Raw genomic sequence first — 72,089 nt, forward strand, 5'->3', positions numbered from 1 at the left:
TGCCTTCCGCAGCTGAAAATGTTATAAAAAAGGTAGCCGTACCAAGCTGCCTAATCATAGCCATTAACTCTTTCTGCCTATGCTGCCAATATGAAGGCGAGGACTGCAAATTTTCTAATACTCTAAAACCATCATCCTGCTTAACAATTGAATCGAGTGCACCAGCAGACGATAAAAACCCAGCAGTGTAGTTTGAGCCATCTTTTCTCTTGGTTTTTCTCATACAAACTTGTATGGAATCTCTAACTTTCATAGTTTCCAACTTAACAAAAGTGTAAAACAATTTAGACAGATTTTTAGCACAACGCCTATCAATATTACGAAGCTCCCTCTTAGCAATGTCCCCAAAACTACCTTTAACCTTAAGGTCTCTCTTCTGACCCACATAAATACTGGGGAATGACAATTCCTCCGCGTCCTCGTCATAGAGTAAAGACATTGGCGTTTGACCCTCACCAGGAGCAAACTTACCATGTATGGTATTAGTAGGTAGGAAATCAGACAATGACACTAACAACGTGTCTTGATTCCCAACTGGGAGTGAATTAACTTCGTTAGATTCATTCCAAATTTCATCGCTATCATTCTCATTCTCTACATTCATTGACCCTTTTGGGTTTTCACTTAATGTATCACCATGGTTTAACTGACGGTCATTTTCGTCAACAATAAATTCAAGTTCTTCTGGAATTGGATCTAATATATCGCTCCTAACGGTTATCCCATGCTTAATATACAACGGTGTTTTCACCAAAACCTTAAGAGCTTCGTGCATTTTTTTCGGCCTAACAGTTTCGTACAAATAGGGTGTATTATATTGCATTCTCCTCATAAACTCAATTTGAATAGTATCTGTTTCACGAGGTAACCGTGGTAACACTGACACTGTAGACTCTACATTTATAGGAACGTTGACCACGTTTCCCTTAATCCCCCTTTGTTGATCACAACCTAACCTTCTTATTTGCATAAAAGGTATTCTTGGTGAAATCATTCTTTACTCCAAATTAGACAAATTAACTAGTTCTACCGGAATTTCAGGAAACTCAAAACCATTTTCCCTGGAAAACTTGGGGATTTCGTTTTTCTTTACAGCTTTATTACAAGCACTGCATAAAAATACTCTGTCACTTAGCTCACGACGGTGAATACCAGGGACAGCCAAAAACACCGCAGACTTAACTAAGCTACCAGATGCTTTAAAAAAAAGATTTGAGCATCCTTCACATTTACACGTTGGACCTTCTTTAATGGTATCAAAATACGTCTGCTCTATAACTAAAGGATGTGCCCTCCTTTCTGCCACAGACAATCTGTTTCTAGAACGTTCAGAGTTCCTAAACTCGACATTTGCACGACTTTCAGCCATAGCCGACTGGTTTCTCCCACGTTCTGCTTCAACGTACTCTAAATCTTGGCGTTTACTAGCCTTACTCATCTGATTACTAGCACGTTCAGCTTCAACGTACTCTGCATCTTGGCGTTTACTAGCCTTACTCAACTGATTTCTAACACGTTCAGCTTCAACATACTCAGCATCTTGGCGTTTACTAGCCTTACTCAACTGATTTCTAACACGTTCAGCTTCAACGTACTCAGCATCTTGGCGTTTACTAGCCTTACTCAACTGATTTCTAACACGTTCTGCTTCAACGTACTCAGCATCTTGGCGTTTACTAGCCTTACTCAACTGATTTCTAACACGTTCAGCTTCAACGTACTCAGCATCTTGGCGTTTACTAGCCTTACTCATCTGATTACTAGCACGTTCTGCTTCAACGTACTCTAAATCTTGGCGTTTTCTCGCCTTACCCAACTGATTTCTCACACGTTCTGCTTCAACGTACTCTAAATCTTGGCGTTTACTAGCCTTACTCATCTGATTACTAGCACGTTCTGCTTCATCGTACTCTATATCTTGGCGTCTATTAGCCTTACTTAATTGATCCTTAACTCTTTCGCCTGCTCTATACCATTCATCAAGCCTTTTCATTCGCTTGGTAAGTACACCAACCTGATTTTCCCTTTCACGATATGACTCATTCTCTCGCTTCTTTGCCATAGATCGCGCCTCCTTCATTCTAAACTCTTCATTTTGTCTCAAAATTCTCATTCTCTCTAACGGATACACATTGCCATGAGACGTAGAAGGTAATTGTTCATCTTTCGCTACCATTATAGAACTAACCGATTTATTAATAACCAAATTCATAGGTTCGTCGGTAGTAGTTACCCCGACTCTTACAGAGCTTTCACCTGAACTTACGTCTAATACATTATCCTTAGTACTACCGTGGCCATCAGGCGACTCAATAGAACTAACAAACAAATTAAGACTAGAAGTACTAGAAGCTTCACCTTCAGCCTTAGCTTTTTTCTGAGCTGCTAAAATTCTTCTCCTTTCATTTTCTCTCTTCTTAAACTCCTCCATTCTATATAAAAAACGTCAAATACTCACTTAAATCCACAGTACTTCCAACTTTCAACAACAATAATTCCAACTTTCATTAACAATAATTTACTAGTAGTTTTATTGACAACCTACTAGCATAGAAATTCTTATTAAGAATAGTTCCGGCGGATTAAAAAGATCTATTTACAACTAGGTGGGCGTATCAACCCTGCCGTCTCGTTAAATTTAAAAAATATTTTTTATATTTTTAGTCTACAGATATATAATTTTTAGTCAAACAAACAAGCATAAACACATCAGTGGAAGCTTTACTAATATTTAATTCATTTAAAACAATTTGCTTACAATATAACGTCTACAAATAGCTTCAAAATGTCTTTTTTAACGCTGGCTAACAGTTTGCACAGTTTCGCAAAGCAATCTTGTAACTAAAATTCATATCATTTTTTTAATAAAGAAAGTCTATTTTGGCCCGAGAAACAGGCTAAAAAAGCAACGGCCTAAATTTTTTAGATTCTCACAGAAACGTTTAAAGTTATTCGGTTTTCCATTGTCTGCTAGCAATCTACCATTATGGAGCAATATTAAAGGAGTTATTATTAAAATAAATAAGATTTCTTATGACATTTTCGTTCTCACTCCAGTGACATTACTCCAAAGAAAATGGCAATGGAAAAAGGCATATGTTTCTATTTTTTTGGAGATAAGGCACGTAAAATAAAAACACAAGTTAAAACAATCACGGAGTATGGACGGAAGAATATAACCTTTGACCTTTTTGCATTGTGTTGCATTATACATTTTGTCGTTGATTTCCCGTATTATGAAAGACCAACCGTTTAGGGTCATTTGAAAGAGAGCCTGCGCTTGTCATTCATCCCAAAATTAACTTCACTACATTGAATTTAGTAACTAACGATATCAATAGAAAGCACTCGTCTCTACCTCCTACCGTATTTCAGAGAGTCACACTTGAAACTTCATTTTATCATTTATCGCAAATCAAATATTCAATTCGGTTTTAAATAACTAACGGTATCAATACTCGTTCTATATTAACTTTGAAACAAAAATGAAAACTTCAAAGCTATGATCCGATAAAGATTAGCCCTTTCACTGACCTAATTGCTACCATGATGCTTTCTTCTATTATAAAATCTAAGTCTGATTACTTAAACGTGTATTTAACTTTCGGCTCACTCTGAACCGTTAATGTCCCTTCATTAGAGACACGATAATCAAAACCCAAAGTTTACTCCACCTCAGGTCTCAATTATTAACTCTTTGGTTCACTAAGCCTATTGCGGATCAAACTTGATTTACCTGACAGAATCCAGGCCATAGCTTTCGTCTTGAAATAATAAAACCAAGGATTATTCTATATACAGCTGTAGTATAGCTTAAGTAATAAATAAACAGCCATTTCAAATAACAATATTAAAAAACATCCTTACAATATCAAAATGAAACAGAGCTTTAAAGCTAATAATCATAATCATAGCTTTGACTAGAAGGGATTTCCACACTAAGCCTGTGGCTTGTTTACAGGTGGGTCCCTTTACATTGCATAGAGGGGTGGTGGCTAGCCCCTATGCCACAGCTAACCTACAGCGCCCTATACCAACTATTACCGTTAACCTCTGCAAGTTTTGGTGGAAAGGAGAAACCGGGTTAGACCGCGGAGGAAAACTCCTTTAACAAGCGGGGAGAGAACTTGCAAACTCTACGCAGAAGGATTTGTTCCCAGATTTTCACCCGGTGCCACAGTCCGGGATCGAACCCGGGATCCTCTTGCTGCGAGGCGAAAGCGCTAACCGCTACGCCACCCCACTTACAAAAGTACTAAATGCATCGTAATTACGAAAAAGATTTCCACATATTCCTTTATATTATGGAAAAAGTGAATATTAAGGTTCTGTAGGATTTCTTAACACATCAAAACAAAGCGAACTGCTAACTCGGCGCACTAGTCTGACAACGGACAGACACACACAGACAAAAAAATAGACTGCTTTTTAACTCTTTCCGTATTAATTTTGAATTGAGAAAAGAGATTATCTTAAATATTAAAATAAATATAATTAATATTTAATATTTTCTTCGTTAGTTGTTCGCCGTATTGAGCGTTACATCGTTTTAAAAAAGAATAATTAAACAACCTTGAGAGACTTGACTAATATTGACGTTTGAGTTGAAGGATATGACTGTTTTTTCGCCTTACTCAAATAGGTAGTATATAAAGGATTCGAATCGCAGCCGTAGATAAGATCATCGCAATTGCGTGAACCTTGGAGGAAGACCCCTCCATTGGAAGGCTAGACGTTTCTCGTAACCCTAGCCGATCGCCGCGTATGTCTTAACCTTAAGGATGATGGTGGTGTTAGAAGCCAGTGTGTACAGACTGGTGTCCATGTGGGATGGACAAAAACAAAAGACCAGAAGATGGTGGTGTTAGAAGCCAGGTGTACAGACTGGTGTCCATGTGGGATGGACAAAAACAAAGACCTGAAGATGGTGCTGTTAGAAGCCAGGTGTACAGACTGGTGTCCATGTGGGATGGACAAAAGAAAGACCAGAAGATGGTGCTGTTAGAAGCCAGGTGTACAGACTGGTGTCCATGTGGGATGGACAGAAACAAAGACCAGAAAATGGTGCTGTTAGAAGCCAGGTGTACAGACTGGTGTCCATGTGGGATGGACAAAAACAAAGACCAGAAGATGGTGGTGTTAGAAGCCAGGTGTACAGACTGGTGTCCATGTGGAATGGACAAAGACGAGAAGGTGGTGGTGTTTAGAAGCCAGTAAATACAGACTGGTGTCCACGTGGAATGGGCGAAAGACTAGAAGATGGTGGTGTTTAGAAGCTAGTAAGTTCAGACTGGTGTCCATGTGGGGTGGACAAATGAACAGAGTTGTTAGACAGGCAATGGAGTAATAGCCTGTAAGTGGAATACAATTTCCGGGACTGTACATGCGGTCTGGAAATTGAATACACGTTTGCTCCGATTTGCAAACTGCGAACGCGGTCACGTGGGTGTAACAACGGACAGACAGACAGACACGTCGAAATTAGAACCTCTCCGTGACATACGTCACTCGGAGAGGTAAAAAGTATGGTATCCTTTCTTTGGAGTATAGACTGAAATATTCAGAAATAATGTTCCTGCGTAATATTATCTACAACAACATAAACTGTTTAGAGTACACTCCTCTCCTAAACAAGAAAGTCAATACTAAACATTCAAGAAATAAAGAACTTTTCTATATTCCCATTAAACCTAGACTAAACACCATTGAAATAGCCCAGTACACAGCAAACGTATTTGTCAAGAGCTAGATTTATTTTGTATTAAAACAACGAAGTTTAAGAATGACTTGAAAAAAATTATAATTAGATTTCGAACGGTTTAAAATAAAATAGATGGTGCTCACGAGAATTTCTACCCTATTCTCATAGATCTCTACTGTTCGATCTCAAAATTTGAGCTAGACATAGCCTAATTCACTAACTAAATTACTTAGTTTTAACTTTATTGTTCAATGTATATATTCTTAATTGTCATATTGATGGCTTAATTTTAATTTTGTTTTATGTCCCTTGTACATGATTTTTATTTTTATTTTTATTTTTTATTTTTGTATTTTTATGTTTACCTTTTAATTAATATATGACGTTAATTTAATTTAACACTCTGTATTCCTATAAAAAGTGCGTACGCATGTTGCTATACAGAGTTAATAAACATTGAATTGAATTGAAAATGGGAACACGTTTGCTCCGATACGCATACTGCGAACGCGGTCACGTGGGGTGTGACAGACAGACACACACACACAGACACACCCACACGTCCAGTGTAATACCTATCCGTGACATACGTCACTCAGAGAGGTAAAAATTCATAATCGACACCGTTTGCTAAAAACTCATTATTTACACTTTATAGTATCTAGTTTTATCACCAAACATGACTATAAAATCGCTCACATATTGTTAGACATATTTGGTTTGAAAACCTATGGGTTATGGATCAACTTTTTCGGCCATTACCAAAATCCTTGATTAGTTCTTTCCATTAAATTACAAAAAAAATATGTAGAAAACTGACATTTTTATAATGAACAGCACATCTAAGTAAAACTACACCTCTAAAAAAGCCTATAATAGTGGCCTAGGCTTATAAAAAACTGCACAAAATGGCGCCCCCAGTTTCTGATAAAAAGTTACACTCCTTGAGTCCTGACTCCTTGGTGTTTTGTAAGCAGACGAAAATTTCATGACCATTTTCTAGGGCTGAAAATAAGAAACATTTCTTATAGGACAATAGAACATGCGTTCAGTGTTCTTTCCTTGACTGGAAAATTTATAGGACTATCAAAACTTCGGAAAATCTATTGGTCAAAATGTTCATTGACCCCGTTTGTTATGAAAAATATGGGACATTTTTAAATATTATTGGACTATGTCCTGCGCTTAATTCCGGCGCTGCCTTTTCCCACAGTGTAAGAATTCTTCCTTTTTTTAAATAGTTCGTCTAATATTCCGCTCAAAAAGTGATTTAATATTGATAAATTTTAATATTAGACTAATTTTATTTATTCAAACTATAAAACTAAAACGAATATAAAAACAAAAATGTGTGCTGATAGTCTAGTTAGATTTTCAAGTCTGTGAAATATATTTTGTGTAATGCTTTGCGGCGTAGTGATACCTAAATTTGTGGAATGTAGACTTCCGTTCTCCACCACAGCTGGCCTCATTTACCACCCGGGAATAGACCGTAGACGAGTTGAAACAAGAGTCTGGGAGAGGTAACTCTTTTCATTTTGCGGTAAAAGCTTCTTTTTGCCGCTGTTTTTCTTTCGGTTTAATCGTTGCCCCGGTGAGTCATTCGGGTTTAAATAAGTTTTAATAAAGTTATATTTAAACTTAGATATTATTGAAATTTTGTGACTAAGGGTGGTATCGTGTTTGATAATATTTAAATCAGGAACCGTTAATATAACTATGAATCTAGATCTGCTCTTGCGCTTGGAACTCGCTTCCCGTGACGCTCTCTTGTGAAACAGTGAAAGTTTGTCTTCTTACCCCACGATTACAATCAATACGTTTCAGTTCAACGAGTGTTACGCGGGAATAGTTACAGTTGCTTGGCTTACTTCAAACTAAAGAGAAATTTTTCATTTTAAACAAAAACTCGACTACTAAAATATGGATAGTAATTTTCTTGCTCAAAGAGCCATTGACGCGCTGAATAATGCTAGACAGTACGCAGCAAACTTAAGTAATGGCAGCCTAAGTTCTTCAAATAACTTTCAAGCTTCCACTTCTCAACCTGACAGCCCCTGATTTAGCTAACAGGTTCCGGAATGAATTGGATAGATCGCGAACCAATAATGTGAGGTCTCAAAAGTTCAGTCAAAAACAAATGTTTGACAGTCGCAGTTACGTGTTTGGAAAAACCACGAGACTCTTTGAATGGTGTAAAGATGAAGGAACTTGCGGAACGTGGAATAGGTAAGATGTGCTCCTCTATACAGAGACATTTAATTTAATTTACTATGTTAAATGTTGTGTCGTTGTAAAAACTGTTTAAAACGTCTTTGCGCGTTGCAGTTTTTGCACATATTTTACTGAGTCATGGACATAATTCCGACACTAAGAATCTCGACAGCAAATATCCCGACACTAAAATCCCGACGAATAAAATCCCGACAGGTTATAAATCTCGACGGAAAAAAATGCCGACACCGAAAAACCATTTTAAAAATGCAAATACTTTTATTAAGTATACATTAAAAGAGATTAAATTTGAAGGTCAAAGTTGCGTGCTATGCTACGTAAATAATCATTAAGTGAAGTACTGCCGTATGAATTAACAACTGTTTTAATTCTTTGGGCTTTTTTCCTGTAAATTTTACGTCCTTGAGGCTGTGCGATCCCCGCCATGATCTGCTCCACTCTTTCTTCATTCCCGCTATCCTCCTTCTTCAGTGCATCGATAAAGCGCCAGATAGTCTGGTGACTTGATTGAATCCGTGAAGAGAAGCTGCGATGCCATCCTTCGACTGCATTATTGGTACCCGGTAGACCGTCATTCACAATATCGTACTGATTCTACGATAGTTTGACTTTTGGTGGCTTCCGCCCACCAGGTCTGCGAGAATCAGGACGTCCGATCCACGTGTCCTCGAAATATTCTGTAAATTCCTCTGTAAGTTCCGCATTTGCTTGATAAAATCCGTTTGCATCAATGCGCTGAATGCATCTTTCATGTTCTCAAGTGGAACAAACGCAACAGCACCCAATTTTCGAATATCAAGGGCAAAATCTGGATTATCTTCATTAAGATACGATGCCTTCAGCTCGGAAGTCAGTTAAATTCTTCTCCAGAGGCATTGCATGAAATGGAAAAAAGCAGCCACGGGTCACGCCATGTGGATAAGTTTCTTCGAACGCCTTGTGCATGGGGATCTCGTAGTCACTCATAACAGTTTGCGGTGATAGACTGCAATTGAGAATATTCAGCTGCCGAAGGGCTTCTTTGTAGGTAGGTCTGTCTCTTTTGGGCATCAAGAAGTAAAACAATGGCACGATCGTTGATGACGCGGCAATCATTGCGTGAATGGCAAAAATTTGTGAAAATAAGGGTGGGCATGTCTTGAAGTTACCGTCGACGAACCAATGCTGACTTCTAGACAGAAACTCAAGATTCCGATCGGTCGCAAAAATCACTATTCTATTCGGTCATCTTCCACAGTCGTACTGGAGAAACTTCTGGTCATTCAGTGACTTCAAGTAATCACCAGTGATTTCAAAATCTTCTAGACATGACGGTGCAGGTGGCGGAGTGTCCACTGCGTGCTTAGCACCTTGTGCCACTTTCTTCATACCACTTACTGAAGGTAAGGTCATACTAACGGATGCTGGTATTTTCTGTGTTGCCCTTTCGACCACTTGATGAGGTGTTTGTGAAAAGTCAGGATTCGATGCTTTTTGTTTGATTTGATTTATGACCTCCCTCTTACTCATTTCCGTAGATTTCGCCACATGATTGTGGGTTTTGCTGAGTTTAACTACCCCATTTTTGCTGAGAGCACGTCCAGTACAATAGGCACTTTTACGTTCAACACACCGCCAGTAGATGGATTCACCTCTTTTTCTGTCGATTTCATAGGCGTTACCCTGATCCATAAGGATATCACCACCTTTTGGCCCACTGACAAGCTTGAGAGACATGATTAGGTTTACATGCGAAAAAGTTCTACTCCAGATTTATACCCTTCTTATTGTTTTTTAAGGAATTTTTAACTTGATGTGATTTTTTTGACGATTTTTTACGAAGCCCTGCTCAACTTTCACCTTTAGATTTAATCTCTTTTAATTTATAATTAAAAAATTAAAGTGGTGTTCGGTGTCGGAATTTTTTTTCCGTCGAGATTTATAACATGTCGGGAATTTTTTCCGTTGAGATTTATAACATGTCGGGATATTTGCTGTCGAGATTCTTTGTGTCGGGATTCTGTCCAGACACCATTTTACTATATTTCAAAGACTATTCAAGCTAGCGCTCTGAAATAGAGTGCGTTATAATATTTTTGCATTACACTTTCGTATTTTATCCGAAACTGCAACGCGCAAAGACTTCCATTGTCCTTAATGGCATGCTAAAATTAAACTTGTGATTTAGATATGATATATACTTTGGGAAATAAAATCTCAGGTTCTTTCAAGAAACTGGTGAAAATATTGGTCCAAAGCTTCATTTTCACTTAACTTGAGTGCAGAGGAGCAATTTAAAAATGAAATTAGAACAATATTCCTGGCGCTAGTTGGAGTTCCGTTTCATCTATGCAAGTCTAACTCCAAAAAACAACTTATAAAACTTTTGGAAAATGAAAACACGCCTAATGCGATTAAAACTGGAAATTCCTTAAAGCGATCGTGCTTGTACATTGTACCTGAAAGGCCTCTTATCGTTGAAGATTCTAGTAAGTAATGTTTTGGGCTTCATCAAGAAGTGATGTTTAGTTTACTAGGGAGAAGTTATAAATTCGCCTCACTTCCAGCTTTATCTCCAGTCCAAACGTAGGTCCAGAGTTTATCGCCGCTTCTAAATACATTCTCCCTAATAACCATTCTTGGCTTAATGTTTTGAAATGAGTTTAAATTACCCAACCAGATTGATTGCGCGCTACGCACAAATTTGTGCCCCTTATGTAAAACATCTTTAATTTCCCTATAAGGAAGAGACTGTTTTATTTTTTAAGCCTCTTTCATTTGGTTTGAAGATTATGTCTAATATTCATAGGTGAAAGAAGAAGACGGGTTCCTCTTGATTTTTCAGACATGTCTGACGATGAGCCTCAGAGTTCAAGTTTGATAACACCAAATGCAATGCATCCAAACATTTCAAATCCAAACTAGACTACTCAAAAAATAACGTCTCAAAGCTCAGTGCCAATTCCAACCTCGAAAACTCAAAACACATCTCAAAGCTCAGCGACGATTACTAACTTGACAACTCAAAGCACATCGTCTCATAGCGAAATGACTGCAAACGCTTCTAGTCATAACTTGGCCACTCAAATTTTATCTGGTAATTTTATTTATATTTTATATTTATTAAAATATAGGCAGTCTTCACAATTATGGCGCAACCATGGATATGTATAAATTCTAAGATAACCACTAGCGCTCCTATAAACTAACATAACATTTTATGATTGCATCCAGTAGAATTATTTTTTATTAGTCTTGTTTTGTGTTTGGCCGGGTATAATTTTTTTCTCTGAGTGCATGAAAGTTCAAATAAGGAAATGTGACTTCGGTAAAATATTTTGAAAGGATTAGTGTACCATGAAATGCGTATTTTAATTTGGCTCCCTTAGTTGTTTTACTACCACGAGCGTAAAAGCTCGACCACCGCCGCTTTTTGTTAAAGGGAGCGTGAAAAGGTAAAGAGATATTTCCTAGATGTTTCGCATTGTAGATTACTTTTATAATTAGGAGTAGAATCATTAAAAAATCGATTTAGTTTCCTTTTTACCCTCCTTTTAACGATAAAATGACACTTGAAGACTTTTCGATTATTTACATATTTTTTATAGAATCGTGTTACATTAACATAAAAGGTTATTCCCTATAAATCCGTAAAAAAATGGAAAATTGGCCCAGTGTTACTTATCGAGTCACTAAGTTTTTATTCTATAATCGCACTAAAGAAGTAAGGAGTAATGCACTCTTTTATTTAGAAAAACGATTTATAAATGGTATAAATAAAGGTAGTGATATTTGCTTTGGAGATAACTTCGATGGATTGCTTCATTGCACAGGAGTATTTGACGCGGAAAATCTTTTTTTCAAAAGAGAGACGCTTTACGAAAAAATTCTTAAGATGTATGAAAACAATGAGAAAAATATCTTTGCTACATTACTTGGTGATTAAGGAATTGATCTCGGTGGAGTTACAAGAGAAGCGTTTTCATTATTCTGGGAAAATTGCTTGAATGATCTTTTCAAAGGAGAAGATGCTAAAGTTCCATTTCTACCAGTTTGTCGACAGGAGGAGACTATAAAATTTAAGACCATAGATTTAATTTTTGCTCATCATATTGCCATAATGGAGAGTTTCCCTACTGAAATTTGTCGCACCACAATAATATCAATATTAATGAGCATTCAAGAAATATCGGAGGAAATGCTTTTGGAGGACTTCTTACTCTATTTAACGCCAGCTGAAAGAAAGATTGTGTCACAAGATTTAAGGGAGCCAAATTTCTCCACTACACTATTTGATGATTTAGGAGTGTTTTACCATTAGTACGATTTAAAATGCATTCCATCAAAATTTGAAGCCAATGTTTCATATGAACGAAATGTTTCAAGGATTGAACAAAAACAAGAGAGACTTTTTCAGTAGTTTGACTGTACCAGAAATCGAATCAGTTTACATCATGGCGCGACCAGAGAAAGTTGTTAAGTGTTTAACAACCGAAATAGACGAATTTCAATAGTTGCATCTATAAACGAAAGTACATTTTTCGTTTCTTGTTTGACTGTTGCCGCCGACGTCACGTTCACGTGACTATAAAGCAGTCATTTCCGGTTTTTAAAAAAATTCAGGAGCAGCGCGCTTACTGTAGCTCTAAGCTTTTGAGTCCGTGGTGGATGTAGTGTGGAGACGTGAAACGTTAAAGCATAAAAGTAAGAGGTTGTTATAAATAAATTTTATTATAATATTTATGCTGTAATTGTCCAAATTTTTAAATAAAAATTAAACTTTTTTTAAGAATGAAAAAGTCAAAAGTAATTAGTCTAAACAAAAAGATACAGCTGCCTAAAGGAAATTGGACAAAGCTGTTGACGATTATACCACCTATTTTTAAAGAAAATGCAATTTCGAAACATCATGACTTGAAAGCCAAAAAATTATTTAACCTTAGGTTATAGAATGTTCAAAGCCAGCAAAGTGTCTGAAGTTTTTAAGCCCTGGGCAAAAGATGTTTACGTTACTCAAAGAAGCTGGAGCAACAATTTCCTCTGTTAATCACGCTTGTTGCTTAGTTTACATAAAAAGTAAAGTTGATGGGTCTTTTTGGTTCAGAAAAAGTATGATATTGCAATAATATTAAACTCTTCTACTGGCTTAGTGATGTCTGCTTGGTGTGCTTGCAAAGCGGGAGAAGGTGGTGCTTGTAAACACATTGGTGCAGTGTTGTGGTACATTTTGGATTGTAAAACAGAGGGTTAACAATTTTTACCAGATGATGAGGCTTGCACACAGAAAGCTCGAAGCTGGAGTGTGCCAAGTGATTCAAGACCTTTATCAAAAAGGACATTTAACGAGCTAGACTTTATTCGACATATACCAGGGAAGAGCAGCGAAGTCCGTGAAAATCTATAAAACCAACAATCATTTTGCTGTTTAGAAGATCTTGCAACTGACGAAGAAGCAAATAAAATGCAAGACCGGATTAAAATAATTACTGAAAGTTTTAACTTTTAAAAAAAAGATCAATGCTTTGTAAAATTCAATAAGAAAATAATTTTGCTCCAGCTGTTCGGGTAATACAAAAATCACCAGATGTCCAATTTGTTGCTCCATCAGCTCTTGTAGTTCAGATTTCACTTCCATCAGGGTTGTTGGAACTTGAGGATTCTCTCTTAAGCCTCTTAGAAAGAACTATGTTAAAAACACCAGATATACTTAAACTTGGATTAGACGCAGCCGTAACTTTAGAAAAAGAAACAAGAGAACAATCTAACTGCCTTCTTTAGAAAGCAGAAGGAAAAATTAGAATTACAGCATCAAAGTCTGGTTCAATTTGCAAACGAAGAAAGGATGTTAACGAATCTTTTCTGAAAACAATATTCAACGGAAGTGACTTATCTAAAAACAAGTATGTTCAAGAAGGTCTACAAAACGAAGTCATTGCAACCAACAAATATAAGGTTATAAACAAGTTGGGAAAACCAAAATATTACCTCTCCGAGTCAAGAGTACTACTTACAAACTTATTTACCCAGATATGGAAATGTTTCTTTTTTTTATGAACAAATACTGATTTATGAAATATTAAAGCAGTATACAAAGCATAGCAAATATACTGTAAATCCAATAAGGATATACTTGTACACATTAAAATCATCCGATGGGGGAAAACGGGAAATGAAGAGATAAAACTTTGGAGGGATATTACCTTTACGTGTTTGTAAAGGCCCAATTTTCTACTCCTCAACTGTATACCCTCTATGTTCAAAGCCATATTCACAACAGGGTTACCATGTAAACACTATCCTCTCGTTTCACCTCAACGATTTTTTTAGTTTGTCAACATGACTGTTAACGTTACATAACACCAAAGCTAATTTGTGGCTACACACACTGAAGGTAAATGCGCACCATAAAAAGCATGAAAACACCAAAGAGAGTATAGGGGAGGAGTGGAAAGAGGGGAAAATCTTGTCACGCTTTTCTACCGCGAATCTTCAATGCGCAGTACCGAGGCATTTCCGTTTGAGACATTAAACGGTATCGTAGGTGGCGCGACTGAGCCGGAAACTCCCTCGTACCGCTAGTATAATTTAGGCGAGACATAACTATTTACGCTTGTGGAGCGGGGGAGCTTCCACTCCTCCCTTATATTCTCTTTGAAAACACGAAGCTATAATCCGATTACGATCAGACCTTTCACTGGTCTGGGCTGCGTCCAGCAGGGCTCCCCAAAATGACAGCGCATTTTGGAAAACGTTTACCGGTGAGATCTGCCGTCATAGCTTTTCTCCGGTCATCGATGTTTTAAAAATGACGCTAGCGCAATAAAGCGTGCAAAGTACCAAGGTTTAACAAAAATTGTATGATAACATATTTGAAGAGATAGATAACAACAAGTTTTATAATTAAAATTAGAAAGACTAACATGTCTCTTAAAATTCTCGTGTGATCAACTGGTTTCACGCCAATTAAATAGCTTTAGTCCCATCAGAATCAGCAAGAGCTATTTGTATTAATTCCTTCATGTTTTTTTCGCCAAGCTGAGAACTACGCGTTTTACGTCACGTTATCCAAAAACCCGACTATTTTCTTTGAAGACCACGCTGGCTCAGCGCTGAGCACCGTGACGTTAAAATTCAACAACAAAATCCCGTTCTGTAGGACACTGCTAACAGCGCTGAGCTCTGCTGAACGCGGCCCAGATTTCCACCATGATTATAAAATCTAAGCCTAATTATTTAAAAGTGTATTTAACTTTCGGCTTATTCTGAACCGTTAATGTCTCTGCATTACAGAAACGAAAACCAAACCCAAGCGTTTACTTTTTGGTTCACTAGGCCTATTGACAAATAAAAGTTCATTTGACCAATATAGTTGCATTCTTTTTGAAATCACTTTAGAAAAGATTATGCTATAAACAGATGTAGTATAGCCTAAGTAATATATAAACATTGATTTCAAATAATAATATAAAAAGTATTCTTGGGATATCAAAATGAAACAGAGCTTTATAGCTACAAAACCACTAAAGGCATCGAAATTACGAAATATATTTCCATATATTAATTATAAATTATGAGAAAACCAAATATTAAGGTTTTGTAGGATTTCTTTCCACAAAACAAAGCGAACTGCTAACGCGGTGCACTAACGGACGGACACACAGACTAAAACATTAGACTGCTTTTTAACTCTTTCTGTTTTAATTTTGAGTTGAGAAACAAGATTATCTTAAATATTAAAATAAATATAATTAATATTAAATATTTTCTTCGTTAGTTGTTCGCCTTATTGAGCGTTACATCGCGTTGATAAAGAACAATTAAACATTCTTGAGAGACTAGATTAATATTGGCGTTTGAAATGAAGCATACGGCGGTTGCTTCGCCTTACTCAAATAGGTAGTATATAAGGGTGTCGAACTACAGCTAAAGTAAGAACAACCGCAATTGCGAAAACCTATCGTGGACAACCCACCCTAGGGAGGCTAGACGTTTTTCGTAACCCTAGCTGATCGCCGCGAATGTCTTAAACCCAACGATGACGATGGAGTAGAAGCCAGGTGTGCAGACTGGTGTCCATGTGGGATGGACAAAAACAAAGACCAGAAGATGGTGGTGTAGAAGCCAGGTGTACAGACTGGTATCCATGTGGGATGGACAAAAACAAAGACCAGAAGATGGTGGTGTAGAAGCCAGGTGTACATACTGGTGTCCATGTGGGATGGACAAAGACCAGAAGATGGTGGTGTTAGAAGCCAATGAATACAGACTGGTGTCCATGTGGGATGGACGAAGGCCTAAAGATGGTGGTGATTAGAAGCCAGTAAGTACAGATTGGTGTCCGTGTGGGATGGACAAAGACCAGAAGATGGTGGTGTGAGAACTCAAGTAGAGGAGCCATTTCCGTGACTGTGAAGGCAGTTCGGAAATGGATAACACGTTTGCTCCGATTTGGAAACTGCGAACGCGGTCACGTGGGTTTAACAACAGACACACACACAGACACACACGTCGAAATTAGAACCTCTCCGTGACATACGTCACTCGGAGAGGTAAAAACCAGGTAACCACATTCTCAGTTGGTTTGTGTGTAAATCCAACCGTTCCTATGCTCGGGGCTTCTCCGGATAGATTAGTCTTTCAAGAAAATTATGGATTTGGGTAGCTAGAAATCAAGACATTGGCTAAATGTAAAGAGATGGGTATTAGTATAGATAATGCCGTAAACAAAAAAGAAACGACATGTAGATTCTTGAAAAAGGATGAAAAATGATCACTTGATTGCAGCCATAACGTTTTTTACCAAATCCAATGTCAGCAAGTCTTAACAGACATGCCATGGTGTGATCTCTTTATCGATTGCGGAGATAATCAACCATTCAGTGATAAATATTTATGATAAAGTATTTGTTAACACAAAAATGATTTCTAAACTTCTGTCTTTCTATGTTGATTATGGTCAGCCATATTTAGAGAAAATACATTCTTAAAAGCAAAACTGGTTTATTTACTGACGAAGTACAAAATAAAAATTTGTTAAAAAAGTAACTCATTTTTTACTGTCTAAAAGAGGTTCATTACAAAAGTTAACTAACCAACCACATATTTTCCATATTTTGTATAGCTGGTTATTCATTGAGTTTGGAAATAATGTATTTAAAATATGGTATTTTTTAAGAATTCTAATTACCCTTTCAACATGAATACATAAGCTAGCTATTTCTCTCGTAGCTTTTTCTTCTTGCAGTGACAATTGGGGTTTACCATTTAAAAATGGAGGCATGTTCAGTTCTACCCCTTTATCTTTAAGCAAATCCGCAATGACGAAACCCCTATCTGCCATGACTGAATCCACAGCTTCTAACAAAGCAACTATTCCACTTTCCTCGGTAAATTCTTTATCGGACATACGTCCCGGAACCAAATCAGATAAGAAACTGATAAATCCATTAGGATTAATGCCAATTAACCCTTTAGCGGTGTTGTGCGTTTTGTAAGCCGACCAAGTATCACTCTGTGTTTTAAAATCGTCAGGTTTTTGAATAAACAACTCTGTAGTGTCTATTATGACTCTATATTTCGGATAATTTACCATAAATTCATCTGGCATGTACTCGTCTACAACAGCGCGAGAAGGCTAATAATTAAAATTTGATAGTCTACGTTCCAATTAATCAAACCAGGTAATACATAAATTACTAACAGTTGACATTGAAATATCGAATCGAAACGCTAAATCTTCTTCTAATAATCCTACCTTCAAGCGACAGAGTACCATAAATAGCTGGTTGTCAAATGATAACGTCATTGGCCGACCATTATTGTTATTGTCATTCCTTTCAAATTTATGTTTATAAGCTTTTGACCCATTGTACAGATTAAGCTTTTTTAAATTTGGTTCAATGTACTTAAAAACGTCGTTGAACCCTTCAATATTTTCACATCCCGTGTAAAATTTTATTATTTCCAAACAATGAGATACTTCATTTAAGGAAAATTTGCATAATCTTTTCAACTGGCTCTCTAACAAGCAAATTTTTGCGTGATTTTGTAAATTATCTTGCTTTAAACAGAATTAAAATCTTTCAGTTCGGTATTTTAATTTTTAACGCAGTGCATTTTTTCTAGTTGGTCCTCTAATCGCAGAACTTTGGCTTTTAAAGTTACATTCTCAGCAGTCAAATCTCTACATTTGTCCATTAACTGATCACTTTCATTTAAATTTGTTCGCATATTAAAAAGTTCAGTCCTATGATCGTTAATAATCTTTGCTAATGGTTTCTGATTAGCGATTCAATAATTACGATCACTATCATTTTCACCCCCTGAACTTTCAATAATATATGTGGCATCAAATGGAACTGTAGCGTGGACGTAAGGAAACCAGCACTGTTTTCTTTAAGCGATGTTTAATTTTCTACTTTTTGCAATCCTCTCTAAGCTTAACACTGTTCTTGAAACTTTACTTTTAAAAACAACACAAAACCAAAAAACACGCGACCGTACTCAACGGTCAAAATCTAGTCACTGACTTCTCGTGACCTCGCGCATATATCTATAACCTCTCTCACGTGTCCTCACTAATACAGCCTATCTCATAAACTTATTTCCTTTTGTTACACATCTCCCCTTTCAGTTGAAAGACATGTCCTCATGTCTCAATTAAAAAAAAATTTAAAGTATATGCGGCCTAAAAGTAATCGTATCCAGATTTAGTAAATGACATAATCATTAAGATGACGAGGTAATTGTTGATGACGGCCGGATCACCTCGATAAGACACGCACGGGCGCATCTTCGAATTGGGATGTTATTGATCAATCTTCAGAACGTAATCTGCCGAACTAGTATAATTTTTGGGTTGAACATGCAGCTCCGGTTGAGCTCGGTTAATGTTGACCGAAGGGAAATATTTTTTCAGTCGATTGTGGTGAATCACCGTTGGTTTTTTATCATCCACTCTAACCAGTTTGTAGTTGACGGGGCCAAACCTTTCAACCACGGTGTATGGTCCAGCCCATCTTTCAATAAACTTCGCGCTTTTTCCTTTGGGACAAGATGGGTCGCAGACCAAGACGCGATCGTTTACTTCGAATTGTGTATATCTGACCCGCTTATCGTATTGCTTCTTAACCTGTTTTTGTTTTATTTCAATTCGCTGATGAACTTCTCAAAATTTTTGAGCCACGTCTCTAGTTGTCTTATCAAGGTACTCTTCGTGGGTCATTTGTCCGTCTTCGGTTTCGAGGATAGTGTCTGTGGGGACCCTTGCCTCTTTTCCTGTCGCGAGTAAGTAAGGCGTTTCGCCTGTCGTATCGTGGACACTGCTTCGCATCGACATAAGTATCGCCGGAAGCCATTGATCCCAATCTTGATGGTTGGCTTCGACAAAATGAGTCTTTCTTCGAGAGTTCTATTTTGACGTTCCACTTGTCCATCGCAGTGAGGGTGATACGGTGACGTCCTGTATTTCCGTATTCCCATTCTTTTGCAAAATTCTTGAAAGTGGTCCGGTTCCAAGTTTCTTCCTTGATCGGTTATGATTGCGATCGGAATTCTCCATTCGGCTGTAAATTTGTCCAGAATTTTGATATTTGTATCAGTGCGAATATCTGGTAATGCGTATGCATCGGGCTATTTTGTAAAGTAATCCGTTATAGACATAATATATTTGTTGCCATTTTCGGTTTCTGGTAAGGGTCCTATGAAATCGATTCCTTATTTTTCAAACGGCCGGCCCACAGGAATATTCACCATTGGCGCGACCTCAGAGTGAGTCGGAGCCTTCCGACGTGGCCATGAAATACATGTTTTAAACCAATTTTTAACTTCTAACGACATACAAGGCCACCAATATTTCTTTTGTATAGCCTTCAAGGTTTTTTTTGCTCCTCTGTAACCAGAAGTTGGGTCATTATGGAAGGCGGTAAGAATAATTGGAATTATAGATTGCGGTGTTACAAGCTGGGAAGGAGTGTTTAACGATGTTTCTTTTCTTCCTAAATAACAGTCCGTTATTGATATAGAACTCGCCGCGAAATTTCCAAAGAGATTTCACTTCCGGTGCTGAATTTCTCCATTCTTCTGCTGAAATAGTCCTCTCATTTCCAAGCCAATTTTTTACTTGCCTGATGTGTGGGTCTTTCTGCTGTAGTTCTGCCATTTCTACGAAGGAATAAGTGGTCTCCACTTCACAAAGTGTTTTTTAGATACGTTTGAAGTAGGTATGGTTTTCAAGGTCTGAAATAGGTTGTTCTCGGAAGGTAAAATTTTGTGTTGTCGAGTGGATAGACCGGTCCATTGGTACTCGAGTACGACCGATTTCAAACGTTTTGTGTTTGAAGTTGAGTTGCACATCTTTTTCATCCATGAAGTCACAACCTATGATGCATTCATTGACTAAGCCATCCGATACCACGAAATCCCAGATAACTTTTTCATCGCTGATTCGTAGTTTTGCCGTGCACAAGCCCAGAATAGTAATGGCTTCCCCAGTGACAGTAAAAATCTTTCCAATATTTCATCAGTCGGTTGAATTAGGCCCACACCTAAGTCTTGCATCATCGTAGAGCTTATGAGAGTAATCGAAGAACCTGAATCGACTAGAGCTCGTGTCTTCTTGGCATTAATCTCCAATGGTATATGATACGTTATTCCCTTTTTTGCTTTCAGTTGGGCGTTTCGAAATGGTCACTTGGGTTCGGTTTGGTCTCTTGTTCCTCTTTGTTTGAGTCGTCCGTCGCAAATCTGGTCCTTGGCTCATATTCTCGTCGTCGTTGCTCAGCGTCCCGTCGCTCGTCAGATAATCGTTTGAAACAGTTTCTAGCGTAATGGCCGTTCCTTTCACAATAGTAGCAAGCTTCACGAGCAGAGATAGCTTGCTGATAATAACCTTGGTAATCATTATTAATACCTTCTCTCGGGCGTGTTAAGTTTTGAGGCTGTATTTCATTCCTTTGTGGGTTTCTAGAGTACAAGTCCAGTCTAATTTGACTTATCTCTTTACTCAATTGAGACACCACATCTTTTAGCTTGCTGATTTCATTATTTCCAGCCCCAGATATACAATGCGATTGGCTTTCAATCTTATCATACGTGTATATTGGTGCAAGCTTCTTTAAGTCCTGAAATGCTTGTTATCGTTTCGTGGTCGATAGAGCTTCCGCCATCGTACGTGGATTGGCTTGAAAAACTGCATCTTTCAGGCTTGGGTGTAAACCAAACAGGTATTGCTCTAAGATGAGGGCTTCGTAGGCTTCTTCGTGAATTCCAGGAATAGCGAGCACCGCCAATCTTCTTAAATCTTGTGCATAATCGTCTAGATGTTCATTGGGCTCCCTCATACGCCCGCGGAATCCGGCCATAAAAACCTGTTGTTCTGGTTGAACAAATGCTTCCTTCAAAGAAGTTGTCAGATGGTCATACGTATCTTTAGCATTTTTTTGGTAAGAAATCGTATGTGTTGAACGCTCGTTTTGTAAGGAACGTAGGAAGAATACGCAACTTCTTGTCCTCATCCCAGTCGCTAGCCAGGGCACAGACCTCAAAGTATTTGAGCCACAGGTTGAAGTTCCCTTCGCCATCATATTTTTCTGGAGAAGCAACGGTATGAGTTCGCAGAATGGGTACATTACTAGCGTTGTTGGCCATGATATGAGCACCGTTATTATTTTTTTTTGTGATTCTTCTAAGAAAATGGGTCCGAAACGGGGGTTAACCACCGCTGTCACCAAAATGTAATGTGGACGTAAGGAAACCAGCACTGTTTTCTTTAAGCGATCTTTAATTTTCTAAGTTTTACAATTCTCTCTAAGCCTAACACTCTTCTTGAAACTTTACTTTTTAAAAACAACGCAAAACCAAAAAACACGCGACCATACTCAACGGTCAAAAATCTACTCACTTCTCGTGATCTCGCGCAGATCTCTATTACCTCTCTCACGTGTCCTCACTAATATAGCCTGTCTCATACGTGTCCTCACTAATACAGCCTATCTCATACGTGTCCTCACTAATATAGCCTGTCTCATACGTGTCCTCACTAATACAGCCTATCTCATACGTGTCCTCACTAATACAGGCTATCTCATAAATTTATTACTTATTGTTACACAATTAACCCAATATTGCATACCCGAAAAGACTCAAATAGAGTAGAATTTGATGGTTTTATTTATATATTTGTTATTCCATAAGGGATACACTTACTTGAAATGTATAACCGCTCCAAAGAGGAAGAGACGTCCTCCTAACCAAACATAACAGTAATGTTTTGGAAAAGGCATATTATTTGAGAAGTCAATGAAGCTAAACATCAATATTTTGGAAAAATCATAACATTGTTAAATGATTTATAATATATTACTGACCTAACTTAACCAAACCTAACCTAACATAACCCAACCTAACCCAAAAAAACAAAAATAAAATACCCCAGCTATAACATCCAATTTGTAACTCAACCTAACAATGCTATATTTCTCGTTTTGAAATCCTTAATACTGCTGAATTATAAATTCGCCTTCTAAATTCAGCACCTGCAAGGAAATTAAATTCGATTATTATCGATTATTCAGAATAATACCATGAATTTATTCATTTAACATGAATATATATCTGCATTGACTAGTTAAACTACATATTCAGGGATGGGAGGGGCTTAGTTTGCGTGACGTTAGAGAATTTCCGGCGGTTTGTTTTTAAAGCTAAAGCTCTTGTCATGCGAAAGGCTAGTTATGCTTGTAAATTGATCAACTACCGCATTAATTTACCTCCAACAGCAGAAAAAAACCAGCATTCTCACGATTTCAAATGTTAGTAGTTTATTTTCAACCGTTAAGTTACATTCATTTTGTTAATGGCCAAGGCTTAGCACTTTACCAACAGTTTTCAGTTTCAGGAAAAACATTGCAGGCACTTATTAAAATTTACTTTAAAAGGTCAAATCAGTTTCGGATATCGTGTTGAGATATTTATTCACGTATCGGCGATCATTTTTAATATTCAGTTGACGCAGTTTGGTAAATCTAACTGAAAATTGTATCCCTCATACAGTTTTGTTAAACTGGTCGTCTGCTGTTCGAACTTCCAGGTGTCTCGATTTTGATTGGCTACCGCGATGACATTAAACGCGTATGTAATAGAAAGGTCCCTCCCATCCCTGAATAACATGATAGAAAGGCTAATGATACACATGTATATTCATGTTAATAAATAAATTCATGATAATACTTATAATTCGATTATAGTAAACTCACCTTCCTGATTTAGATTCGAACGAAGATTTTCAGCGTGACGATCCGACGCTTTACCACTAGACCACGGTGGGACGCAGACCACTTCCAAATCAAATAAACTAATATACTAGCTTGGAAATTTCGGTTGAAGGGAATTCGTTCCAATGGGATTCGATTGAATGGGAAAATATTCCCTTTTAATAGAAAACCGCCCTTGGGCTAGATTTTAAAATACTGGCTAGAAATTTACGGACGAATGGGATTCGTTCCAATGGTGTTCGGTTAAATGGGTAGACTCCGATTATACCTAGTGCTAAAGTGATTGGAGGTATCGCCATTATCATGATGCTCCTAATAATATGGGTTTTTACCTATATTTTTCATCATCTATATCGCTTAAACGCCACCGAACTTCCACAATGAGTTAATTCAAAATATAATAGGTAATACTTTAGTGTACTATGAGTTAATTTAAAATTTAGATAGTTAAAAGTTTTGCGTGGTAAGGAATTTTAGCCTAAATTTACAACATGAGTTTGGAATAAGTTTATAAGTATTTAATATTTATTTTAGTTTATGCCTGTTGATTGGAGTGTAGACGAGGGGTTTATTGAGGATGCCTCTCGGATGAGGATGAGGATGAGGATGACGGGATTGATCCCATAGTCAGGCCGTAATTTTCAAATTTGTACAAAGCTATCACCCATATTAATATTAATCATATCATCATCATAACACAATATGAACTATGTTTATTTTTCAATTTTTAGTTGTTGGGATTACCATCGACTGTGGAAGGATGGGTATTTCCAGCTCCCAGAGGCATATAACCCTCAGCATTTTATACATTGTGGTGAAAATAGTCTACGGTGTCGTGGGTACCAGAGCACGTGTGATGCTTCCTCGGTAGTCTTCTACTGTATGAATAGTAGATGTCACTATTACCGGGGAAGCATATACTACATCAAAAATTATGTAGTATTTATGTGTTCTGGTACCGAGAGTTGGTAACCGTTGAACTACTAAATTGGTATGTTATTTATTTATTTATGTCTTTAAATGTTCATAATTTGATAAGATATGTTTATTGATGAAATCTTAAATCTTTTTTTTTATTTATTAGACTCTCGAACACACCGACAGAGGGAAAATGGATTTGGTTCTTCCTGATTAAACTGGCTGAACTAATATATTTTGTATATACTTTGTTGAAGTTACGTAGATTAAATAAATATGATTATAGTTTTACATTTAATTCGTAATGTGAATACCTTATATAGAGTCGTATCAAACAGACGTGATATGGAGTTTTTAGTTTATCCTAAGCACTGCGCCACATTCGAACGAATTTGTTTCTTCTTTCGAATCACTTTATCTTATCTTCAAACATGATAATAGTCCGTCACGAAACAGTTCGATTAGACGATTTTATTCGAGTTTTTAAAACCAAAACGGTCGATTTTAGGTGAGAACATCTTCGCAAAATAAGCTTAATCCTACGGGAAACTCATTTTGCTATTGATCGATTTTGATAGAGTTTTTCAAAGCTAGATGAAAGCTTATATGGGATAAAGTTAAAATATCTACTTAAAAACGTTCAATTAATCAAAAAGCGGCTGTCATTCGGCGTAATACCAATGAATCTCACTAAATTTAGGCAGGAACATCACATCTATATACTCAATTAGTTTGAGAACCAGTCAAGTCTTACCGGACCCGGATGGCCCAGCCAATAGGGCGTTAAATGTATGGTGGAATGGATGCATGACCGAACCTCCGTACTGTTAGCGAATAAATGACCAGCACCAAAAAATATATTCGTTTATACAAACGATCTATTTTATAGCGGTTTTTGTTAACCTAAACGATCGTTTTAAGTAGAAATTTTAACTTTACCCATCATAAGCTTTCATCTAACTGTGAAAAACTATCAAAATGGAAGATTTGCGAAATGAATTTCCCGTAGGATTAAGCCTATTTTGCGAAGATGTTCTCGCCTAAAATCGAACGTTTTTGGCTTTAAAAACTCGAATGAAAACGTCTAATTCAACTGTCTCGTTATCGAAAGAAAGAAAATCCCCGCAAACGAATGGTTTTGAGGCAGTTTTCGTAAAGCTTTAATTCCCTCACCCACAGTACAAATATTTAAGAAGAGAGACAATGATTTATTAGGGTGTGATATCTTCAGATTTTAACAGTAATTTCTTGTAAATAAGACAATATGAGAAAATATATATTTACAGAACTGCTCGTCAAGAAATGCGTTCGAGACAATGGTGGATGTAACATCCGCATACCTAATTTACCGACGGCGAATGAAAAGTTCATTTCCACGCGGGTATTCCAGTCATACAGTATACATTCGTGTTTTGTTTGGGAAGGATTGTCGGTTTTATACCCATAGCATTCCGTTGCGATTGTTTCCGTTAACTGCTCCAGTATGAAGTTCTGTTTTTTCTCGTAGACCCGCTTGGTCTCGTCTGAGAACGTGGTAACCTCGTCGTATTTACCCAAAAAAGCTAGCCACAGATGTTTAGAAATGGCAAAACCGACTTTCGTTGGATAGTGTTTACCAAAGTTCACACCACTACCAAGAAGTTATATCAGTATCTCAGAGAGAAGGTATAAGATGCCTTTGTATTCGCGCGCCATAGTCCCAGTCCCCTTTCAAAATACAAGGGGGAACGTAAAAGGAGGCGCCGGGCTATTTCGCCTCTCCTCAGTCGGAAAATAAGACTGTAATTTTCGTCACTCGCGTCGTCGCGCTGACGTGAGTTTTCAAGAACCAATATGATGCTGGTTGTGATTTAGAGACGGGGATTAACTCCGGACCTACGTTTGGACTGGAGATAAAGCTGGAAATCTGGCGAATTGATACCTTCTCTCTGAGATACTAGATATAACTTCTTGCCGCTAACTAGTCTCATTTCTCTGATGTTAATGATTTTGGTATCTTGAAATTCAGACAAGTCAATTCGTTTCATTTGTGATCCCTCGAAAAACCAGGAGGATGGAAAGACTGTTTTGCCGTCGAAAAACTATGAAATTTTCCCACGCTCCTGGTAAAGTTCACCGAATTCATGAAGTAATTAAGGGACCTCCATTCAGACAGCCCACCTGAATTTTACAGTCCAGAGTTACGCTAAATACATAAGGGGTAGGCCTATAAAAAATGTAACATCTTCTCCAACACCCCCAATTCATTTCTAGATATTGAACGTTAATGCAAATATATGTTATATTTGAGGGATAAACATTTGGAAGCGCGCGGTGTTGCTTGATTTTCCTATCACCATTCATTTGAAGTACTCCTAAAATTTCCCGTCGCGTTAAGAGACTTCCATAGAACCCTATTTTAACTGATCACTTGAAATCGACGGTAGATCCCCCCACATTCGCGTTCCTAAAACCGGGGGAAATGTGAACCACCCCGTCTATCGGAATTTGACGGTAGACAATATATCCATACCCGTGCTTTGACCTCAGCTTCACGGCATAAACTGGCCCTGAATAAACCGTCGAGGTGAAATCCTTATGTTATTCCTATGGGATTTTTCACCCCGTTATGCCAAACTGTCATTATTACATTACTTAGGAGTTTCTTTTGGGGGTTAATTTCGGGTTATTAAGTTGAAGATAAAATCCATTCTCTAAACACATCATGTCCATAACTGCCAATTACGAGAACATTAAGTGTTCCATGAAATAGTAATGCAATAAAGTTAATAGCTTGATTTTGGTAATGGAACAAATAAAAAAGCTATTGTTTCACAGAATTAAAGATAGTGCATAGAGTAAGAAAGTGCCAATTTCTATCGACCTCTATTGTTTTTCTAATGAAACCGTTAACGTCCTTCCAAATCGTTTGATATTGCAACTGAAAAACCTTGTTCGTAGATAAAGGTTACCGTCGGGAAGGAATGATCTCGTTTTGTAGTCTACAACTTGCTGATATCTACATTTAGAATTGTTTTGTGAATTTCACTATTAAAACGAGCATGAAGAACGGAATTCTTGGTGGATTCGCTAGGACTAAAAATGTTCATGAAAGTCGTGGTTAATAGAGTGAGTACTACCAATGCTTTGAAAAGCTGTTTTTCATCTTTAAAAAACCTCGGTGTACTTCCACAAATCCCTACGAAGTAAGAGAAGGAAATAAAACTGATTCTTAGATCTTGGAGCTGTTTCCAATGTATAATGCACACTTTGCTAATGGGATGGTAGCTCCCTTAAATTAGACTTCATACTTGCTTTAATAATTATTGGTATTATATTAAATGTTTTGCAAAAATTACACAGAACTACAATTCGGGCCCTCAATATGTGATTAAAAGTTCAAAGAGTTCCATTAAGTAGTTTATTTTATAAAAAAATAAAGTTGCTAAGGGTGGTTTTCATTTCCATAAAATTAATCACAGAAAAATTAAATTTAAGTATATTCTTTCATAGTTTTAATTGCATGCTCTGACTTACGTGGTTTACAATGAAACTTTGGAACTTGCGATTTTTAGCATGAGTTATGCAGTGTATGAAGCCACTCGTGGACTTTGGTCGTTTACCGCGAATATAGTCAAATTCTTACAACCAATAGCTAGCTTAATGGACATTTTAACTTTTCCCTGTACAGGTTAAAGATAATTAAACTGGATTACCAATAAAAGATTATAAAAATTGATTATATTTTAAAGATGATTAAACTAGATTATCAGGTAAATATAAATAAACTAGATTCTCAATTAAAGGTAATAAACTAGATTACCAAATAAGGATAATAAATCTAGATTAGAATTAAAGGTAATTAATCTAGATTACCGACGACAGGTTATTAAGATAGATTACCGACGACTGGTTATTTAGCGGGATTACCGACGACTGGTAATTAAGCTCTCCTATCTCTGCAACCCTCTTTCATCAAGCGACTATGGAGTAGGTCGTTTAGTATCAGGCTGGCATGCCATAGGTCCCGGGTTCGATTCTCAGTGGCGGTAGAGTAGAAAATAAATATTATATATTTAAAAATTGTTCACATGAAAAATATGGAGCCAGCGCCACCTAGAAGTAGTTTTTCGAAGTACTATTTAAAAATTATTGCTTCATTTTTTTTTAGTTCAGTAATAATTATAGTGTGACACAAACGGAAAACGTGAGTGAGTACCCCCAGGATGCGCAACCTTTAACAGTGTTATCACAGTAAATAGCCCTTCGATGACCTAAGAAAAATTATAGCCCCCTAATCTTTATTTCTATAAATTTACTTACGTTATAATTGTAATATCTGGGGCCCCAAGCTAGTACCTTCTTTTAAAACTCTTCTCGATTTATGGAGAAATAGACGTAACTTCTAATAATAAACACCACCTTTCCAAATATAACGTCGGTATATAGTTCCTTTTGCTTTTCAAAATTCCCCTCGATTTCTTTGAATTCTGAAACAGGGGAGTGAGATGAAAAGCGTGAAACCCTTATTATTGACGGGTGACAGGCATTTTAAAGGGAGTATTTAACCTCCAATTGAAATTAATGCAATAGTAAAATCCTCTCTCTCTAACTTTAAATATACCAAGCAAACGTAAACCACAATTCACAAAGCTTAACGTTACCTGTACAATTAAATGCAATGCTTAAACTTACTATTATAATCCCCATCCTTTTAAAATACACGAACGAAAAATATCACCTAACCACAATTCTCTCTTATTCACTCTCCCTTCAATGGCGAACGAAAAATTTTATACTGCCATTTCTTCGGTTAGCTCTGACATAACCATTTCTTTGGGTAACTCTGACCACATTTCAAATCGCGAAATATACCATGTGGCTAAAAACAGAACTAAACGCAGTAAAAGTACCCATTGTTCCTCAAATATGGCGCTAACTAATGATACTTAAATTACAATAAATCACATATACAATAAACATATCAATTAGTTAAGAATAAGGTTTCGGTTTTCCCATACTATACCACTTTCCCCTACGGATATATCAAATAAATTTTATTATGTAAAATTGAATATATTTTTATAGCTATTAGCAACTTAATATTATTAATAGTAGTGTTTGTTAACAATAGAAAAATATTTGCCATTTTTGTGAAATAATTTCTTTATGGTCTTAATTTATAAGCTTACAAAACAGAATCGTCTCTTGTTTTTAATAAAATTGAGAAATTGTTGAGAGAATCTCCAAAACAGGGAGAAGTAATGAAACCCCCTCACATAACTGACACCGGTATACAGAACTTGGTTCGGTATACAGGCGTCTTTACTCTCTAGCAACTAAATTCTAAAAAAGGCGAGTTTCGAATGTGTTGACAATTTTTAATAAAACTGTACATCATTGAAAAAATCGCAGATGGAGGTATTTTTGAAATAATAAAACTAAACATACTTAAAATTAGATGTTCTCAATAAAAAGTAGAAAAGAACAAAATATAAAGACAATATGTTTATTTGAAACAAACTTACGAATTGTATTATTTTTTTAAATCCGTTCCTTAATTTGGCTTTCTGAAGCTTTTTTGAAATTTGAGGATAAATAAGGCAGCCGATTCCCCATTGCTTGAATGTGACAGACTGGTCTCTATTTATAATAGACGGGAGGACCAATGGAAGGAGAAAATAGTGGTAAATATGTATAGGCATTTGGAGGAATACTGGCCAATAGGAGTGTGGATTTGTATTCAAGTGTAATAGCTAACAAAATAGTATTGTAAAGAATTGATTTACTTTCCCAAACCATTAACGAATATGCTAGTGTCGTAGCGAGGGGGTGTAGATTGTGTGTCCTTCCCTTCCCTCAATAAGCGCTCTAGTAAAAGGGGATAATGTACGCGCCTCGTAGGGGGATGACACTGAGCTTAGAGATAGAAGGGTATGGCGTTTGCATAAGTAGCACTGACACTGTACTACCATATGAACTTTATTATGAATAATTTTAAATACGGTTTGTTTAACTAAAAAAAATTTTGTTTCAAATCCAGAGTCAAATGTTGCTTGTATGGTATTTTTTTCAAAACGTGTGATATATATAAATTAGCCAACTTCATGGATGCTACAACTTTTATGAAAATTTTATTGCTATTCGTGAGTATAGAATTTACTAAAGTTGTTTAGTTTGTCTTTGCACAATACATAAAAGTTGTGTTTGTGATTTTTATACAACTTTAAAGATATTTGTTTGTCTACAATTTTGAAAATAATTATTGATCACAACTTTTAAGATTGTTCGTTCACATTTAGCAAGATTATGGATTATTCGAAGCTATAAAGATTGTTTGTTCAACTATAAATAAATAATTTTGTACCCGTGAACTAGATTTAATAGTGCTCAATTAGACGTCGTGATATAAGGATTCCAGTTAAAGTTGCTCTTTAATTCTAATTGCATTCCTTCAATAGTGTTAACGAGTGTAAAACTTCACGCATAAACGTATTTTCGACTCGAGTATTTGACACATAAACACGTAGTGTTCTCAGGGGGAAAGTGATAGCAAACCCCTATAGTCATTCCACCGATAGAATCTAGAACGACCTGAGAAAACCGCCTAAACAAGTGTCACCTTAATCAATCATGTAGTCATTTCTTACCTTAGTTTCTCATTGCTAATCATGTCAGCTATATCGTCTGCTACTAAACAGATAGGCTTAATTACAAGATATAAAACATATGTTACAATATACTATAATTCATTTGTTTCCTTAGAACCAGTACAATAATGTTACGAAAACATACAACTTCAATAATTATCACGACGCGGACAAACTTTTCCATGAATTCCTCTTGTTTCCGAAAGGGAGGTATTGTTTCCAGAGTTTACATAAATAGTTTTACCAATGGACATAAATTTTGTTTTTCTCTATTTCAGGGTAAATATTACTTTCATTCCTGTGAGGGAAAGAAACTACGCGCAGGTATTGTTTTCCTACAGGAAACGCTTGTGTAAAATGGTTTTCATTTTATGTTTCGTTTTAGAACTTCGATCTTGAAATTGAGTACCGAAGACTTGACACTTCTTGCGTTAATTCAATGGAAAAACATAATGAAACTTGCACGCACCCATTTTGGTACACAGAGCACAACATGCTCTCGTATTTCCGCGAAGGCGAATACCAAATATCATTGACCGGAGTCCTCGAAGTTTTTCGTCCTCAGGCATGTTTGTTCTCCAATTTTTTTATTGGTCAGCAGGTGGATAACTATGATAAGAACTCCGTTTTCCAGAATTTCACCTTTCGTATATCAACGAGCAGAAGCGAAGCCTATATTCATTCAAGGTATTTTTTTTCTTTTGACTTTTTAGGTGTGGATTTTTTTTACTCTTTTCCTCATCTTGGTCAATTCGAAACTTTGGAATCTCCTGTTTGCGGATGCCAATCGATTTGTGCCCGGACTACGACTGGTTTCTTTTATCGTGGCTTACAAATGCGAAACTACCAAAAAGTTTGTATTTGTGATATATTTCGTCGGTTGCTTTTTTTTGGTAGAAAACTTCAAGGCCAACCTATCGACAAAATTGACGGTGCACATTGATTGCAACATAAATACCTTCGAAGATATCTTGAAATACCCGGACTTGCGTATTCTTTTACATGATGCGGTAGCCAGCTACGGTTATGTTAAGGTATAAAGTTAGCCAGCTACGGTTATGTTAAGGTATAAAGTGGCTTCAAGTTTAGTACCACGTTACATTCTGGGATTTTTTTTGAAGTGAGGTAGTGAGGTATCATAATCCCTGTTATCCTTATTTTAATTTCAGCAATAGTAAAACTCCGTTCCCACTTTAAAAAATCTATCGCAGAGCGCGACCGAAACAGAATCGGTGTTCTATTTTTTACGCAGAGGCCAACGTAAAATTATTTTGATAACCAATCAAAATTCTTTTCGAGATGAAGCTTCTTTTGACGTCATAATAAAGAAAACTTTTTATGCCTTTTTGAGTTTCTTTTAATTCGCCAGCCGCCATTGCCACATTTGCATGTTATAAGCTTTTAGTTTGAACTCTTACCAGATGTGATCGCAATTGCCGTTTTTGTGTGTTCTAAACTTTTAAATCTGCATTTTTCTGCCCTGCATTTGGTAGAAGTAAGCTAACTAATTAAAATACGATCAAGAAAAGATCAAAGGCCAAGGCTTAAGTTCTTGTGGCTCCAAACCTAGATTGCAACTCGAGCCACGTGACTACTGGTCGATCGCGTTTTTCTGTCGGAGTTCGACCTTATAAGCGAGCGTCAAAGGCCTGCGCAAAAGTCATTTTTTCGGTTGTTATTTTCGGTCAGGTGGGAAATGACAAACTCCAGGTCATTGGTCCAGAAAAAGGCATAGACCAGAGCCCATAAAACCTTATCATGTCAACTTAGCTTGATATGAATTCGGAAAATTTACGTTGAGTACAAAATAAATCTCCTCTAACAGGTAACTCGAAAGAATATTTTTAAAGAATACAAAAGAAGATTGAAGGAATTGATGAAGGTGGAGAAATATAGCTTGGATCCTATCTTCAACATGGGAAACGCAGTTTTTATCAGCAGTCTAACTCATCTGGAATATTTCTGTCTTCATGGATACAAACAGAATAAGGCATTACATTATGGGAAAGACCCTTTCTTGTTGATGTTTGAATGTATTACAATGTCAAATAAAGCATCAACTTTTATCAAAAACGTGATAAACACGAGGTAAAATATTCAACTGATAATAAAGGAATAAGTATATCATAAGTTGGGAAGATCTCTTTTCTGCAAAACTACAAAGTGGAAAGCCATAACGGTAGCTTAAAAAATTCCTAAACATGAAAGAGCAAGCGCTGCTATTCGAAAGCGTTCAAATTAGGCAAAATATAGATCCTTTCTAAAAGTAAGGGGTAAACAGAGCCTCTTGTTAGAACACCTTATTTTCTTAATATCAGACATCCGGTATGTGGATCCAAAGACGTTAAATATGGGAAAAGACTAAAGGTGGACTGGTAACTTTGAAGCCACAGCTAACGTCTGTGGATCCAGATTCCGATTGTTCCGTCTTAACCCTATGTAAAGCAAACGATACTGCGAATCTTCTTTTGAAACGTGACCATGAAAAGTATTCTCATGTGCAAAAGACGAACTTTCAGTTTATTATACGCTTTTACAGAAAATACGGTTACTGGGCGAAAACGTCAAGCGGAGATAATTTTGGTAACCAGAACATTCTTCAATATTTATACATCTTGAGTTCTCGAACCTAAAGCTACCTTCGCAAAGAGGCGGATAAAGCGAGGGAAGCTGAAAGATGAAGCTGAAACAGGTCTTGAAGGCAGGCTTTTTTTGTAGGAAACCAGCTTTGAGTTTCAGAAATCACTTTCAGATTCGCGCCGAACCTTTCGCAAGTGAGATGGTTTTAGAATAGAGTTTAATGTTTCAACGTCAGATGGCAGCAGAATATCGTGTGATTAAAAACCACAAATCGCTCAAAGTAATATGGCGTCGTTAAACAAGGAAGTCGTGTTACTATTGCTCTTGAGAAGGAAATTGTTGCTGCTAAAAAAGAAGAGAAGAAGAACCGAATATAGACGAAAAAAGGCCCGTTGGTGGGTACATCCGATATGGTCAAACCGAAAGAAGGAAGGAGATTTTCACACACTGGTACTTATTACATTGAACTTGAGTAGAGTATGAAATGTAATACTATTATTGTTTTAATAGTTAAAGGCGATGAGAATCCATGATCATGTATATTTTAGAAATTATACACGCATGTCACCCGCACATTATGATAAACTTTTAGGATTATTAAGTAATTCTTTGAAAAGGTATCCGGTGTCTAGAGAAGCTATTTCTCCGGCACACCGACTGGCAGTCACGCTTAGGTAAGCACATTACATAAATAATAACTTAATATATCATGTATTTAACATTGATTCTTTGAAATATGCTAATGTCTAAACTAAACCATACAGGTATTTGGCTACGGGAAATAGCTTGATATCAATAGCCTATGCCTTCAGATTGGGTCTTTCTACCACCCACTACATAGTACGCGAAACATGTCAAGCCATTTGGGATGTTTTAATGCCAATCTACTTAAAAGTAAACGAATAACTACGTCAAAGATTGTACCCTTTACAAGTAAATATAATATTTCAGAGCCCCACTGAAAGGATATGGAAGGATGCAGCAGCAAAATATTATGCTACCTGGCAGTTTCCAAACTGCATTGGTGCTGTAGATGGTAAACATGTACTGATTCAGCAGCCCAAAAATACAGGTTCAATGTACTATAATTATAAAGTAGGTAGACGTTTAGATAGGTGTGTTATTTGTAATGAAAACCAAACAATCCGTACTTTTTGTAGGGTACCAATTCAATAAACCTGATGGCTGTGGTGAATGCCGACTATACATTTTTAGCCGTTGATATTGGGGCCTACGGTTCGAATTCCGATGGTGGGGTACTGAAAGCTTCTGCCATTGGAAGAGCTTTAGAAAATAACAAGTTGAACATACCGGGACCGTCTATTCTACCAGAAACTAATATCATAGTGCCACATGTTATGGTTGGAGATGATGCGTTTCAGTTGCGCCCTGAGTTTTTAAAACCCTACAACAGAGCAAACTTAGATGACAAAAAAAGAGTTTTTAACTATCGCCTGAGCCGAGCAAGGTAATCAAATGTGCCTAGCACTACTAGTGCCATAGCGATAGATACTGTTGGGTATGCTTATAAGTGTCTCGTTGAAAGGAGATGCAGTGAAAATGCCTTCGGTATTTTGGGAGCTCGATGGCGTATCTTTCGAAGGGCAATTATCCTGTCTCCAGAGAATGTTGATGCGGTAACCAAAGCGGCTGTGGTGTTACACAATTACATAATGACTGAAGAAGCAGCTGTAGCAGGACCACAAAAGGTATATTGCCCCCCTGGCTATGTGGAAAACGAGGCATGGAGATCTGAGGCGGCCAACGCATTTGCAAACATACCTCCAACAAGGGCAAGAAATTTTGTCCGCGATGCCGCCGCAGTTCGCGATGTGTATGCTGATTATTTCTTTTCTGAAAATGGACAAGTAGCGTGGCAGTGGGATATACCAGGTGTACGAAAGCCACATAATCTAACCAGACTTGCATAACAAATATAGTGTATAGAGAACTTAAACAACACAAAATTTAAAACAATTTACTATTCATATCAAACGTTTATTGAAAAATGTAAATTACTCTGAATCAGAGTCAGAAATAAAGGAAAATGCTGATTGAATCAAAGTCAGCTCAAATTTCTTTTGTTTTTTTGGTTTCACTCTTCTGAGAATGTCGGCTATGTACTTTCCGAACCTATCTGCAGCATCCTCTGACGACGATCGGTTTTCTGCACTTGCAACTAATTTCTCCGCTAGTCTGTATCAAAACAAAATGGAAAGTTAGCTTATGACATTGCACTAAGAGCACTGCTAAACTCCATTTCGACGTATTTTTTATTCCTCATTTAGAAAGCCTTGGGTATATGTTACATACTTATCAATTTTATCGATCTCCTGATCAATGTCATCTTCATTTGGTGCTGTGCTTCTGTTTTGTCCTTTTCTTCGTTTTTGATGTGTGGTATTTGCGGAGGAACATGACGGAAAACTTGATGAAGCAGAGCTCTGTGGTCTTGAAGAGGTCGAGGGCATATCGGCCGTTGAAGAGGTCGAGGGCATATCGGCCGTTGAAGAGGTCGAGGGCGTTTCGGCGGTTGAAGAGCCGATATCAATAGCAGGGGTTTCTGACCTTTGCTCTCTTTCATCATCCATGTCCTCCCCACCAACAGCAAGACTTGAAAGTATCTGTCAAGGAGCATTATTAAAAATGGACTTTCTCTTTGGGTTTTCAATCTTTTCAACTCACTCTATGCGCTTCATCGCCATTCTTTGCTTGGCTATCAACATCCTCATTATTTTCTTTAATGTTGCATGAAGTGCTGCATAATAATAATTTAACAATGTTAGCTCTTTTCCGCAATCTATTAACTTCGTATACATACTCTCTTTTGGCAATGATATCCTTCAAGAACAACATTTGTCGAAAATAGGGCCATTTCACTTTATCAAAGTCCTTTTCTGGATCATAGCCATCCCCTGATTTTTTAACTTTTACTAAAGTTAGGTTATTACGGAACTGGTCACGCAAATACTTCCATTCTTTTTTTGCCAGAGCTTCTATTAGATATTTTAAACATATGCATAATTTGTTCTTAAATTATTATTATTATTATTGATGAAACCTTTCGCACTTACTGGCAAATCCGGTACTTTGGCATACATTGTCCCATGCTGCGTCCACAGCAACGTTGTCTTTATGCTCTTGCAAACATTTATTCCAAATTATTTCATTCCGTTGAACAGCACTGATTATCAACTCTCTCCTTTCCGTGATTAACTTTTTTTTATCCTCGCTATCTTTTTTCAATAAATCTTTCGCGGTTGACATGGTTTTTGACAATAAATGTAGAAAAAAACGCGACTACTCTAAATCTTGTCTCAACACGAAATGCTCACTGGAGCCAAAAAAAAAAGGTTTCCCTTAAGTTTTACTTCCCTTTACCTCCCTCCTTATTGGCTAGTGAAATGCACGTGGGTCGCGGCTGAAGCTCAAAGATCAACACGAATTTGATCTTTGCGCTCGGTCGAAAAAGACCTGCTTTGGTCGTCTGCTTTTGAAATCAGCTTTATAACATCAGTTTCCGCCCCAATGCGAAAGGTGTCGCCGAAACTGATGTTGCTCGCCAGCTTCGACTTTCAGCTTTAGGTTTCAGCTTTGCGCTCCTTTGCGAATGTAGCTTTACGTACTAAGCGCGCTCGATGGCAAAAGAATAAATATATACACACATATATTAAAAGAAACGCCTCCGTCAAGGGGGCGAAAGAGTGCCAGGTCATACCCGTTCCATCAATTTCCTACGCTCTTTCTAGCCGTCCGACTTTCAAACTACAGGTCCGGCATTAGGTGGAAAACGAGACGAATGTAACTTGGACCTGTCACGTAAACTTTCGGAGGCCGCGTTAATGCTTACTTGATAGGGCCACGATTTCTTCCATTGTCCTACTAGTTAAGTATATAATCACAAGAGCTACGCCTAAGCCTAGTTACCTTATCCGGTATTTCTATTATTTTGCGTACTGATGAAAAAAGCAATAATATAATTGGCTGAATCGTGGAGAAATTCTAAGGTAAAAAGTATTGTATAATATGAAAACCCCAATTATCACAGTTGTAAAATGTTTTAGACTTGGAGTTTTAGAATTTAGAAATTTTGTAAAACACATTGAAGTTCTTTAAAATCTTAACACTTAAAACAATATATATTGAGTACAGTACGCAGCGACTAACAGCCCTATTCACAGTACTCAATGAAATGAACAAGAACAATAACAATAAGGCCAGTAAAGCGTGGGTTAAAAAAAGTTTTTTTTTTAAATTACTTATCTAAAACTGTTACGTGATTGTGCGAGAACTCGACTCGCATTATCAGCTACGTTAAAATAGTAGAAACGACATACAAAGGTTACTATTTGGTTATAATATTATATTTGTAATAATAATTCTTCTCCCTGGTCTTTCACCATGAGATGACAATCGGTTGATATTTGAATTTTGGTCGGTTCTTTTCCTTCACAAAATTACGCGTGTTGTAATAGGAAAGCGAGCTTGCGCACTATTGAAAAGATTTCAATGAGACTCCAGGTACTTATTGCTAATGTAATTCTGCTATTCAAATTGCAGAATTATGCATTATTGGGAAACTGGACATCAAATTCGAGCAAATTTCCTTCTGAACCAACAAAGTTGCTCGAGATATCTGATTCAAAAAAGAAATATGGAATTTTCGAAGACGTCCTTCCACGATATCAGCGTCATGTTTGTAATGTTCGTGGCTTTGACCATGCTGTCCATCTTGGCCTTGATCTGTGAAATCTGGTACGGTTCGAAGAAATCAAGCTTGGAGTGGGCTCTCAGAGATATGGAACTGGATACGTATTCCGGTTAAAGCTAGATTCCCACTTGACCGAAAAAACACGGCGGAAATCACGCAGTCGACGGTAGAAATTTTAACTTACGCCGGCGTCCGGCGGTAGACCGTTCACACTACGACTGAATTTTGAGTTCGGCGGTAGATATTTTTCGATCACGTGACAGATGGGAGTGTTTTCAACGACATCTATTTCACACTCTGAATAAAATTATTAAATATGGAAGATCTGTCGGAATCTGAGTTTTGTAGCGACACACTGAGAATTTTAAGTGTTTGTAATTATACATTACTTAGTTATTTAATGTATAAAAGCTATCGTCAGAGTCAGGAAAGACGATTTTGGGTACGTGATATATTTAAAAGGCGCCAAGAGCTAGGTTACCAAGCTACTTTAGTCAAAGAAATGCGAGAATTGGACAGCCAAAAACATTTCCAGTAAGCCTTGGCTTAATAATTTCTAGTGTTTAATTTAGTTTGCCTATGTTCAATATCATGTTTTTAATAGGTTCTTTAGAATGAATCGAGATGAGTTCGATGAGCTTCTTGCATTAGTAAGACCTCTTATTTATAAACCTGACTCTAGGTTTCGCAAATCTGTAACTCCTGAAGAAAAGCTCTCATTAACGTTAAGGTAAAATTGATTTGACACTTGACAAGTTGACAGTGTTGGCCCCAGTACCATGGTGGAGTAAGTCTACTTCCTTGGTGCCAACACTGTGATGTGGTTGTTAATTTATCATGCATTAGAAAACACATTTATAATCATCTTCACATTTATAAATAATCAGATATCTAGCAAGTGGCGACATGCAAATAAGTCTGTCCTTCGCTTATAGACTTGGGACCGGTACAGTTAGCAAGATAGTTAATGAAACATGCCGAGCCTTGTGGATCGTTCTTTCACCAATCTACTTGACGGTACCCAAAACGCCTGAAGATTGGAAGCTTATAAGCAGTGAGTTTCTGTCTCGATGGAATCTTCCGCACTGTGTCGGAGCCCTTGACGGCAAGCACGTCAACATTCAATGTCCTGCCAAAAGTGGTTCATTATACTATAACTATAAAGGAGGGTTTAGTATAATTCTCATGGCCTTATGCGACGCAAAGTACAAGTTCACCATGGTGGACGTTGGTGCTTTTGGAAGCCAGAGTGATGGAGGGGTCTTTTCTCGATCCAAATTTGGAATAATGCTTAGTAGAGGGCTGCTTTCGCTTCCTGACCCAGAATGCCTTCCAAATTCAAATCAAACATTTCCATATTTCATCGCAGCGGATGAAGCGTTTCCTCTAAACAAGAACATAATGCGGCCTTATGGAAGGAGAGGTTTAACATTAACTCAAAGAATTTTTAATTATCGTCTGTGCCGTGCGCGAAGAATTATCGAGAATACTTTTGGTATTTATGCAGCCAGGTGGAGGATATTTCACAAAACCATCCAAGGAAAGCCAGAAAATATAGACGAAATAATCAAAGCCACAATTTGCTTACATAACTTCATAATAACAAAGGAGTCTTTGAAAAACGAAGATCAGAAAATGTATGTACCCTCCACAAACTACGTTGATCGAGAAGGAATTAATGGTGAAATCATCCCTGGACAATGGCGAACTGAAATAGGACCTGCAAATGCTATCGTACCTCGACATAACATTCATCATTTAAACCGGCACAGTGTTAATGTAGGAAATATTAGGGATACTTTAGCTACATATTTATGTAACGAAGGGAAAGTGTCGTGGCAAGTGGAACGTGTAACCAAAGGTTCAGTCACACCATAAATAGGCAAAACAACTTCTTTCTATCTTGGCAAAGATTTTAACGTATTTATTTTTGATAACTTTCAATAAAGAAAATGAGAAACTGTTTTTAGAGCCAGAAATGAGGAACAATTATTTCATTAACCAGAATAATCAAACTTTATTGTTTTTCCAAATTATAAAATATTTTTTCTATTTCAAATCTTGCTTGGATTTGATCGTTCTTGGAAAGGATACGAAATCTGCCCATTAAACTATTGAAATAGTAAAAGCTTTCGTCTTTTTCAGACGTTTGAGTTGAGGCTAGTTGAGCATAAATGGTTTTCTCAGATAATTTTAACATTTTATCAAATTTGATGTCCATCTCAGTTTGTTTTCTTTTCCTTTGAGAGTTTGGGTGTTTTGCGGGTACATCAATGTCGTTCTTGCCCTGCAGTTTTGGGGACCCAACAGGTTTAGTTGAAACGGCGCCTGATTTTTTGGCGAAAGCACTCAATGCCATGTCATCATCTGGATCTGACGAATCACTGACAAAATAAAAGTCTCAGATGCGAGTTAGTTCTAACATACCGTTTAAATATAGACCAACATACATGTTGTCATAGCAATGTTCAATAGAATTGAATATTTGAGTTGCCATTTTATCTTGAGACTCTTCTGTCTCTTCGTCCTCTTCCTGACAGTCTTCCCTGACCGGTGCAACTGACGAACTACTTGAGGCCAGAGAATGACTAGATTCGTCTTCAATATTGGTTGATGTTCTTCAAAATAACAATTTAAAATTATAATTTAATATTTGTTTAAGTGTAATTTATCTTAATGTAATAACACAAGGCTTCTATGAGCAGGTTATTGTGATTAACAGCTCTTGGAAGCCCATGTAACTTATAAGGCCGTTTGGTTGTAGGATTACTCTCGTGATTCCATGGTTTGTTTTAAAAAAGAATCAAGAATAGTAAAAAGCTTCCACTTTGGTTGTGTAATTTCTTCAGCTCCAGCCCCGCTTTTTTTCGCTATATCAATAGGTTTTTTTTCTTTCCTGTACCGGTCCCTTATCGCTTTCCATGTGTTGTAAGCCTCAACACCTTTTAAATAGAATAGTTAATTTCAATATTCATACATTTCAAATGGCGTTTAGGAAGGTAAAATCAAAAGTGTGCTTACCAGATATTTTAAATAGGGCACCAATAGAGTTCCAGCGGTCGTCTTTCATAGTCGTATCTTTGTACCACTTGTCGCTCAAATCGTACAAGTACGGATATTTCCTTACCTCCTCAATAAAATCTTCTTTGTTAACCTCTAATCTCTTTTTACTTACAACTTCACTACTCTTTCTTGGTGGCATGATTGGGAATTGCGATAAGCCTTGGTCACCAAGTTCTATTGTGAATGATAGCTCTCAAGGAAATGCCGGCTATCTCGCGTATGCGTGCGCACTTTAATTTATGACGTAGCCAGTGGGATCATTTCATTGGCTGAGACACCGGCGTAACGCCGAACACGACCGAAAAAATAGAACACAACTTACGCCCGGCCGAACGGTAATTCCGTCGGGCTCGGCGTAAAGATTTTTCTGTCGAACCCCTTTCTGCCGGGTTTCCGTCGTGTTTTCGGTCGAGTGGGAATCTAGCTTAAGTCATGAAATTGCCTTTTCTGTAACTATATTTTCCTCAAGTTTATTTTCTCCACATAAGTTCAAGTTTATACTTGTCAAACTTCCCACTCCTTTATTGATTCACTTGATTATGCGTGCTACTAGCCTACTACACTTGCCATTTTTATTTTTTGCAGCAAGAAGCTTTATATATAGTTCATTCTCCCTTTGAGCAACTATAAAATAGTGCTCCCACCTACATCTAACATTTTCTGTTGTACATTTGAATTTCCAAAATTTTATTAAGTTTGACTTTCCTCACAAAAATAATCAAATTTATTTTTTTGACTATAACGTTCAGAATTAAACTTTTTGACAAAAGTTAAAATATGAGGTGGGTCTCCAGCAAACGAGCGAAAGTTTTTAGGAATTCCCCGGTCTCTTTTTTTCCAATATGGAATTTTCGCACATCAAATCTGATACTGGCTTTTCAGAAATGCTTTTAGGCTTAACGACCTTCATTTGATAAGTTTGGTATTATTTGCGCTAAAAACTGACACATTATGGGAGCGTTGGTAATGTTTTAACAAGAATAAAAAGAGTTTTAATAATTCATGTTTACATTCAAAACAATTCATAGTTAAGAATAATATTACCATAACACCGTCCAAGTTTCTATTTTCGATTTAAAACAAACCACTTTACATTTTAACATGAAGACAGTAAATAGTCCCTTAAGTGGAACAATATATATTGTTTAAAACTTTTAGTTTTGCATGTCACAATGATATAAATTTTTTTTGCTATTGACGCGGAAGTTCAAACCAACTCAAATAGTGCACTTTTGACATTGCCCAACTTTAAGGCTAAAAACTTATAGTACAACGATGTTGCAGCAATTAAACCTTTTATGGGAATATGTGACACCTAAAGTCTGTTTCACACTTAGAGGTTCGAAAACCTTCCTAATTTAATTGTAAACTAATAATCAAGAACCTAATTACATCCACTGTTTCCTTACTTTCTCTGTGAACCAATTTGAAGATGGTTTAGAGTTTAGTTTCTACTCTTTAGGATATTTTCAACTGGGATAAGGCTAGTCTTAAGTACACAGGTTAGCTTTTGCAACACCAAATAAAATAATATATTTATATATATAATACTATCCCAAAAATACCGAAACCACCCTATTCGAGTAAGAATAGTAAGAGACTTTGCAGACAGTAGTTATTAGAGCGTTTTAAAGTCTGAGCCAAGCCTGTCGAAATCGCTAATTATAGTGAGTGAAGGGAATTCAAAACTAACTAGGCAAGCCAGGTCTGAACTGATTCACATGTTATTGTAAACATAGCTTAACAGAATTGTCACCATGATCAAAAAACATTGGGCTTCGTGTTTTTCCCACTACCTAAAAAGTGTCTCAAAGCATAAATGAGTCAAAGACCATATTATCTTAGTTCCCGCTGTATCTGTCAACAGAAAACGAAACTTGTAAACTCATCAATATTCTAACGTGACTTCATGATTAATATATCCAGTTATTGTTCACGTAAGAACTTACTAAGCGTGTGTCTTAAGCGTAAATTTGAACTTGTTGAAATTCCACTTGGTAAATATGCACTGCAAAGTAACGTGTATTTGTTAATTCTTGGTGACTCTACACTGTAAAAAAATTAAGGTACCTAAATAGTGTTGTACTTTTGTACAATTTATTCTGCACTAATTGTACACCTTGACTGGGTGTTGAAATGTTATGAAAATAGTGCGATATATTATTAAAACCATTAGCTATAATGAATGGTGTAAAAAAGGATTCAATAAACATCATTCGATAAAAGGTGCTCAATGCATTAAAATAACACCGTCGATTATATCATTAAATAGTGTTAAAATAATATGAAAATGGAGCTAATTTTTTAAAAACCATTTGCTTACATATAAGATGTAAAAAAAGGCTAAAATAACTCCGTTTGTTAAAAGGTACGCAAATGATAACTTAATTAAATAAAAAACACCTTTGAGCACCACAATAAAAGGTTTTAAACTTATTTGAAAGTGAAGCTGAATTGTTAAATGCCTTGATATAAAAGATGTGAAGAAGAAACACCACTTATTAAATAAAATTTAAATAGAGCATGAAAGAGTAACTAGAAATGAAGTGAACTTGGGCTTTAAATAGGGTAAATAAAGGCTTGAAATGTGGGTGAATTTGGACTTGAAATGGGGTATACATTGATTTGAACTGGGTAAATGGGGGCTTGAAATATGGTAATTAGGGCTTTGAAATGGTGCAAATGGGAACTTTCAAGGGAGTAAATAGAGGTTTGAAACGGTGGTAAAAAGAGTCTTGAAACGAGGTAAATAAAGCCTAGAAATGGGAACTTGAAATGGGATAAATAGGAACTTAAAATGGGATAAATAGGAACTTGAAATGGTGTAAATAAGGGTTTGTTTTACCAGGGATAGATTTATTTTTTTAAGACGGAATGGGTAACATGTTTATTCGGGTGCGCGTCCAAGTCCACGACCCACTTACCCGTGATGGAGGGGTGTGAAAGAAGAGGCGGGTGTTATTTTCATTATTGCGTTGTATGTATATCCGGGTCAAATAAACGTTGTCTGCCCCTTCTTCTGCCAAGTTGGAATAGGCTCGGATTGTAATTTTTGAAAATTCCCGCTCATTTAGCAGAAATGTACTTCATATGTACTTTTAAGGTATGTTAGAAACTTGGAAGGCGCTTTAGATCCTATTTTCGTTTTCGTAAAACCACAACAAATTTGATAATTCCCGTCATCTGTTTAAACCAAACACTTACCTCACAAAACTCCTGGCCATTCGCTAAGCCTTGGTTAATTTCATCAAATTCGCTTACAAAATTATGAGGATAGTAGACATGATTGGCTTTAGAAAGAATTAGCGAACACTTTTCACCCTTACAGATGTACTCCAAATTCACTAAGTACCTTCTTAATTGCTATTACAAAAAAATCCCGAATAATTTCCGGACCCTCGCTTTTAGACGGCTCCATTTTGAACCCCAGTGAAGACGCTTATCTGTACAACGCAAGAGGGGTCGTAGCCATAGCGACAGAGGTAAACAGGAATTACGTATTTTTGGCCCTCCTTGTCAGCAACGTCACCAATACGTAGTTTTAGTGAGCCAATAAGATAATTTAATTTTTTGGTTACGTGTTGAAGGAAGGGGCTCCATACTCGACTATGAGTCGGACTGAAGTAAAGGCCAAACGTTGTTCTTTCCGTCTTAAAAAAATAAATCTATCCCTGGTTTTACAAATCAAAATTTTTGCTAAATATAGAAATATTAAATATTTAACACCTATTCCCTCCATTTTTTAGTAGTTTGACATGCTTGGCGCAATATTTCCTACCTTTAACCCGATTAAACTTAGAAGTGATATTAGAAGTTCGTCAGATTGTCTTAAAAAGCACTATAAATGTTGCATAAATGCTTAATTTGGCAATAATATTTGTAAATAGCGTGAATTGAATATCAGGGTGGGAAAAAATCCGCATTTTTCTGGAAAAGATCACTGGTATGTTTTTTTGCTGGTTTAAACCGGATTTTATTAGAGCTTTTTTTAAAAGAAGAATATTATTCTCTTGTGCATAAATTTGGCACATTTCCTTAACTTTTATTGCGACAGTTCTCTTCTGCTAGGCTGTCTGATTGAGAATCATTTTGAATGCACATATCGTAAAATATAATCGAATGTTTGACATAATCCCCTCACAAATGCAACAAAATCCCCCGGAAAATATCCCCTTCAGAGTAAAAAAGTACGTAATCCTCTGGAATATGCGACAAAATCCAGACCCCAATGCACGGTATAAAATCGATATGAAGGTTTATAAGGAAAGAAAACATAAAAACATGTTTTATAAGAGAATAATAAGCACTCCCCTTCTTCATCAATAAAAACAGAATTATTACAGATGCAATAATTTTACTAACCCAATCAAATTTAGTTTCTGACTAAACTACACCACGGAGAGATCCAAAATAGTAGTGAACTAGTTGGGAAACCAAAATAAACCTCTCCGAGTCGAGACGAGGGCTAACATTTTCAGTAAAAAATACTTTTAAAACAGAAGTCAATCGGCCAATGAGAAAAACCGGAAATAAATATCATAAATCACATATTTCCAAGTGCATTTGTAAAGGTTGAAGTGTCAAATCTTTTACAACATAACCACAATAATCCCCTTGTAGGACATAATATCGATCACTTAAATGTGTATTTAACATTCGGCTAACTCTATACCTTTAAGGCCTCCTAAAAATGACACGAAAGAAGGCCAAATTCATAGACCAAATTGTAACAACACTTATTTAATTAAATATACAGTATTAACATCCATGTTTTTAGTGGAGTCTAAATTTACGATTACACTATATATAAATGTAGTAAAGCTGAATTAAAAAGTAAACACCAAATTTGAAATATTAATATTAAAAGATGGTCCTGCCGCCGTATTCTGCAGGCTTAGCCTTCCGCGCCCACTTGGATTCTCCTCGCTCATTGGTCCGGAGCGAAATTGGATTCTCTCTTCTGAGTGGCGGAAACGCTTTCGTCACTATTTTGGATTCTGTGACGTGATTGGATGTTCCTACAATCTAGGAAAGATTGTGGTTCAGTTCAGTTTTTTCTTCACTTGACACTGAACCATGGGTGTAAGGTCAGTCAACAGTGTAAATTATCGTTAAAGGTCAGTGCAATTGAGGTACTTAACGCCATCTAACTTACTAACCGTACAACTTCACAGGCCTATTCTATTTCGTCTGCTACATTTATTTGAAATAAGTAGTTAGTACACGTGTCTTTTGAAAGTAAGTAAAGGGTTATTTGTGTCCGTCAAATTTGTTTGCCTTAAAGTGGGTAAGATTCTATGGAACGATTAATTACTATGTATATTTCTAATTTCCCGAACCTTTAACTGAATTGAATGAATAATAATACATTTAAATGACAATAATGTTTAAAATAAAAATAAATAAATAAAACCAAATTTATTGACAAGAATGTCTCAAATCATTGAGCTTGGTACATAATACAAATGAAAAGGTATTAAAAACGTACTCGACCTAAAACAGAAATCATCAGCGATTTGTGATGTTTAATTAAATACACACCTCTAATGACCTTAAAGTTTTCAACTGACCCCATGTATGTTCTTACCCCATTTTACTGAGCTCTACAAGAAAGTAAGTCGTTTACCATATATCTTCAGCAATTATTAGTGGCTGTAGGCAGGCCTGTGAGGCTATTGCCACACAAGGTGAGGCAATAGTCACCGTGCTATTGCCACACACACAAAATGTGTGGAAAAGTCCTCTAAAACAAAGCTGTAGTAATATATACCCTTACTACTTTTACCACTGAGCTTTTCTGCTAGGAAATTTGTACTTCAGTATGTTGTATTCTAACCCTTTATTCATGATTTACACTGAGATTTCAAGAAATGTCAAGTTCTTCAAAGAAGGTACCATTTTCGCAAGACGAAATTGAAACGTTGGTGACCCAGCTGGAGGCCGTTCCATCACTGGTTTTAAACGAGTATGGCTGTACCCCTGAGCAACGCAAAAAGATGTGGAGGCGCATCACTGAGCGCGTCAACGCTGTCCAACAACAGCAGCACACGGACGCGGAGGTGAAAAAGAATTGGGCCAACCTGAAAGTAGTTGTACGTAAGAAGGCGGCAACCATTGCTCAGGAGAGACGTAAAACTGGTGGTGGTACCAATAGATCAGAACCGCTTACACCAATTGAGGCGAGGATTTCCGCATTGATTCCGAAAGTGTCATTGCAAGGGATCTCTCGAGCCTATGATTTTGGTCGTAACTGGATTGCACAGTCTGATGCAGGTCCATCGTCAGCTCCTCAATATGACCCGTACGTGCTTTTTCTGAGAACATTGTTTATATTATCAAGAGCGAAACAGTTAAAACATCGTTTTTACAGGTCTTCTTGCATTGCACCATCAACTCCGGACACGTTGGCTGATAGGTTCGTGGAACTAGTCTTACTTTTTCCTTGTAATGTTGTTAACCATATTAAATTGGCGGGATTCCTATTCTCTTAGTAATGTGAATTTGGATGATGAGATAAATGCCGTTTTGGAACCATTTATCGACGACTCGACAAATTTATCATCCTTTTCTTCCATCTTTGGTACGATGAAATATTATCTGTGTATTCCTTTAATGAAAATGAATAGATATTAATAGTAGGCATGTATGTTCCACGATACCGGCGGTAGTAATCCCGAGGCTAACTGCTCTAGTAGTGCTCCTTCAACCTCCTGTAGTGCTCGTGTAGCTGCTGCACCAGAAGCAAGCTGTTCCAACAGCGAAGCGCCAGGAACTTGTAAGTTTGATCTAGCCTGTTCTGTACATTGGTGTTATTATCCCCAAACACAATGAAAGCAGTTACAGACATTGGAAATATTCTTTCTCTTTTGTGAAACATATCCAATACCAATGCCTTCTTTTGTTGAAACACTGGCTGTAGTGCACTCCGACCTGTGAATGAAATAGGTGCGACAAAGACAAACCCGAGTTACTTAGTATTGCTTACACGTGACAAGACAGATCGTTATTATCCTATGAGTTTATGGCTGGTTAGTCTTTACAGGGATAAATAACGAAAGGAGTTAGAGACGCTAGCTTCCGTAGTGTAGAATACAGTGGGTCCTTCAAACGTCATAGAATTTGTAACTAACGTAGTGCCATCTTTGGAACTGTATTGTAAATAAGACCAGGACCTTAAAAGTTTTGCCTTAAAATCTCGCGCCGCAAGGTATTCTGGGTAAAGTAAAATGGCGCGTGTCGATGTTATGAAGTCGTCTCATAAATCAACTCAATATAATTATTATATTCAATCGAGAGTAAACAGCGATTTAAAGAAGAAAGATAAATCAACAATTTGCAATTTGAAGCCGGGAAATCCTCAAAATTTGTTCAAACTTGTTTTGCCGTAAGTGCGCGGCTACAGAGTCGGCCCAGTGAGCCAAGGCTTAGTGATTTTTCGGAGTCAGTGCCAGTGGTAACAACTAAAACTGTATTGAAGGATGCAAAAACGCAATGCTACATTTTACCATCGTTGGATAGCGCGGCACAAAAATCGGCAAACGAATCTAAATCCATAGGAACACAATGTAACTTTTCACTAAAAGAAAAACTAGAAAAACTAGAAACACCGGAACAAAACCAATCACAGCTTCCAAAATTTGAAGACAAGGTGATTCAAACTAATATTATGGTGTCTAACTGTTCTGTGCAAACTGTGACTGTGATGATTCAATGGACCTACCAACGGATAAAAGCCTCATCCATAAAAAAATGAAAATTCTGCATTGTCAAGAATACTCATCTTTAAGATACAAGGTTTGATTTATATTTCCATACTAGTATAACCCTAAGATTCAAGACATACTTGGGTGAAATTAGCCCGACTTATTAGAAAGAGACTTTACCCCCTAATTCATCAATATTTCTCGTTAAGCCATGGGTAAATAACATTATTTACCCCTGGTTAAGCCAATGGTTTTTGGATATCAACATGAGGCTCTCTACTTTTATTTTAGGTGAAAAAGCTTATACGAGGCGAGTTTGCTATAGAAATAACTTCAAGTAAAGTTACTGGAATCTTCAACGATGAACGTGATGCTCTTTAAGCCAGAAGTCAATAATAAAGTGTTTTGTACTGGTGTTGACAAAAACAAAATTAATGAACTTCCATTAACTCGTGTCATTAACAATCCAAACATTTTAAAAATAATAACTCCAACACTGCGGTACCAATCTAGTGATTGTCCGGTAATTTTTTCAAAGACGCAACCAGTACGGGGTGAAAATTATTTCGAAAAATGTCAAAACTGTAGATTATTGCAAAGAAACTTGTCAAGTGTATTGAAACGAAAAATTGTTGAAACACCAACAAGAAATTTGAAACGAACGAGAATAAGTAGCAATTATCCATTATCATTTTTGTCACCAAAAAGTAGAAAAGTAAGATTAAATCGTACCCAAAGTGCAAGAAGATTTATTCAAGAAAAACTAAATAAACTTCAAGCTCTAATTAAAGAAAAAGACATAAACTTGAATGATAATCAGTCAAACGAGCTAAGCCATCTTGTAAAGCTTATAAATTCAGACCACCCAGAAAAGGTTGATGATATCATTAATGAAACATGTAATGAACTGCCATCTAGCGCTGAAGTATTGAAAACAATTTGGAAAAGGGATTCAGAAAAACGACATCACGAAGATGTAAAGAATTTTTTTCAGGACCAAATTAAAAACAAGTCTGGTTCTAAACAAAATCGCTGGAATATAATGACCTACAGAATTGCCTTGGCCATTTACACCAGGAGAAAAGCAGCATTTGAAGCAATACGTGACTTTGGGATTCTTCAACTTCCTAGTCTTGACACCAAGCCAAAGCTAAAAAGTACGACAGTGAACCTGGAATTGATTTTAAATACATGAAGGATCAATCTGAAAAATATTCTGCCTTCAGAAATGAAAAAATAAGTAAAGGAGAAAAAGAGCCCCTTGGTGAAGGTGTTCTCATATTCGACGAAGTGAAAGTTATAGACCAAGTCATATGGAATTCAAAATCTCACGCGTTTATGGGATTGGCCATGACAGAAGAGGAATTTCCAAGCTTGCATGACGTCTTTTCTAATGCTCACAAAAAAACACCAACCGGGGCTCAGTATATTTTGCAATTTTTATGGAGAGACATGTCCTCAAATTTTGACGTAATAGGCCCTTATTACTCTTCAAGCTACTCAGTTAACATATTTTTTATGATGACTAACCTTTACGAAGTTATAAGAATATTTGAACAGTTTAATTTCAAAGTTATCGGCTTGGTTTGCGATGGAGCTAGCTCCAATCTTTCTCTTATGAAGTTGACAATGAACACTAAAGGGGCGTTTGGATATAAAAAAGAAAATGGCAAATACAACTTCGATGTATCCCCTAAATTTAAGCACCCGTTTGCTATAGATAGATATATTTATTGGATAACTTGCCCTACTCATGATTTAAAGAATTTCATTGGCCAACTATACGCATCTCGAGATATTTTACCAGAAAAGGAGTTAAATTTGGATGGAAGCAAATAGAAGATCTTTATAAAAGGGAGGAGGAAAGGGCAAAGAACGGCCAAATGCGTTTTGTACCAAGGCTTTTAAATAGTTACATTATAAGAGATGCCTGGACAAAACTAAATGTAAAGCCGTCTAAAATCATGCAGCAACCTCAAGTTTTATCAGAATTGTACACGCATTCACAAGACAAAAGCGCAACTAAAGATAGCCGTTCTGGAGCTATGCAATGTTATTTGTACTTGCAAGCTTGTAATAAGCTTTTTGAAAATGGTTTACTAAATAAGGGATAAATTTACTGTAAAGATTCATTCATTTTGAAATCAATTAGGGAGGGATATACGTTTCTTGAGGAGTGGGCCAGTGAAATATTAAATGAAAATTCTGCATTCCAACCAAACAAAGCGACACAAACTGAATATATCTCCTGGCAAACATGGGACCTCCTTAGAATTTGCGTATTTGGAATGGAAGGGTTAGCTTTGGACTTTCTTTCAAGGAATCCAGGATATTTTATTTCACCCTCACGAATAAATGGTAGCGCTGTTGAAAGCTTATTTGCGCAGCTCAAATATTCAACAGGAAGTAAACTTTCAAGCGTAAACTACAGCCACGCCCGTAAAGCTGTGACAGAACGAGCAAATATTACGGGTAGACACTCTTCAAACAAAGATTACAGAGATGCACCTCTATATATTAGATCTGGGGACTTGTAAACATGAGTTTATAAAAATCATAATTAAGCAGGAGTTTAACAAGTTTAATCACGTGTATCTTCTATATTTTTTCAATAAATGGACCACATTTCCCTTAAAGTAAATGTTTTTCTTTAAATATATTATAAAAATATATTTTAAACATAATTAACACAAATTTAATTTTAAAGAAACTAGGAACGTTGATTTTATCAGGAGTAAGTGTCATTTAAATCTGATTTTAATCCTGGAACCAGGGATCCCGATAATATATTATCTTCTTCACCGTTTCTCTTAAATTTAAAATTGGATTTTTATTAATAAAAACATTTTTTAAAAATATTTTTTACTCACATTTTATTTTAAATAAACTAGGAACATTGATTTTATCATTGCGAAGTGTGACTTACGTCTGATTAAAGCTATTTAAATCTGATTAAAGCTTTTTAAATCTGATTAAAGTCATTTAAATCTGTATTTAATCTTTAATAGGAACCAGGGATCTAGAGCATTTATTATCACATTATTTTTATTCTATGGAATTATTTATTGATTTGCGTTTGTATGATCTTAGAATCAGGAATCATTTAATTGTTGACTAGTTGTATCACAGTTTAGCAGGGGTTAGTAATCCTTTAGGAGAACTCTACCAGCAATTCGTCTCCTTCTTCGAAGCTTGCTAATTTTCACAGATTGCTCACCTGTTTTCTCGGAATTTTCGGAACCAGACAGGCCAGGGGATAGGTTATTGATTGAGTTTGGACTATCTTGCTCATAATAGTTTGATGGACCAGCTGCTTGTCTTACCTTGACAGTTTTCATTCTAGTGATACCTTTAGGTTTTCCTGTTAAGGTGGCTTTGTAGCCAGTACTTATTTGACTAGTTTCAGGTGTGATTCGTTTCTTTTTTGTAGCTTTTGACTTCACTGTTTTATTGGTATCCTTCGATCCCCGACTAGATAGTGCCAATAAATTATCCCTTAAACTAACGTCAGTTTTCTCTGATTTTTGCATTTTACAATAGCTACCCACAAACTCTTGAATACGACAATGCACCATCTTCCTCAACCATGTTTCAAAACATTTATTAGAAACTTCCTCACTTTTAACTTTAATGTTCTCCTTTAATATTTCATCATTATATAAATCCCTTAGTTCTTTTTTCAGGCTGAAAATTTGCTCAGTTGTTTTTTTAATCAAATTGACTCCATACTTATTGTAATTTTTAGAGTTTGCGTAGCTTCTGGTTACGTCATTAACTTTTCTAATGAAAGGAAGGAACCCTTTTTTTGGAAAAAGTAGGCCTCCTTGGTCGAGAACTTTTAGATCCAACGGAAGATTTTTCTCTTTTTCCACACTCGTCATTTTAAACTGAACAGTCATCTTGTAAAACTGATGTTGCTCTATTATTTGTTTTACTGAAAGAGTTTTCTTCTTTCCTTTCACTGCAACTTTTCTAATTCCAGCCAAACCACCACCTCCAAGTTTAAGTATTCCACTTAAGCTTTCTTCTTTCATCTTAGCACTGTTGCCATCAGCACTGTCAGCCCAATTTTGTCTCAGATTAACTAATTGACCATATTCGAACACTTTACTCATATAAAATGAAGTAACTGATTCTAACTCAGACGTTTTATCATTTGAGACTAAATTTTTGAAGTGGTCTAAATATGTCTCTCTCACCAAAGCCGCTTCGTTATGGTAATCAAACATGAACTTTGCCATTGCATATTTAGTTTGTTTACGACACTCAGGTTCATTTTCATTTGGGTTTTTACTACTGCTTTTCTTTTTAGGGACAGATTTAGGCTTGAGAAATTCATCATATACTTTTACTTCCAACTTTTTGTAAACATCAACCAATTCCAACAGAAATTCCGAGATATTTGGAGCAGGGCCATTTTTTAACTTGTTGATTATAAACAAACGCCTTTCACTTGGGTTTTCTTTTTCTATTTGATCATTTGTAAACTTTATGAGTCCATTTAATTCCATTTCATTAACGAATAAGGAATTTACCAACTTTATAGTTCACCTTAATGAATAAACTTTACTCTAAGCCTAGTTGTCACTCAGTAGTAAGCAGACGAACACTAGCAGACAGGAGAAAATGGATTTCCCAGCATGACTTTCGAAACTTTGCTGCCACGCTATTGGTTAGAAAATATCATACTTAATTTGAATTATAGAGGGCGCGACCGAGGCGTTTTCTCTTTTTTGTGTCTACGTTTGAAAGTCCCACTGTATTCTACACTACGGAAGCTAGCGTCTCTAACTCCTTTCGTCATTTACCCCAGGTGAAACGTCTGATCGAAATTGGGTTAAAGCCTCGGGGTTTTCATTCATTACATAATTTACTTTATGGTGCGAATTCACTTTAAGAGCGTCAGCACAAATCAACTTTGGTGTTATGGAACGTTAATAGTCATGATGGCGAACTAAGAATATCGTCGAGGCGAAACGAGAGAATAGTTTTTACACGGAAAACCAGTTTTAAATGTAGTTTGGAACATAGATGGGATGAAGTTGAAGCGCAAACAATTGGGCCTTTACAAACATATAAAGGTAATATCTTTCCAAAATTTATGCTCTTCATTTCTTGTTTTTCCCTATTGACTGATTTCCATGTGTACAAGACTTATCATCATTGGATGTAAATTGACGTCTGCTTTACTGTTTAGTCGAGAAGATTTGAATACTGCTTTTATAATTCATAAATTTTAACTTCTGCAATTGTTGGTTTTAAAAAATAACACTTGTGGTCTTGGCCATCTTGTTGAAATGTTGCAATGTCTGTAAGTCAGGTGACCTAGATGTATTGTAGGGTACCATTTATGTTTCCAAAAAATATTTAGGGGCCAGAAGCTTGGATCAGTCCAGGCTTTGGAGTTTTGTTAATTAATTATAGCATTAAATTGAGCACTGATTTACATTATCTTATTCTAATTTTAAAATGAATGGGAATAAACTTTGATAGGCAAGGCTTCACGGTTTTGTACCGTCGCACAATCACGAATTTACATCATCGAGTAACGTACGTCACGGAGAGGCTCTGTTCTCGACTTGACGGTCTGTCTGTTGACACACCCCATAGGATCGCGTTCGCATTTTGTAAATCAGAGCAAACATGTTTTCAATATCCGGACCGTATTCACATTTCACGGAGATCTGGAAAATTGCATTCCATTTAAGTTTAATAACGCCATTTCCAGTATCTGTCATCACCAATTTGCGAGGGGCTAGCCACTTACGAAATATGGTGTACAAGCCTTAAGAAATATATTTCAATATTTCGAGAAATATCGTAATTTTGAGAAATATCGGAAATATAGGGAAATATCTGAAATAATAAGAAATATCGGAAATATTGGGAAATAATGAGAAGTATCGGAAATATTGGGAAATAATGAGAAGTATCGGAAATATTGGGAAATAATGAGAAATATCGGAAATATTGGGAAATATCGGAAATATTGGGAAATATCGGAAATATTGGGAAATAATGAGAAATATCGGAAATATTGGGAAATAATGAGAAATATCGGAAATATTGGGAAATAATGAGAAATATCGGAAATAATGAGAAATATCGGAAATAATGAGAAATATCGGAAATAATGAGAAATATCGGAAATAATGAGAAATATCGGAAATAATGAGAAATATCGGAAATAATGAGAAATATCATCGGAAATTCGGGGAAATATCATCGGAAATTCGGGGAAATATCATCGGAAATTCGGGGAAAATCATCGGAAGTTCGGGGAAATATGGCGAAATCTTGGTAAAGCAGAGATTTGTATTTTCCTCAATATTTTCTGAGGGAGGCGAGCTACTCTAAAAGGTTTGTTCGTTCGTGATTCAGGAAATTCCCTGGTTATGCCTAAGGGGGTCTCGATCCGTCTTCGGTTTGAGAAAAGTTTTGGGCGGCCTTGAAGCGTCGTCTGCTTTATGTAACGTGTGACGTCACAAGTTGAGATATTATCCAAAGTTGCAGCGGGAATCTTTTACATTTGAAATTCAGATTGTTTCTAATTAGTTTTCTTAAATACTAATATATGTTTTGGTTTTAATATGGAAGCATAATAAATAAAAAATACCATAAGTTTATAAGATATGTTCCATAAGTATGACACTTCCTACATTTCGTAATGCTAGAGAATTACTGAGAGCTAGTTCGAGAACGATGCAAGAACTGACTTTACTCGGTTCTACAGTTCATTTTACTAAGCCTTTGGTAGAGCTTCACCAGGCGTCACTTTACGAGAATATATGACGTTTCACCTACGCTACTTCGTGACAAACTCTCAATTACCAGTGACAAATTTATGGAACATATCTTATGAACTTATGAAACAAATGAAATTTTTAAACATTGGAACTAAAAAAAAATTTTGAACTGAATTGATATTAATACCGAAACTTTTATAATCAGAAAATCAGGTATCTTGGAATTCAAAAGTAGTCTTTTAAAAACGATTCCAACTTCATTTAACCGTATAGGTTGTAGATTATTGCTATGATGATGGTTGAGAGAATTAGAAATATCAAATATGCTATTAAATAATAGAATTAATCAGAAATATTAGAAATACGAAGGAATATTAAAATACTGAGAAATACGAAGGAATATTAGAAATACTGAGAAATATTAGAAATACGAAGGAATAATAGAAATACTGAGAAATATTAGAAATACGAAGGAATAATAGAAATACTGAGAAATATTAGAAATACTAAGAAATATTTGAAATACGAAGGAATATTAAAATACTGAGAAATATTAGAAATACGAAGGAATAATAGAAATACTGAGAAATATTAGAAATACGAAGGAATAATAGAAATACTGAGAAATATTAGAAATACTAAGAAATACTGAGAAATATTAGAAATACTAAGAAATATTTGAAATACGAAGGAATATTTGAAATACTGAGAAATATTAGAATTTCGAAGGAATATTAGAAATACGAAGAAATAATGGAAATATTGGAAATTTAAAGGAAATATCGTGAAAATATTGGAAATTTTAGGAGAAATATCGGGAAATATAGAAATAGAAAAATAATAGAAATAAATCGGAAATATTTGGAAATAAGAAATCTGGTGTACATTTTTTGGGGAAGTGAGTAGCCCCTCGGGCGCAGTGGAAGCCTGCTGGGCCCATAACCCAGAGGTCCGTGGATCGAAACTACGCTCTGCTAAATTAATGCAAAATAGCACTTGCTATTTTGATATATTTTAGTTTATTCATACAATGATCATGTAAGCAGAGTGGCGCAGTGGAAGCCTGCTGGGTCCATAACCCAGAGGTCCGTGGATCAAAACCACGCTCTGCTAAATTAATGCAAAATAGCACTTGCTATTTTGATATCAGTTAGTTTATTCATACAATGATCATGTAAGCAGAGTGGTGCAGTGGAAGCCTGCTGGGCCCATAACCCAGAGGTCCGTGGATCGAAACTACGCTCTGCTAAATTAATGCAAAATAGCACTTGCTACTTTGATATATTTTAGTTTATTCATACAATGGTCATGTAAGCAGAGTTGCGCAGTGGAAGCGTGCTGGGTCCATAGACCAGAGGTCCGTGGATCGAAACCGCGCTCTGCTAAATTAATGCAAAATAGCACTTGCTATTTTGATATATGTTTTTTTTTATTTGTCAATAGTATAATACACAAAAATAATTTCTACTAGCCACATGAGCAATATTGCTCGTGCGTGGCTGGGAATATTAGAATTACATAATTAGTGTTTAACTATAAGTTGTTTTTAAATTAGATAGTAAGTTTAAGAGTTTATATTTGCTACACTAGCATCAAAAATTTGTTAAATTTACAGATCAAAACAAAACAATTGGGTTAGCAAAAGAATTTTCAAATAAGCGCGTGACAAAGATCAGAAATCCATGAGTTTATATAGATGAGGTATACCGATAGATATGATCCAGTTATTAATTTTCTTTTTGAACGAGTTTACTTGAGGGAATAGTTTTATACTATTGTCCACGAAGTTATAAAGTTTTGGTCCTAAATATATGGCGTGTTTTTGTCCGAGGGATCTATACATTCTGCTCCCTAATACATTACCACTATATACATGTCTTGTGTTATAATTTATATTACATGGTAATATTTGATTACGTATAAATTGAAAAGTATAAATTAAGATTGCTTTAGAATAAATTTGCCTGACTGTAAATACCCGAAAATCATTATACAATGCTAGTCGGGATTCCAGGTGGTCTCTTTTTAGACAAGCTCTCAAAATTTTTCTTTGCATAATTTCTAAGCGTTCTATGTGTGTAGTGAACGTTCCTCCCCATCCTATAATTCCATAAGATATAACTTACTGCACTATGGCATAATATACAGTTCTTAACCACCGCAAGGCGAGAAAATTTCGCAATTCGTAAAACCTAGGTAAGCTCCTACGGAGCTTCTGTATTATATTATTAATATGGTGGTCCCATTTTAAATTATTGTCTATAATAATCCCCAGATATTTAATCTTACATACTTTTTCTAGTCTTGGGCAGTCAGTAGTGTCATTATTAATTCTATCATGTATTATAATATTAAGATTAGGGTTTATATTTGGCTGGCCTCTAATTGAGAAGCATATATATTTAGTCTTTTCTATATTCAGAGTTAATAAGTTATTAGTAAGTACGTCGTATATTTTGTTCAACCCAATTTGAGCCTTCTCGTATACTAATTCCCACGTATCACCCTCAAAGAGGAGAGTAGTATCGTCAGCGAAGGAGATCAAATTTCCATCAAAGTTAACTTTACAAAGGTCATTTATATAGACGAGGAATAAGACTGGACCAAGAACTGTGCCCTGCGGTATGCCATAGGGTATTAGTTCTTCTTCACTATACAAGTTTTTAATTTTTACTTGAGTTTTTCTACTAGCTAAATAACTTCGGAACTACTCCATAGCTAGTCCCCTAGCTCCAGCATTTTCCAATTTGTCTAATAAGATAGGGTGCGAGACTGTATCAAACGCTTTTTTAAGATCCAGAAATATTCCTAGTGCTTTTTTGTTTTTATCTACTGAAGAGTATATTTTTTTAGTTACTTCTAGGATTGCATCATTCGTGCTTAGTCCAGACCTGAAACCATATTGGTTTTTTGACAAGTAATTTGTTTTTTCTAAAAAATTTACCAATTGTTTTTCAACAATCTTTTCGAATACCTTTGAAATGTTACTCAATAGTGATATTGGTCTGTAATTTGATATATTATTTTTATCTCCACTTTTAAATATTGGTACTATGACAGCTTTTTTAAGTATTTCTGGGAAGATACCCGAGGATAGCGATAAATTTATAATGTGTGCTAAGGGTAAAGCAATTTGTTGTTTGATTATTTTCAAAGTTCTTATACCTATGCCATCATATCCCCTTGAACTTAAATTTTTTAATGCGTTGATACTACTCTCGACATCTTGTGGTGTTATGGGATTAAAGAATAAGCTTTTTTCGTTGCGTATTAGGGTAGTCTTATATTGGTTTTTATCTCTTTGTCTATTATTTATAATCGTGTTAGCTAAACAGGGTCCTACAGACGAGAAGAATTTATTAAAAATATTTGCCATTTCTTTAGGGCTATCATTAGCAGTAATTGTTTCACCATTATGCGTAATAGTTTCGATTGTGTTAATTTTCTTTTGTTTTTTTGTAGCGTCATTTATAATTTTCCACATCATCTTAGGTTCTTTGTTACTATAGTCAACTCTATTTTTAAAATATTTAAATTTAACTGTTCTTATCAACGAGTAGAGTTTATTTCTATATTTTTAGCGAAAGTTTTTAATGGCAGGTTAAATGGTTCCTTCTTTACTCGATTGGCCAACTCATCTCTTTTTCGGATTGACACAATAAGTGCCGGCGTGATCCATGGTTTTAGTTTTTGTTTCTTATGGTTGTAGTTATATTTACATTTTTTTTACTGAATTGTCAATATATCGTCGAAGAATTTCGATAAAGAGATTAGTCGCCTTATTGCAATTATTTTCTGCAATTATTTCAGTCCATGGTTCTTTCGAAATATTTGCTTTAAGTAAATCGTTATTAATAATGTACTTTTGCCCCGCGCTATCTTGTAAATCTCTGTTCCATACATGAGGGATTGAGATGAAGGTTGAAAAGTGGTCGGTAATATTAGATTGTACGATATAAGAATTTATATTATGATTATCCCTAATTTTGATGAATACATGGTCAATGCATGTTTTTGAGGTCTCGGTTATCCTAGTGGGGTTATTTATACAAGATATGAAGCCAGATTCGTGCAAGATTGTCAAGTAATCGGATACTATTGAACTATTAAAGTCTAGTATATCGATATTAAAGTCTCCAATCCACACGATTTTTCCGTCACTTGCTAGCGTGGGTAATTGTTCAGCGACGTCAGTTAGGAAGTCAGTCGCAACATTACTTGGGGACCTGTAGCATGCTATTACTCTATATGTATCATTATTTTCTGTTTTTTATTTTGTCGTGGCTCCGATAAAACTAATGGGGTTCTCTGCATAAACTAGGTTATTCTTTATATAAATTACGACGCCGTCATTTCGGTTCTTATATTCAGTTGGAAAGATAGCATCGTAGCCCTCGAGTGAGAATAAGTTTATATCAAGGATTTCAAAGGTCTCTGTTAAAACAATTATATCAAACATGTATCCTAACGATTCAAGAAAGACTACAAATTGGTCAAAATTTTTTCTCGCACTACGAATATTTAAATGGAATATGTTGAAAGAATTTAATTCTACGTTAATTGTTTGGTGAAAGTTTTTTTGTAAGATTGTTTCGTTAACATTTGTTTTAAAAAAAGCATTTGGGTCTTCAAACATGGGTTAAGAAATTATAATTTAAGTTTATTTTTGTGAGTATTCTATATAAACATTAGTTTCAAATTAATTTAAGTTCATCTAGGTTTTTAATTCTAATGGCTCTTGTATTATCGTCTTTACGCAAAAAAATACATATTTATAGTTGTTTGCTTTAGCTAATTGTTTAACTTCGTAAAGGATTTTTTTATTCATCGGGGTCAGTTGCTCATTAATATAAATTCGGGTATTTTTTAAGTTCTTATCTATATCTTTAGCTTTAACGTCCCGCTTGGTTTTAAATTGTTTAAGCCATGAGTCTCGAGATTTTTTTGTCACAAAGCAAACTCTAATTATCGGAATAGTTTTATTACCCATTGGTAGCCTATATACGTCCGCAATTTCTGAATGATCATAGTTTTGACCTATTTCTCCCGCTATCGCTTTCAAGATTTGGGTTAATTGTTCATTTTTAGTGGGTTCAATGCCGGCTATCTCTATGTTAGGTAGTAGACTTTCTTGCTTTAATTCATTAATTTGGTGGGCATGCTCAGTTATTCTCGTATCTAACTCCTTATTTGCTAGTTTTAGATCTTCATTTTCCTTTTTTATAGATTTTAAGTCATCACATACTGATACTATAGATTTATTAAAATCGTCTATTTTGTCGGAGCAAAATTGTACCGACTTCTCAATATCATCTATCTTATCCAACTTGTTTTCAATGATCGCTATTTTATTTATTTTCACTTGCATATCATCAAGAGTTTGTAGTTTTTTTAGAATATGGCTTACATTTTGAGCTAAGAGTTGCAGGTCTGTCGCTGTTTTCTCATTACTAGCCAGTTCATCGTCGTCTGTTTTATGGTTTTTGCACAGGTTGCACCTCCAAGATGACTTCCTCGTTCCTAGTTTACGCAGATTTTCTTCGGATTTAATACTCGTACAAGATACGTGAAAGAATTCTTCACATTTTGTGCATTGCACGGTTTCTTTGGCGTTAGATAAGATAAAACTACATTTTTTACACTCGGACATTTTTTATGCTAGATTTGTAGATAAGGATCCTATTATCGCGGAGCTCAAAAATTTGCGACCGTTCACCTCGGTGCCAGACCAGTTAGATCGGTGTTTTTAAATGAAGAAGCCATGACCTTCGAAAAGTAATGTCATATTCATAATTAAAAGTTATAATTATTTAGGCGCGTGTACACCAATGACGTTAAATACACAACTAGACTGAGCGCTGCGTGCTTCAAATTTAAGAAAAGTGAAGTTCACTTTTGTTTTTATGGATAGGACGTAATGTAGAACAATGACGTCACTGACGGCTGACAAGGAGCCTCTAAGCCTAATATTTCATTGCCGCGTGCGCGCGAGCGAGCTCTATTCAAATCAATGACGTCATTGTTCTACATTTTGTCATATACATAAAAACGAAAGTGAGCTTCATCTCGAGCCTATTCAGCGCTCGCTCCAGGGGTATTATTCCTAACTCATTGGTGTACACTAGACTTGTTAGCATCAGCGTTTCAAAGTAAACAATCCACCTTATTCCCTTTCACCGGAAGTTAGGCTTATCTCGGGATTCATGGAGGGGAGTACTACACGGGAAGAAATTTCTCTGTCGTCTGCTACATATTTGGCAGAAGACAGAGTAATTTTTCCACGCTACTCCCCTCCATGAATTCCGACGTAAGGTCAATTTCCGGCAAAATGTCCACGCTCTTACTTAGCGAATGGCAAACTAATAGCGATAAAAACAAATTTAGGATGTAAAAGTAACGAAATGAATTAAGTCACGTTGAGAAAGAATGTGATGACACCGCGCGTGTTCCGTTTATAAATGCCTAAAGCCAAAAACTATTTGCATACAAATGAATCTTGTGTCTTTCTCAAACTGGGCGATAATGTCCTCCTGGTGGGCGCTGTAGGCTTTCAAGGGGCCGTTGAAGGCTCTGAGTAAATTAGGGGCACTAAGAAGGTCTAGGTGGCTCTAAGGATACCGTTCCATATCTCAGAGATCTGTTATTTAGCACAATTACGCGGTGTGCCAAAATATGTTTATAATTAAATTCGAGCCTTATATTATCATATTCACCCATGACATTAAATATGGATTAAAACAAAGTAAAATTTGAAATATAAGCTCATAGCATAAAAAACTAAATGTGATTAAATACGTTTTTTAATTCCTCTTATTTAAGTAAAAATTTTGTGGGGCACTAGAAAATTTAATTCCCCAAAGTGGGCGTTGGACGAAGTAAGTTTTGACAACCACGGGCGTAAATGCTACCGCGATGTGATAGCGATTAGTAATAACTTCGCCAACCGTGACGCGATTGCGGTTAGAATTTTGTTTACGAAGCTTTCATCATTGGAAGTAAAGTTTCAGTTCCCAGTTCGTAAATATCCATGCTGTCACTTATCGAAAGGCGAACTAATAGCGATATAACACAAATACGCCATTTTTAATACAATACGTCCATATTAGAGCTAAAAGCAAAACCTAAAAACCCGAGTATCTGCCAAGGCTTACATTGTTAGTGAGAATCAGCAAATAGAAAGCGTTTCAAAGTAAACAATCTACCTTATTCCCTTTCGCCGGAAGTTATTCTTACCTCGGGATCCATGGAGGGGAGTAACGGGAAGAAATTTCTCTGTCGTCTGCTACATATTCAACAAGTTGGGAAAACCTAAATATTACCTCTCCGTGTCGAGAAGATTATATAAACTTAAGTATAAAATGAAAACGTCGACCTTTTCGCCCTCATCATTTCCCGCGCTTTGCGCTTCCGCATTTCATCCTTACTCTCAACATTATCTTCCTCCATTTTACATACAAAAATCAAATACTCACAAAAAGAAGCGGCAAAAACCTGCTGGCTCTTTACAACCACTTAATTTGACTTAATATCCAACTTCCAAACACAAATATTTTCTGGTAGATAAATTAACAACCTACAAGCAAAGAAAAATTCTCAAGAATGGCTCCCGCAAATTTAATAGGTCTATTTTCAACCAGGCGGGCGTATCTGATTAGATTTAAAATATATATTTTTAAAATTTTTGGTCTGGCTGTTTTCTACACCTAGATGGTTTTCAGTGAAACAAACAAGGAGCTTAAACACAATAGTGGAAGCTTCAGTCTTATTTAAAACATGTAAAACAATTATCATCTCTGCAAATAGCTTACACATGTCTTTTTTACCAATGCCTAACCGTTTGGATTTTTCTAAAGCAATCTCAGCACCAAAAAATATTTTTTGATACAAAATAAATGTTTTATATTCTTATTAAGAATAAAACAAGAGGATAAAAAAGGTCTGTCCTCTCGTAATTTTTTAAGCTTTTATCATGATTACTCTATACAACAGTAACAAGGAGTATAAACCCATTAGTGGAAGCAGTATTTTTTTTCGAAACAATCTCGCTTATGTTTATCCTCTCTAGACTTCGCTAAAAACGTATTACTCCTACGTAAAATATTAATAGACAGGCAAGGATTCATACCATTAAAGAAGGAGCGCAATATTATCCATATTTTCATTTCATATACAGAGAAAAGAAATTATTATGTTTCTGAGAGGAGCTTCCCATTTTGGTTGTTGTTTAGAAAAGTATATCGCAATGCACGGGCCTTGATAGATATAGGAGGCAATGAATGAAATATATCACAATGCACGGGCCTTGATAAATATAGGAGGCAATGATAATCTCTCTCTTTGCACGAGAGGTTTATCTTTAATATTTAAATAAATATAATTATTTTTAATTATTTTAATCTTCAATTATTAACATTAATAATAGTTTAATCGTTTAAAATAAAGTTATACCTATTATCATCTCAAACTTTGCTAATATTGACGTTTAAAGTGAAGGGTACCCCTCTTGCCCGCTTTCTTCAAATTTTGGGGTATATATACGATTCGTTTCCATTATAATAGTAAGGAAAAAGCGCAATTGCGAAAACCTTTGGTGGCGATCCCACCTTAGGGAGGCTAGACGTTTCTCGTAACCCTAGCTGATCGCCGCGTATATCCTAAAACCAAACGATGATAATGGAGTAGAAGCCAATGATACAGATTGGTGTCCATGTGGAATAGACGGCAGACCAGTGGACGGTGGTGTTAGAAGCCAGTGTAAGTGCAGACTGGTGTCCGTGTGGGATGGACAAAGACCTGAAGATGGTGGTGTGAGAACTCAAGTAGAGGAGCCATTTCCGTGACTGTGAAAGCAGTTAGGAAATGGCGAACACGTTTGCTCCGATACGCAAACTGCGAACGCGGTCACGTGGGTGTAACAACGGACAGACACAAAGACATATAGACTCACACACAGACACGGCCGTTACAGAACCTCTCCTGGACTACGTCACACGGAGAGGTAAAAACCCAAGATATCTCCCTTCTAAAAGTCTATGACAACACCATACGCTTACCACTAATTCCAAAGCGAAAAATAATGTAGAGAAGTGTCAGTATGTTTTTTACCTCTCCGCGAGTGACGATGACGTTATGGGGAGGTATTAAACTGGACGTATCGGGGTGTCTGTGCCTGTCATCCCGTTTGCAGTTGGCAAATGGAACAAACGTGTTCACAATATCCGGACCGCGTTCGCAGTTCACAGATAGCAATATTTACTTCTACTCCATTATCATCCTTAGTGTTAAGATGTACGCGGTGATCGCGGATCAGATTAAAGGGGGGCGAGGGGGCACTGGCCCCCGGGCGCAAGGGTTTTTAAACAATTCCCCCTATCAACACTTACTGTTAATTTTTTCTCGGCTTAAGGGCTTAAGGGGGCGCACATTATCTCGGCCCCCGGTGCAAAATTGCTTAATCCGGTCCTGGGTGAACGGCTAGGGTTACGAGAAACGTCTAGCCTCCCAATGGCAGGGCTTCCTCCAAATATTCACGCAATTGCACTTTTTAGCCATATCGTATACGATAGGCTCTTAGTTTGACCCGAGCCGTAGTAGTAGTAGTAGTAGTAGTGGCCGGGGTTGTCGCTTTCGTTATCGTCAGATTTTAGCTTAAAAGGAACTTTATATTACCACAACCCACCCATTGGGGTAAATGGGCTCGGTTAGAGATTTAATTTTAATTAAAATTTTTTCAGGTCTGACCCGGGAATAGACAGACATTCTAACACTGAACCACAGAGACTTGATAGAAACCCCGATTTTTTTATCGTTTATTTTTATCTCTAAAATGTCGGGGTGATGTGGGGTGGGGTACCTCTTAATCTGTGGGGTCGGATACTTTTGAATTTTTATCTGTGGGGTCGGATACTTATGAATTTCTATGTTTGGGGTTTTCATATTTATTTTCTTTTTTATTATGTGCTAATTAAATAGATAACGGTTTTTCCCGTTTCCTACCGCGCTCCTCATGTGTTTCGTTCTCGTTCGATAGCTATCGCCAACTATGTTATGTTTGACTGGAACGTTTTGGCGGTTAATTCAAATGTGGGTTTAGATAGAGCCTGTAAACTCATCGACGGGATTATCACTAAAACTATCTGTTCTTCGATTCGCCGGAATATTAGAATTACAGCATAAGTAAATTTATACGGTTATTCACTGTTTAGAGTAGGGAATCGAGGGGCTATTCACTCTGATTTTATGCACGGTAAATCATTTAGGCATTGTAAAAGATAGCGCTATTCACTCATTAGGGTAAGGTATAGAGGGGTTATCCACTCATTATGGTAGGGTATAGAGGGTCTATTCACTCGTACGATATGGCTACTATTACGAGCCCTTGGGCCGTCTTGTTCTTATCCCTTATGGATAATCGGTTCACTTGTATACCCTAAATTTCGAAAAATTTATAAAGAGCAGAAGTCCTTTAAATTGGCCTTGGCTAATTTAATGGACTTCTGTGAAGAGGCATATGCTAGAATTTAATCGTCCAAAAAAACTAGGTTTTAAAATATTTTAGGAAAGATCGTTTTTATAAGAATAATTTGTGTACATTTTAAGGTACTTTCCTTTTAACATTATTAGTTAATGTAAATATGAAGTATTAAATTCATTGGAAAGATCAATTTAATAAGATTTATTAGTGGATATTTTGATAGATTTCACCATGGGGGACGAAATATAATGAATTTTTATTACCCCCATGTTTCGGACATGAAGTTTTTGAAGCAAACTTCGAAAAATATTTTTTAAGTACTTCAGGCAACCGTTCTAATATTTTCCTTGGTTTTAACTCTAATCGACTTAACGCACATGGAAAAACAAGGTAATTAAATTAAAGTCGACGTTCCATTTAAAATGCGAATGCTATAATCTTGGGAATAATACGGTAATTTAATATGAATTTTTTGAAAAAGATTTAAAAGCTGATGACTTCACCTAAAGTCCAGTCGTTAAAATGTTCTCTCAACCGCAAGTCGGAAAGTAAAGTTATAACTACCATTAACACGTACGGACTATTACCTTTAATTACTAAAGTTAAATATAAATTTTTAAAAGATTAAGATTTTCAGTATATTTCATCAAACTAAAGCGATTAGAAAATGTGTTCTCTCCATTTCCTGGTCTTTTTCACAAAAAACTTCATTTAATTTTTAAAGTTCTTGAGTATAACGGATCTTTACCTTTTTTGACAAGGGACGTTAAGCGATAAAGTATAACCATGAAAAATAATGGCTTAACTTTAATGATGGTTTCTTGAGGCTGAATATAATTAAATTCAATATAAACATGAAAATGCACCAGCTATAAACTACTGAAAATTGTGGTAGTTAAAAATGAACTATACATCACCTCGCGGAAAAAAGGTCTTAATTACTTTAATTATAATATAAACTCTGGCGTTTTATTTATAAAATTTTCGAAAACACAAGTCTTAAAATACTGGCTGTTTTTCGAACGTAAACATATTTAATTACACTTAATTATGAAACCAGGTATTTTACACTGAGAATTTAACTTCAACCTTTGCTGCGCGGTTCCTCATATGCGCCGTGTCCTGTATGTCAAGACGTAGGTATAGCTCAGAGTCTCTATCTTACGCATTTAGAGCAGTAATATATACTTTCGCTCGAGAAAAAAATACACCAAGCCACAAACATAGACAGGAGTTCTTCAGTTCCGCATAATGATATTCAAGAAAGCAAATCACACTTGACTCACGCCCGTCTTTACTATTCTAATTTATTCAAAATGAACCACGTCCGGATGGGAGTAGTTGAGGTAAGGAAATTTAGACATCAATTTTTAAGGTTATATCTCAGTGTCTTTCAACGCAATTCAACGCTTAAAGGGAGGGTTGAATAGGAAAATCAAGTGATATTTTCTAATTATAAGACCAATATGAACAGGAAATACCTTTGGGTGATTTGAAAATTCAAATTAGTTTGAGATATCATGTATGATTTTAAATAGGCCCCTCCTACCAATCGCGTAACGCCCTGCTTTCTGGTTAACAAAATTCTCGAGGCACGCTCTTTTCGAATGAAATTTAGCACGACATTTGATAAAATTTGCGCGCGATGTCACAATCGTGGCGCGAGATATTGAGCGTGCTATGAGAATTTTGTTAACAAGAAGGCAGGACTTAACGCGATTGGACCTAGGGGCTTATTTAAAATTATTTGTGAAATCTCAAACTAATTTGAATTTCAAAAACACCCGGGGGATGATGGATATTTCGCTATGCAGATTGGTCTTATGATTAGTAGAAGAAATGATAAAAACCCTCACTTTAAAAACGGAGATACTTCATTGAAGTTTCACTTATCTTACTTCGTATGTCTAAATTTGGCTTCTTTTTTCAAAGGAAACTGTGGGTTTTGAGATCTCTGATAGTGTGTACTCTTCCATACTAGAGTTTTACACGAAGAGGTTTAACGTCAGGTAGGTCTGTCACATTTCCTCTCAACGAGTCGTCAAAATAATACGAGAACTTTCTTTGAAGCAATAGTGTGGTGGAGATACCATTAAATGATCTCGTTGGAATAAGAAGAGGGAGTGATTTGCCAGAGGTAATTTGAAAATTACACACCCGCACAACAGCTCGCGCGACGCTGCACGTGAGGCATTACTAACACTTGCCTGTTATATTTGAACGTGGATTCGTGGAAGAATGCTGTTTCCAGGTAGCCAGGAGCTTGATAAAACTACTTTCCCGAAAAATCAAACGGAGCTTAGTCTTGTGTTCACTGAACTCTTGGAACAATGTTCCAAAATGATATTTACTGATAACAAATAATTGACATCAGGAATGAATGGAGGGGAGTTGGAGTGGCTAAGGTCAAATCATAATAGGCGTGAAATGATCTAGGAAACATCTTGCGTGGCTTATTTTATGATAGCTACGTCATAGACTGACGAAATACGACTATTTCCCGCTTAAATATTTTCATTGGCTGCCAAAAAAGTAAAATTCTTCCGCTAACTCCACCCTCTATCCGCTCGGTGCCTAGTTTGAAACGACTAGACATTTATCCGCCTTCAGGAGATGGATAAGCAGACGATGGGCGAGGAGCTACACTTTTCAAAAAAAGTAAATTATGCCTCGCCATATGTTTCCACCATCAAGGGAACACAGGGGGCCCCTTTAGCCATTCCAACCCCCCTCCATACAATCCTTTTGATATTGATAAAAAAATTCCCGGTTAGAAGCAAACTTTATTAAACTCTATATTGAAAATGAGCCACCTTGAGATTTTTTCGAGTTTCCTTAGATTAGTCCAGAGAGGATTTATCATAGGGAATGGAAACTGAGGAATATTATGTAGCTCAAAAATCACGTGATCAACAAAACTGGCCAGGTCTATTTCCGGTACTATTTTTTGTGGCCCCTCCCTCAAGGGTGGGTCTAGAATGTTGCGGGAGGGTCTAGAAGAGATGGACACTATCTTTTTAGGGAAAAGGAAACGTCTGACTTAAAATAACTCCAATGGCACCAGTCGCACTTGAAATCGCGAACCCTTATTGGGTAATCGTACAACCGACAGGGATTGAGGGCAAACTTTAAAATTAAAGGAGAGTCATGTGACCAGAAATTTACCTGGCCAGTTTTAGCGTCGCAGCCTACTTGTTTGAGCTACAGTACATTGTATTTAGCACCGTCAAGGGCAAGAGCTTCTACTTCCTATTATAAATTCTCTCTGATTAGTCACAACGAATCCAAATGGCCCCTGTTCTTAAGGGCTACCCAACCTTCGAGTTGGTAAGTTTGTTGTCTTTAGTAGCATACTCCATAGCGCTAACAGGAAAGGTCCATGCAATGTATGAACGAAACTTTACCCCGGATACGGAGTGTTTGGTTACTCAGAAACGTTTTCCCCTTGGTTTTAGCAAAAAGAAAGTCTGTTTGACGACTTATTACCCACAATGCTACTCCAGAATAGAAACTTACCCCTTTCAAGTCCCAACTATGTGGTACCATCTTAGATTCAGATTTTGTGAAGTAATTAAATGACGAGCAAGGAGTAATTTATTTCAAAGTAGATTATGGTTATTCACCTAAATAGTAACGTAAAGCGGTTATAAGTTGGCGAACTGATCAGCGACCGGTTTCCAGGCAAGTTAAGGTGCTAGACTGTTTGTTTGATTGTCTCTCCGTTTTAAAGAGATTCCATGAATCTCTCTTCACAAAAATCAAGATATATTAGTAAAAGAATTGAGATGTGGCTTTGTTTCGTTTTTGACAGTCAATAGACGTGCTGTCTTTTCCGTTGCAAGCCTATAATTTGTATTCTCCCGCGATGAAATGTCGCATCACTAGCGTTTATGAGTCGGTATCAACCTTTATCCTTTCTTCAATCCCGAAGATGACGAAGAAACCATCTCTGTCTTTCCTCAACATGGAAGGAGAAGTAATATGAAATTGGTCCGAAGATTTTCACAACATATACTGCAAGTTTTTTTCCAACATTAACTATAGTTCACGCTATCTTGGCTTTCAAGTCTATTGGCAGTGGCAATTGTCATGGCTTTAGCCACGCCCAATATACAAGGTGGTCAACCGTTCATCCTTACTTTCTTCGAAATGATTTGGAAAAATTTACTCCTTTTTTTCTACGAGCGTAAGTAATTTCTTAAATTTAAGAGGTGCAATGTATCATATCTGGGACTCGACTTTTATGTCGTGATTTCAGCGTACGCCCGCGTTGAAAAAGCGATCACGTGGCGCGTAACAGCGATATCATGGTTGATAGCGACCACTTTCATTATCTTCGAAATATCAGGGAAGCTGAAGTCGGATTTCACAGAGAAAGATTACGATACTGTCGACACCATCGCCCAACTCCTAAAACAGGATTTTAAAAATGTCTGGTTTTGGGCCGGTACTGATGAATTCGCTTCTTTCAGAAATAAGGTAAGGGCGTAATTACATATATTGATTGGACAATAGCTATTTTTTCTTATTAAGAGAATCCCGTCACAGATTTTCTATTTATACTCAATCCGAACTCGTGTAATCATAAGAATATCAAACCACCCGTAAGCGTGAATCGGCGGGAGATTGGCCACAGGCATTGTCTAGGTAAAACTCGGGAGAGAAGTCTTCCTGGTGGCACAAAAGGGAAACTTTATTCAAATCGCACAAAGGATGCTACCGGAAGCTTGGGAATAAATACAAGGATTAATATATATCTTAAACTTACCTATTATAAGCTCTACCTCTATTAATACTTGTAATCATAACAAACATTGTCGTCTGCTAGTGGGGCTAAAACGAGGATTTTGAAGTTCGCGTAATAAAGGCATGCGGCAACCTACACTTTTATCTTTTGTACTTATCCTTTTCATAAGAAACCAGTTGTACTGTGTACACTTATCACTTAAAAATTCGAGATAATTTACTGTTCCTAATCATAAACAAACAACTTAAGTGTTAAAAACCCGTACTAAACCAATTACCGCTGCCATTTATTTCAGAAGCAGACGACTGCTTAGATTTCCGGGTTATAAGGTGGTAGGGGGAATCGGGAAGGAGAGAATTGCTTCGTTTTCCCTCTAGGTGGCGTAGAACCTCAAATTTCTCTCTGGCGCCCTTGTACAATGGTGATTACCCGTGGTCTTATTAAGAATTCACGCTTGCGGCTGGTTTTATATGCTTATGATGTAATTTTTACGCGTTTTTGTTGTACAATTTCGATTAAACTTAATTTCAAACTACAAGACATATAATAATTTCTAATTTCTGGCCCTTTGTGGGTTGGAAAAAGTGTATAATAGCCCTTGTTTCTATATTATTGAATGATTGAAATCATTCTAAAAATTCATTACTGTAGGTCAACGTGTCCATCCCAGAAAGTTCTATACTCCCTGTAGAAAACGTGATTTTAGGAGACGAGTTCGTCAACGTCTCGGATAACGTCGGTGACAAGAGGAAGTTCATGGTAGTTGGGACAATGATGACTCAGTTTCTTCTGCTCGAAAATCGAAGAATGGAAAACAAAATACAGTACGCGAACAAATACTACTTCTCGCCGTCTATTGAGGATAACCTTTTAGTCTTTGCTGTTTCCTACAATTTCTCGCAATCAAACCTCATGGAGATGGCCAATCAAATGTAAGAACATACACAAAAAACAAAAGATGACAGGATACAGACTTGCAACGAAAACGACCTCTTTTTCCGCCATTTCTACAAAGCGCGATATTCGATGGATCTCATCAAATGGAAAGAGCCACCGGACGATTTTTCAACGATATCCGTTAAGGAAGTCGAAAGCCTTCTTTCTCTGTACCACATGGGAAACGTCATTACCTTAATGGCTCTGATACTCGAGAAGACCTTATCACTTCTGCTGTTTGTCAAGAACTCGAGGAAACCGAGAATAATCTAGCAACAACGCTCACATAGAGTTTATATTCTTAAATCGATAATTTGAATTAAAAACAGTGACGGTAACTTTCAAACACTACAATTAGAGTAAATATGTTGTGGAGACAAGGAGATGATTAAATT

The 72,089-nt window shown here is 36.5% G+C and overlaps 5 protein-coding genes across 5 annotated transcripts in view; 2 read left to right on the forward strand and 3 right to left on the reverse strand.

Annotated features, from left to right (window-relative positions):
- Positions 1–13,269: 13,269 nt before the first annotated feature.
- Positions 13,270–18,145, reverse strand: LOC149704614 (uncharacterized). Its single transcript, XM_089865721.1, has 5 exons — positions 18,023–18,145; positions 17,616–17,975; positions 17,103–17,549; positions 13,497–13,598; positions 13,270–13,356 (listed from the first exon to the last, which is right to left on the reverse strand). Exons 1-5 carry the CDS (start codon positions 18,143–18,145, stop codon positions 13,270–13,272), a joined length of 1,119 nt encoding a protein of 372 aa, XP_089721847.1.
- Positions 18,146–35,291: 17,146 nt separating this feature from the next.
- Positions 35,292–36,891, reverse strand: LOC149704615 (uncharacterized). The gene is made up of 5 exons (XM_089865686.1): positions 36,389–36,891; positions 36,136–36,310; positions 36,000–36,072; positions 35,628–35,938; positions 35,292–35,510 (listed from the first exon to the last, which is right to left on the reverse strand). The coding sequence occupies exons 1-5, from the start codon at positions 36,579–36,581 to the stop codon at positions 35,330–35,332; spliced, it is 933 nt and encodes a 310-aa protein (XP_089721812.1). The 5' UTR covers positions 36,582–36,891; the 3' UTR covers positions 35,292–35,329.
- A 3,123-nt stretch (positions 36,892–40,014) lies between these two features.
- On the reverse strand, positions 40,015–41,491 carry LOC149704616 (uncharacterized). The gene is made up of 4 exons (XM_089865697.1): positions 41,047–41,491; positions 40,796–40,967; positions 40,476–40,643; positions 40,015–40,409 (listed from the first exon to the last, which is right to left on the reverse strand). The coding sequence occupies exons 1-4, from the start codon at positions 41,225–41,227 to the stop codon at positions 40,043–40,045; spliced, it is 888 nt and encodes a 295-aa protein (XP_089721823.1). The 5' UTR covers positions 41,228–41,491; the 3' UTR covers positions 40,015–40,042.
- Positions 41,492–46,958: 5,467 nt separating this feature from the next.
- Positions 46,959–47,579, forward strand: LOC149704617 (nuclear apoptosis-inducing factor 1-like). Its single transcript, XM_089865722.1, has 2 exons — positions 46,959–47,389; positions 47,459–47,579. The coding sequence occupies exons 1-2, from the start codon at positions 46,959–46,961 to the stop codon at positions 47,577–47,579; spliced, it is 552 nt and encodes a 183-aa protein (XP_089721848.1).
- A 22,363-nt stretch (positions 47,580–69,942) lies between these two features.
- Positions 69,943–72,089, forward strand: part of LOC149704618 (uncharacterized) — a 7,221-nt gene continuing 5,074 nt past the window's right edge. Inside the window, exons 1-2 of the mRNA XM_089865723.1 lie at positions 69,943–69,987; positions 70,056–70,197. Coding sequence (XP_089721849.1) covers positions 69,943–69,987; positions 70,056–70,197 — 187 coding nt within the window. The remainder of the gene's footprint in view (positions 69,988–70,055; positions 70,198–72,089) is intronic.

Source organism: Phalangium opilio, unplaced genomic scaffold (genome assembly GCF_054372755.1).
Source record: "Phalangium opilio isolate 3A_F unplaced genomic scaffold, DU_Popi_V2 ptg000015l_1, whole genome shotgun sequence".
Classification (NCBI taxonomy): domain Eukaryota; kingdom Metazoa; phylum Arthropoda; class Arachnida; order Opiliones; family Phalangiidae; genus Phalangium; species Phalangium opilio.

Bases quoted from the DNA above. Each gene is read 5' to 3' on its own strand.
- LOC149704614 (XM_089865721.1), bottom strand. From the start codon at position 18,145: ATGCGAACAAATTTAAATGAAAGTGATCAGTTAATGGACAAATGTAGA. The intron at 17,976-18,022 runs GTTAAAAATTAA...TTCTGTTTAAAG, and splicing joins AACTAGAAAAAATGCACTGC to CAAGATAATTTACAAAATCA. The intron at 13,357-13,496 runs GTGATTTTTGTA...CTTCTTCGTCAG, and splicing joins AGCAACAAATTGGACATCTG to TTGCAAGATCTTCTAAACAG.
- LOC149704615 (XM_089865686.1), bottom strand. From the start codon at position 36,581: ATGTCAACCGCGAAAGATTTATTGAAAAAAGATAGCGAGGATAAAAAA. The intron at 36,073-36,135 runs GTATGTATACGA...ATTATTATGCAG, and splicing joins GATATCATTGCCAAAAGAGA to CACTTCATGCAACATTAAAG. The intron at 35,939-35,999 runs GTGAGTTGAAAA...GCTCCTTGACAG, and splicing joins ATGGCGATGAAGCGCATAGA to ATACTTTCAAGTCTTGCTGT.
- LOC149704616 (XM_089865697.1), bottom strand. From the start codon at position 41,227: ATGCCACCAAGAAAGAGTAGTGAAGTTGTAAGTAAAAAGAGATTAGAG. The intron at 40,968-41,046 runs GTAAGCACACTT...TCTATTTAAAAG, and splicing joins TGCCCTATTTAAAATATCTG to GTGTTGAGGCTTACAACACA. The intron at 40,410-40,475 runs GTATGTTGGTCT...TTATTTTGTCAG, and splicing joins GAACATTGCTATGACAACAT to TGATTCGTCAGATCCAGATG.
- LOC149704617 (XM_089865722.1), top strand. From the start codon at position 46,959: ATGTCAAGTTCTTCAAAGAAGGTACCATTTTCGCAAGACGAAATTGAA. The intron at 47,390-47,458 runs GTACGTGCTTTT...TCGTTTTTACAG, and splicing joins TCAGCTCCTCAATATGACCC to GTCTTCTTGCATTGCACCAT.